This window comes from Sceloporus occidentalis, unplaced genomic scaffold (assembly GCF_023333645.1).
Source record: "Sceloporus occidentalis isolate IW3139 unplaced genomic scaffold, rSceOcc1.0.p SCAF_173, whole genome shotgun sequence".
Lineage (NCBI taxonomy): Eukaryota > Metazoa > Chordata > Lepidosauria > Squamata > Phrynosomatidae > Sceloporus > Sceloporus occidentalis.
Genome location: NW_028317153.1, coordinates 1,372,648 through 1,444,736, shown reverse-complemented (window position 1 = coordinate 1,444,736; position 72,089 = coordinate 1,372,648). Strand labels below are relative to the sequence as shown.

The 72,089-nt window shown below is 42.6% G+C and overlaps 2 protein-coding genes across 4 annotated transcripts; one reads left to right on the top strand and one right to left on the bottom strand.

Moving 5' to 3' along the window:
- The first annotated feature begins 25,243 nt into the window (after positions 1-25,243).
- On the top strand, positions 25,244-49,098 carry LOC149279293 (extracellular sulfatase Sulf-2-like). Of its 3 annotated transcripts, none has more exons than XM_089501347.1 (20): positions 25,244-25,421; positions 28,673-28,912; positions 33,037-33,188; positions 34,406-34,575; positions 35,871-36,021; positions 37,403-37,578; positions 37,861-37,989; positions 38,595-38,651; positions 39,608-39,737; positions 41,695-41,899; positions 43,013-43,241; positions 44,307-44,403; positions 45,075-45,169; positions 46,373-46,432; positions 46,570-46,739; positions 46,893-47,035; positions 47,414-47,537; positions 47,794-47,824; positions 48,441-48,494; positions 49,068-49,098. In XM_089501347.1, the coding sequence occupies exons 1-20, from the start codon at positions 25,244-25,246 to the stop codon at positions 49,096-49,098; spliced, it is 2,622 nt and encodes an 873-aa protein (XP_089357473.1). The 3 variants fall into 3 exon arrangements, with proteins under 3 accessions (XP_089357473.1, XP_089357474.1, XP_089357476.1); XM_089501348.1 differs by having other exon boundaries at positions 25,268-25,421; positions 47,806-47,824; XM_089501350.1 differs by lacking the exon at positions 48,441-48,494 and having other exon boundaries at positions 25,268-25,421.
- Positions 49,099-54,554: 5,456 nt separating this feature from the next.
- LOC149279292 (nuclear receptor coactivator 3-like) lies at positions 54,555-64,737 on the bottom strand. Its single transcript, XM_089501395.1, has 20 exons — positions 64,649-64,737; positions 63,942-64,114; positions 63,303-63,403; positions 62,989-63,163; positions 62,663-62,857; positions 61,978-62,079; positions 61,459-61,599; positions 61,196-61,343; positions 60,578-60,969; positions 59,350-60,230; positions 59,099-59,234; positions 58,452-58,646; positions 58,112-58,339; positions 57,849-57,969; positions 57,315-57,486; positions 56,829-57,131; positions 56,093-56,197; positions 55,370-55,586; positions 54,973-55,138; positions 54,555-54,717 (listed from the first exon to the last, which is right to left on the bottom strand). Exons 1-20 carry the CDS (start codon positions 64,735-64,737, stop codon positions 54,555-54,557), a joined length of 4,203 nt encoding a protein of 1,400 aa, XP_089357521.1.
- Between the last annotated feature and the right edge of the window lie 7,352 nt (positions 64,738-72,089).

Here is a 72,089-nt window from a genome sequence, read left to right as displayed (position 1 = left end):
GGGGGGGGTGTTGCTGGATGTCATGGACATCCAGTGAATAACACCCCTAGTGGTCAGATCACTCATAAGAGTGATCATGATCTGATAAATCAAAGGCAATGTTTTTGTATTGGATTGCCTCCCTCCTTCACTTGCTTCTAGTGAGGGAGAGAGACAGATCAGTGTGTTTTTAGGTATTCTCAATAATATATATTATTATTGATCCAAAGGCTCTTATAAGAGCCACCCATTTAATATTAACCCCTTCATTGCCATTGATCACTGCATAAACAGTGATCTTGCATAGTGGCAATTGTTTTTGGGGTTCTTTTTTTTTACATTTTTTTTTTACTTTTTATTTTTTTTTGTACTTTTTTTTAGGGTTTTTTTAATTCTTTTTATTAGAGCCATTAACCCTTTCCTTCCCTACTATTTTTGCTGCAATTGTTGCCATGCAGCGGTATACGGCTGAGGAGGCATGTTCCAAATTTGGCCCTTTTGCCCCCAAACAATCTGACAAACCCATGCATGTGGGGTATCAATGTACTCAGGAGATGTTGCTGAACACATATCGTGTTGTGTGACAGTGACATATACCAGGAGCTGTAATTTTACACCTGAAGTACAAAGTATGTTTAAAAAACAGCAAAAACAATTACTATCACAAACTTTGACAAGGGTTGGTGGTAGGATTAGTGCATGGAAAGGGTTAAACTATCAGCATCTAAAATACCCTGGGGTGTCTAGTTTTCAAAAATATATGGTTTGGTGGGGTAAATTTAATTTGCTGGCTTCAAAGATGCCCCAAATACCACATGGAGACAGAATTACCAGATTCAGAGAAAAATGGTTTTGAAATAGCAAAACGCTACTTGTACTTATTGCCCCATAACGTGTAGAAGAAAGCAAAAAAACATAAAAACATTGGGTATTTCTAAACTCGGGACAAATAGTAGAATCTATTTAGCAGGTTTTTTCAGTAGTTTTTTATGATGAATAAAAGATTTTTCAAATAAAAGTGAGAAATTTTTTTTTTTTTTCAATTTTTCGTCATATTTTATTATTTTTATTATAGAAAATTACATCATATATAAAAAATTATGGTGTCTGAAGAAAGCCCTTCTTGTCCTGAAAAAAACTATATATAACTTGTGTGGGTTTAGTAAATGGGTTAAGAGAAAATTACAGCTAAACACAAACACCGCAGAAACGATAAAACAGCCATTGTCACGAAGGGTACAAAAAATAGAATCAGCCTTTGTCACGAAGGGGTTAAAGATATGGTATTAGGATTCTCACTATGATAGTAAATCCTTGCTTTACGGCATGCTGTATTTTTTCTTCATTTCCTTTTTTTTTTTTTTTGTAGAAAAATGTAAATGAGGACAAATATTTAAGTGAGCTTCCAAATGCTGAGTCGATAACTTTAAATACAATCTTGGTATTCTTCTTTTTTTTTTTTTTTTGCCCCAGGTTAAAAAAAAAAATTTTCAGCTGACTGTTCATTCAGCATAAAAGATTTTGTCAGGACAGTATCTTCTTTCATTTAACGCCGCGGCCCCGGCACTTTTAATAGAAAACTGGGAGAAATGAGTTTTATTGGTAATTCGGGATTGCTCTGTCTGGTGCAAACCACTCTCTTCATCACGAGACATCTCAAGGACGGGATCGGAGACTGCTTTGTCTTGTAATAAAACCTTGTAATCAATTTTATGTTATGCATTTAATGTTCATAAGGATGGTGGGTCGGAAATAATATACTTGCCTAGAACCGCTGACAAGCTGAATTAAACAAGATGCACGTAGAGGAATCCATATGGACAACCCAAGACGGACACTGATTGACAGAAGAAAAAATGTTTAGGATGAATAGGCGAAGTGCTTTGTAAGTGTTATTAATGGTCCATAAAGAGCTGTGAAAGGATTTAGAAACATAAACAGAAACCTAGAATTTGCCGGCAGATCGGCCCCCTTCGGCTCATCTAGTCTGCCCCTATCTCCTTCTTCTCAAACCTTAATCAGTCGTTGGTCTTGCTATGCGCCAATCCCACTCATGATTAAGCTCCCTCAGCCACGTCTACTAGGAGCATGTTCCGCGTATTCCTAATTTGTGTTGGGAACGCTTAATTGTCATGTGACGTAAAAGCAGGCGTTGATTGGTTGTTGCCGCAGAAGTTGGAAAAGCTTCTTTAAAAATGTATGCTGATATGTGATTGATCCTACGAAGGAAAAAATAAGATAGATCTGTGTCCGTATTTTTCAAGTCCTAAGGACCCAGTCGCTGAACAGTTGCATAAAGTAAGCTACAAAAGGCGCAACAAGGCATACCTTTCCTGAATTATATGTCCAGAATGACCCAAATTTCCCATTACTGCGCAGATCCACATAATACCCCTTTCTAAATCAGTCTGTCCTTTTACCGTGTAATGATGAAACCAAAATGAATCCCTGCATGTGTTGCGTGTTTTGCAAGCTGTAAACATGATACATTTACGTTCGCGTTTCTCTGGTCAGTTGATTCTTAAGTACATGAAACCGTAACCGGAGATCGAGAGAGTGAGGCCACCGGAGGTTTCGTGATTACTGCCTGAAATCGCAGTTATTGTCATGAAAAACGATCTCCTGAATATCCTCCGTATCAATACAAACATATCGTTCAATGTGGAGCTACACGGGTAAAGATCAACGGCGGGTAACCCTTTAATCGCCAGAGGCAGGGTGAGGACCCCTCTGCTTTAACAGACTATACGAATAGACATTTTTTTTCCCTTTAAATTGTTCTTTTCACAAATGTAATAGTACAATCCCAAAGGGATGCCCCCAGACGTTTCAGAGATAGACGGGAATTCTAGGGATTTATAAACTCAGAATTTTGACACATGAATTGATGTCTCGGCCTCACATATTTGTTATAATAGCGTTACGGAGGGACCTGCACGGCTGGAAACAATCTCTTAGCGCCAGAGGCTCACGCGCGAACAGGAAGTGGCTTGCGACTTCCTGTTTGGGCTGATGGGAAAATTACGATGCTGCCTGCATGGACGTTTTTTGGGAAATAGGGGAAATTTTGCATGAATTTCACCTGCTGTGCCTTTGTTCAGATGTGATGTTATATCTGGAGACTTAAACTCTCTAACGTAATTCAGAATAACAAAAATACACAATGTTTTAGGTTTTTTTAGTATTGCATTTAGCTACGGTTTTATCCCAGATGTGACTCATGCGCTTTAAGCCCATGTCTGTTGATGTTTTGTACTTAAATGTTGAAGGACTGCAGAATGTATTAGCCGATGACGATTTTCGGTGTTTGATCCTCTCCCCGCCATCACAGCAGTATAAATTTCATGCATTATCTGTAAATGTTGCCCAGGGACGCAAATTAGTGCAATTAGGATAAGCCAAAGAAGGCACGGCTTTAAATTATTCATTTGAGAAGTCATTAAAAAGCAGCAGAAGACCAGAAAAGGAGCCGGTGCCTATGTGTAAGAATGAGAGGTGACAACAAAAATAAGAATAATGGGGTTTATTTGCCCCGTTTCATTTATAAAGCCGTTCCCTGCTGTTTCTATACACATTATCGGGGCTTTTAGGGCTGTAGAACCCTGCGATACCCTCATACCCAGCAAACATTCCGACCTCCTAGAAAAGAGGGGCATCAGGGGAGGATTTAATTTGTCTGAAAGCCAGGGTCTTCAAAATAGAGCATCAGCTCTTTGGGAAAGTAAATAATTCTGTTTGTGGCACCATAATGATCTTGACAGGTATTTCATGAAGAACCTTCAAGTGAGAGAGGTCACTTGGCATAAGGAGACATTAAGGCAGTGAAACCGTATATCGGTGAATAAATTATTAATCTCCTAAAGAATTCCATGCGATGCCCTTACGATGCCGTACGCTTAACGAACCCTCCTGATTTGTCTATTAGGCTGTAAAGCAGGATTTATCACGGGGCTTATACATCATCTTCATCCATAACTTCGATGTTTAAAAATGGACATTATTATCCTACTGAGCATTAGATACTAAGCTGTGCCTTTTCAGCTGTGATGATTGTTACTGTAACAGAAATAGTTTTTATCTACGTGTCCCAAAAAGGGCAACTGTCGCCTTCATTTGACGATACAAGTATCAGTGTGTGACCACCACTGCAGTTGTCTTGGAGATATTTAGGTTAAAAGTCCACATTCCGGAAGCTGAGGTCAGTGGCAGCCTGTGGCAGAACCAGCATTATCCAATCAATGTCCTGTCCTGAAATTCTCTATCTTTTGTTACCTTTCCCTTCAAAGGCTGCCTGAACCAATCAAGGATAATCAGCAACCTAACAACAGAGGAGAGGTAACATAATGGGAAGGAATACTATTTTGTGTACTGAACTGTAGCATGTAGGATTATTTAAATAGAAATTCTATGATCCCCTTTGGGTTCCAGCAGACGTATTGCTTCTGCTTTATCCTGATTTAACGTACCAAGAAAAAAAAAGTTAATTTCGGGCCAAATTACACCTTTTCTTTTAATTGAATTTTTTTTTTATCTTCAAGGCACAAAATATACAGCATAAATTTAACAAATGTTGCAATCACCTTTGTTCTTCTTTACTAAATTTTCTAGGCAGCCCAAATACCCCGAGGTCAGAGATGTTCCTTGACAAGCGAAAATCCATAAGCTTCTTGTACGCCGACATCCATTGCATAACCTTGGGCCTGCCGATATCTCATCCCGTTGGAATTTAGAGCAATCGATGAGTGCTTTCTGCTCATGCGTGCGGGGGGGGGGTCTCGTTAGACCCCTGGAACTCCAATGCGAGCTATATTCTGTGGACAAGTGATGTCAATCTAGCACGCATCTGGGAAAATGATGCAATGTCGCAACAAGGGGCGTAGACCGTTGGTTGATCCCGTGCGGATCAATCATGATGCATCAGGAACATACATATTGGCAATTACCCCTTTAGATGAAACCTTGAAGTGACTCTGTGACCCAAAACAAAATGTCCCAAAGCTTGGTTTGATATTTCTAATGAAAAATCAAGTAGAGACCTCAATCTACCTACTGTGAAGCATGACTTCTTTTGGCCACTGTGAACGGTCTTCTGAACTTCCTTTCCTCTTTTTTATATTGGCTACAAAATGTTATAAAGGTGAGTCCAGGAGTATAACGAGATCGTACCCCATCTGCAAAACAGAAGCAAAAAAGTTTAGATTTTTCGGTGTTTTATTTTAAACTTTTGTGTATCGTGTTTCTCAAAATCTGAGCTTGAAGACATTCTTCTTGCTCTAAACCACAGAGTTGGACGGCACCACTTGATTTAATAATGTAAAGAATCCGTACAGGTGAGGTCCGCTTTGCCACGATTCCCAAAGGTTCACAATATTTTATTGACACTGTGGTTTTCGCAACAAGTAATTTTAAACAAAATGGAACAAACAAAATGTCACCCCGTCCCACCTTCCCCTCGATTGAATTACTTGTTGACCTTTCTTTTTAATGTCTAGAATAGAATGTTGATCTAATCTGTTTTCAATAGAATATTTTTAAGATACTTTTTTATTGTTTCCTGAAATACAAAGGATAATCTGTGTAAAGCTTTTCATTCTTTACACTTGACCGGTTTTATTAGTGTAATTTGGCAGAGTTTATATGTCATTCCAATGCCTATAAATATCTGGATTTATTGCTTACGTAAAATGGATTTAATCTTTAGATTGCGTAATACGGCCTCGATAAACCTTGTTAGAGCAGCAGAATATTTTTTTTAGATTTTTTTTTTTTTAATTGCTATCTTTTGTCTGTAATATCAGAGACACATTCCAACTTTCTGTACCTGGCGCGCCTTCTGACTTGGCAAGGACCCTTCACTTGTGGGACGTGGCCCAAAATGTTTGTCACGCTCCCCAAGCTGATCCAGAACCCTGCCAACTCCCATTCTTTACTTACTTAATACCGCTGGCTATGTTTCCTCCTACTTTTGATATTACATTTTACCAGACTTTAACATAAAAAATGCAGAATGTTTAGTAGAAAAATATTTATTAATAAAATAGAAATCTTGAGTTTGAGAATGCGAAGTGTAGACATTTTTTTTTATTTTATTTTTTGTTTTTAAAATATTTGAAAAATTGCACTTTGTTATATTTTTTTTAATTATTATTATTAATTATGTTTGGTTAGCATAGTCATATATGAAGTCATCACAATTTCTAGCATAACAATAAGTAGTTTATTTTATGTGCGGAGGAAAGTTGGGATTTAACCGAGTTATTCACACAACCAAACGGGAGGTGTTGACTGTGTCCCGCGCTGCGGTGGGTCTGGGGCAGAGCCGCTGGGTCCAGTCACTTTAACTTATAATGGATACAGAACAATAGTTATTGTTTCATTTATCATGATTAATTAAACCTACATCATTGAATATAGAAGGTTTTAGAACATTCCTGACAAATTATTATATTTATGGAGATTTAAGTTAAACAGATCCAATTTGTAGACTATTTTCTAAGAATTTTATTTAAACAAAAAAAATAAAAAAAAATAAAAAGATCACATGCTACAAATATGTGGTTCATTATGTGTTGGTTTTTTTTTTTTTGTTTTGTTAATTTGAAGCCGACTGTAAATATGAGTCCCAAATAAGCAGATGATATGTTTAGAGTTAGCGTGTGAAAAGGTTGGATAATGGATTTCCCTTCATGTCGCCCATGACTAAAAATGCAGGAAACAGGATATAATATTTACAGTGGAAATTCCTGAGTATCATGCAAGGAAATTAGGACACAAATGATCAGCAGAACTATTTTTATAATTCTATTCATGTGCAGATCTTGGGAAAAATTAAAATTGGTCCCTTTGTATCCTTGAGTCAAAACACGTTGATGTTCGATGTAATGTATTTTATTTAAATAGGAGTCATGTTAATGTGCGTGGGATTTAAATAATGGGCTCGGTGGAATAGAAGTAGACATGATGATTCACGCTTGGTCTCAAACGAAGGCTCGTCTCTCTTTGGACCCTAAATCCCTGCACCCTTCTTTCCTCTTCTGGTGTCTTTTTTCCCCCCCAGAAGATCAGAATGTTTGCCGGGTGTGAAGGAATATTTATCCCTTGTCAAGAATTCTGACCCATAAATTTCCTCTTCTAACCAATTCTTATTTTTATTCTGATAATATGACAATTTCACATTTAGGAAAATACATGTGTGTGTTCGCCTTTCCTCATAACTCTTTAAATAAAAAAAATAAATAAAATGGTTCCTTGGTGTGTAATATAGAGATGGCTAGATTCCTGCATCAAGCCTTTTTTTTTCCTTTTTTTTCAGTATTTTTGGAGCTCATCATTTAATCTCAGAGGTCAGTCACATTAATCTGCATCCTTTAGTTTGAGTTTTTTGTTACCACTGGCTTTTATTTAATGCATTCATTTATTTGCGTTCCTCTGCCACCGCAGTTTGGAAACATCACTGCATTATTTTAATTTTCTTTTTGTTTTGCTTTTTCCCTTTAAAGACTGGACGAAGGTCTTGTTGAAGGTCTAATCCAGAGTGACTCAGGCAAGGTTGAAGGGATTAATCTTTTGTTTATACGTCAAGCTGGTATTACTGAATGGTAATATTATAAGCATGAGAACGGGCTGTGTCAAAGGTCCTTTACATTTTGCTTCTGGTATTACCAATGTCGAAGCTGAAAATTATGCCTTTTCACTTATTTTCCTATTTTATCTTAAAAAAATAAAAAAGCATTTTTGGTGTCTCTGCTAGCAACAGCGACAGTCCTCTCCGACCGTCTCCAGTCCTCATTTTACTGAGGTATCATCTTGACATGAGCTGCATGATTTCGTCTTCCCATTCATTTGTTGATGTCGGAAGGAGCTAATTGGTTATGGTCGTTGTAGAAGTAATACAGGCTTAGCGGAAAGTTTGGGATCTAATCTCATCTTCTATACTTTTTCTACGTATTCCACTGTTTGACATGATCATTGGCATTTTCTTAAAATAAAGCTAATTAGACAAATTAGACTTTTCTACTTTGATTTGGTCTATAAGCATTTTGTTCTCAGCATCCTACTTTTTCCCCCATCTTGGCTCAACCTCAACCAATGTTTTTTCGGACAGGTTTATTGCTGTGTACCAATACCACTCAGTCAGGGCGATGGTCTTAAACTTGTGTTATAATAACATGTTTGAGGTAGAATAATCTATTTCCGCTCTCGAGACCTTGGAAAGTCCTTTAATCCATTAGTTTTAACTTTGTGATGCTAGATGACTCCACAGGTTTTGTAGATCTCTGGTGAGGTTGATCAGGACGTGATCATGGAAACTATGCCTTATGCCTTATCTCGTCTGTCTACTGAGACCAATGGAGAATGGTAGATAAGTGGAACAGTCTCCAAGCAGACGTGGTGAGGGAATTTAAACACGCGTGGGATAGGCATATGGCTCCTGAATCTAAGACGAGACCAACGACTTATTAGGGTTTGAGTCTTTACAGCAGGAAAGACGGGCAGACTAGACAGGCCAAAGGTTTCTGATCTTCCAGCAGATTCTATGGAGAAGCAGATTTTTGCATAAGAGATACAGGTCTTGGAGATAAAAGGCTGTTCTATAAGTAATTATATCTAGATACATTATTGTCCATGTAAATGAAAAATATATTGAAAGAGAGGTGGAAGGGAGTCATAATTACTCATAAAATGTCATAAGTCCGTGCTGTAAGTTTCTTTGCCTTACGAATGTATTCATTTTAATAATAAACCTTCGAACTGTTAAACTACTGTGACACATACATTACGGAAAAAGATATTTTCTTCTTACCCAGTGGCACTTGAGAGCTTTTCAATAATTAAACAAACTAGTTTTAACGTGGTCTTATTGACAGCGCTGGTGCTACTAACTATCTGGGAATAAATAAATCATTAAAACATGATGATACCTCGGAGAGAAACTAACATATTGATGGAGAGTTAGTAGCTTAGGTTAAAGTAATAATGAGCTTGGTCGAACGATGCTGCATCCTTGCTTACTGTGAGGAATTTAAATGGTATGTATTTAAAGGGGAACTCTCAGATAATTCCAATTCTTACATCTATATTACAACACAATTATATATATATATTTTTTTTTTCTTCCAAATTCCTTAACTACAAATGATCTCTGATGCGGGGTACATGTGAGCCGCTATTTTGCTCCCACTTTCTTTGTTCCTTATGTTGCTTTCTTCATAAGAAACTTATATATGTCTAAGTGTATGGTGGTAGAGTTTGTGTGTGTTAGTGGATGGTGGTAGAGTTTGTGTGTGTGTGTTAGTGGATGGTGGTAGTGTATGTGTATGTATTCTGTGTGTACATGTTACTGTATGGTGTTAGAGCATATGTGTATGCTGTTAGCATGTGTATGTTAGTGTATGGTGTGTTGCATATTGATATTTGGTGTCAGCGTGTGTGTGTTAGTGTGAGCTTAGAGTTGTTGCAAGGCGATCGTATGTATATATGGGTACATTTACAGTGTTAGAGTGGGTTTTTGTGTTATGTGTGTGCTTATGGGGGGTGCCAAAGAAATACAGCACCCAGGGGTCACTAAACCTAGGCTCACCCCGAGCCATGTTCATTCTGCTTTCTCCATAAAAAAACATCCAGACCCTTTTCAAACGCATCAATCGATTCTGAAACCGCATTCTAATTGTTTGCAGATAAATTCATAACAAATTATCTTGATCTAAACAGTGGCGTACGACTGTGCTTGCGCAGTGTATGACCAGAATGGCTTTTTTGGGGGGTTTTCTTTATCCTCTGTAATCTTTTTTTAATTTAATTTTTTTGAACACTTGGTCGATTCCCCCCCTGAGAAACACTAAGCTAATAATATATGTTGTTTGAGAAATGCAAATAAAATCCCCATAATTTGCAATTACATGGTATCTTGAAGTCCATCGGTAACGCTCCCTCCTAGCTGAGAGGGGGTCAGCGCTCTTTGTGCGCGGCTAATGGACTCGGCGGGGAATCACGAGATGTTGAGGTGAATGCGATTTCACATCGCTCAGAATAGCGAACAATAGCACCTTCTGAGCCTGTAATTTGGTAAATGCTAAAAATGTTTGGCACGGGCTATGCCCCGGCACAGGTGCTTGTTAGAGCAATCTAAATGCATTTTATGTTTGCCCCAATGAACGCAACTTAAGTGTGAATAATAGGCCCTTTGGAAAGCAAGGTATTGGGCTCTTGGGAACTGTATTTCAGAAAACAATGGACGATACAAAGAACAGGGCTGATCTCAAGGAGTTCGATGTATTAAAGAGACAGTACCTAATTATCTTACATCACAGCCTAAGTAGCTGTAAGTGGATTTTTTTTCTTTTGATATAGTTAAATGTCAGATTATATAAAATCTTAATTTATTGGTGTCCATGGGAGGTAAGTGGTTAAAGAAACAGTCTAAATTATATTTAAATGTTTAATTTATTATTATTATTATTTTGACATCTCAATGACTTATTTCTTGCTGACTTTCAGAATTTGGGCACACAGCTTTAAATTTAGCGCCCACACACACTTTCACATAACGATGGAAATGTAGAGATTTATAGACTTACAGAGACATGCATGGCTAGTCTTTAAAGACCGTGTGTATCAGAATTCAGGTGGTCTTCGGCAGCTTACTGTAAAAAGTTGTGATGCCGTTAGAAATTTTACGGAGCGCTTTTCCCTTTAATGTTTTAACTCTCAGTGTCGGTGAATTCAGAGCAATGAGATTTCTGTGAATGGTGGATTTCAAAGGGGTAATATATAAGCGAAATGGCCTTGGTGTTATCAAAGAGCTCCGTTTCGTTAACAATACAGCCTTGTTGATGGCTTCTGCTGTAGCTTTTGTTGCTTTGTAAAGCTTTTGTGCCACCCACATACTACGTACCCATCTCTTCCATCACTAAGTGCAGTTGGTTGGCACCTGTTCATGTACTAAGCGTGGGACTAGCTCACTCAGGAGCGGATAGTGGTTAAATATTGTACCCTATGGTGGGCCGCCGCTCGAAAGAGTAATATGAACCCTGAAACTGTGCCTGGTTCCCAGTAGCAGCCCCAAATGATCCCCAGTACTAACTTACGCACCTTGGAACAGGTATTGAAATCCCCTGTTATTTCCCGTCATGCTGTATGCCGGAGCCGCCATCTTGCTGCCCCCTTACAGGGTTAAATCGCCCCCTCGCCCTAAGATACTAAGATAATAGCTTTATAGAGGACCTGGAAACAAACTTTAGCGATAGAGGCTCATGCGCCGCCCGGTAAAACAACGCAGGGAGAGAACAGGAAGTGGATTACAACTTCCTGCTTGGGCTGACAGGAATATTCAATGCAACTGCATCAAAGGATCATGAGAAATGGGACATTTGATGCATCGATGTTTAATAATGTAAAGACAAGAAACATTATAATTTCTGCATTAAAGTAAGTGAACTTTGTTTTTTTCCCCCTCAAACACAGGAGTGATCGCTGCCGGAATTGACAGTCGCGATTCTTTGGAAAGGTGTCCATGACAAGGTAACGCTTTTCCTTCAGAGTTAAATTAAGGTCGCTTTGTATCTGATTGGTTTGATGCAGAACATCGTAATGTGGTACAGATAACGCAGGAAGAATCGCATCGATTGCGTTAACACAGCAGAGATAACAGGGAAGATAACAGGTGCCACTTCTTTTAGCAAACAGCATTGATATATCGCGTGCTCGCAACAGTTATATAATGTTACTGTTTTACTCCTATCGCCTTATTGTCTAGTTTGACATTTGAGGATCTGGTATTGGTTTTAAAGAGGGCTAAAGAGGGCTAAATGACGTCTATGTATTGTGCGTGTAAATGTATAGATCAAATGTTCGTAATGTCCGACGCTAGAGGAGCAAGCTCGGTTGGGGAGATCAAGGATCTCCCTCTAACCGTCATAAAAAAAATCAAGGGAGCGGGAGGTCTGTTAATGCAGACCTCCGATCCTGCTCCCTTGCGATGCGCGCGGAAACTGAAGCTAAGCCCACCACCTCCACTGCACTGGAAGGAGAGGACACAGAAGAGGAAGAACGAAGAGGAGGAAAAGTGACAGAGACAGAGAAAAGGTAGGAAAACATTCTGTGAGAGTGAATTAGTAAGTGTGTGAGAGTGATGGGTGTTATGTTGTAGTTTAAACTGAATGTTTGTGAATGAGTGTGTGTGATAGCATGGATGTGTAAATGTTGGGGGGGATAGCATGGCATAGGGAGGCTGTAATCATATTCCTATCATGCTCAGGTTCCAGCATGTACTGGCTGCCTGAGCATGATAGGAGTGAGATTGCTGTTAGCAATTATATATTTTTTTGTTCAATTTTGGTGTGTTAACCACACCTTTATTAAAAGTAAGTAACACACCAAAATTGGACACAAAAATTCGATAACAATATTAATATATATATGATTGCTAACAGCAATCCCACTCCTATCATTCCCAATCAACCAGTACATGCTAGAACCTGGGCATGATAGTGTGATTGCTGTTAATCATATATATATATATATATATATATATATATATATATATATATATATATATATATATTGTTATTGATTTTGTTTTGTCTCATTTTGGTGTGTTACATTTACTAAAAGTGTTTTTTTTTTGTTTTGTTTTTTTTAAAGGTGTGGGGGGGGGTCATTTTCGGTTTCAGTCAAGTGAATGCTAAATTTTCAGGTCCAAATTTTCTATATATAGATGCACCGAAGAAAATTATATATATATATATATATATATATATATATATATATATATATATATATATATATATATATTAGGCCACACACTAAAGTGGTAGGCCTACACCACATCAATGTTTGGCTTAGTATATAGTGATTGGGGTTATGCTGCATTATTGTCAATGTCTGGCTCAATGTATAATGATAGGTGTTATGTTGTACCACGGTCACTGTGTGCCTCTGTATATAGTGATTGGGGTTATGCTGTACCACTGTTAATGTTTGCCTCACTATATAATGTTAGCAGTTATGCTGTACCACCGTCAATGTTTGCCTTAGTATGTAATGATAGCAGTTATGCTGTACCACCGTCAATGTTTGCCTCAGTATATAATGATAGGTGTTATTTTGTACCACCATCAATGTCTGCCTTAGTAAATAATGATAACAGTTATGCTGTACCCCTGTCAATGTTTGCCTAATGATAGAAGCTATGCAGTTTTAAAGTGTGTGTGTGGGGGTCCCACATACAGGATCTGCCCCAGGTGCCAAATACTCTAGGTACGCCCCTGCGGACAACAGTTTTTCCCAATTTTTTTTTATCCTTTATGCGGCCTGGAGCCTCCGCTCGTGATTCGCTCATAATTTACTTATGCAGTGAGAATTTCACCTTTAAAAAAACATTACAGTAAGTAATACTGTTGTGTAACTAATACTACATTATCACACTATAATGTAGTATTATTAACCATGAGTGAGCTGTACCAAAAATATAGAATAACAAATAACAAGAGAAATTTTCTGCGCACACCACGTAAGAAAAATTAGAGGCAACATTGATGGTGACCACAAAAAGCCAATTCTCGCTGTTCAATTTGTGTTGTCTTAAAGGTAAATGGCAGTGGTTCTTGTACCGGCTATGTGTGGGTTTGTTTTTTTTATGTCCACTGTGTTTGGTTTTTGTTTTGTTATTTTTAATGTGTTTTTTCTGGGTTTTTTTTTTTGGGGTATCTTGTTATCTTGATGTAAGAGAGAATTGTGACATTCTTCCCTTCATTGGAGCCCAGACATGAAAACCGCGCGCAGACCTTAAATTCCCCGTACCATACGTATCTGATTACATCCAAGGCGGTATCCGCGCCACAGCCGCTCGTATCGCTGGTATAATATGGTATTTTCCCCAAAGTGGAGGAAAGTATTAAATGCCAAAACATGTTTATTCTCCACTTGATTTAGACTTTGTGCCAAATGTAGAACCTCAAAACTATTTCTGCCGGAGACGTAAAACCTGCCTCATTGTGTGCTGAAGAGTTTGCCAACTAGTACCTGCCGGCAGATCGGCCCCATTCGGCCCCCGTCTAGTCTGCCCGTTTCTCCTGCTGTAAAGACTCAAACCTTAATCAGTCGTTGGTCTCGTCTTAGATTCAGGAGCCGTATGCCTCTCCCATGCATGTTTAATACCCTCACTGTATTACCCTCTCTATAGTAGGGCCATCTTAATATTTTTTTAATTAAGTTTATTTTCATGTCATCCCCCCTCCAACCTTCACATTTTAGAATTAACATTGATCGAGGATGAGATATAAATATATTGCAGGATAATTGCCAAAAACCCAGATTTCTGCTTGTCCAGTCCTGATGCTTCTGTCCTGAAATGATTCATAAAATTGACATATTTGAACAGGAACAGAGCCTGCTTAGCTCTTACACCATGTCCCTGACATCAAACCCCAGAGCTTTCTAAATTCTCTGACCCTGAGGCTTCACAAATAATAACCCTTTAATAACCATTCGCACAGGGCTATCGTCAGGGTCTGGAGTTAATATTGTTTATTGGGGAGAATAAACCTCTCAGTCATTTTGATTTTTCCCTAAAGGGAGAGATATCATTAGACTGACCCACTGGCACAAATGCAGACACTCTGACAACTCTCAGCCTAACTAACCATTCGCCAAACCCATTGCCGCAGACTTAAACACATTGACTACTTTCAACACCAATGGCACACCACGCTCTACCACGTATACCGCACTCAGCTACATACCCATGGAGGAGTCTGCTTCAGACTGCGTGTCCATGAGAATCCGAGACCCTGATATTGGGGTAAACACCCTGACAGATTTCAGCTATGCTTATTATACTTTAGAGTCAGGTGAGTGTGATATCAAATCTGTTCATGTTCATAATATTCTAACAAAATAGTTTCCGGACTGTAGCTCATGCCTACCACCCGTTGGCGAGTTACGGCTAATCCCCCCTTTACGACTCCACAAATAGTTAATGAATGAATAATATTCAAGGTCAGGGAGTCTGCACTAAAGCCGTTAAAAAGGTGGACCCAGCTAAACCGGGACGCTTGGGAGGTATCCCTTAATCCACGTTCCTATTATGTGTAAAATACAGTTCTTAGAGATTAAAAAATCTATAATGATCAATCATTAAAAAAAAGGAACCCGGCGCATGCAGGATTAAAGGCATAGGAGGGGCTGTCAGCAGCTCGATTGGCTTGGATGCAATTTACACTAAGTGGAGTAGACACGGAACAGTCCTCTTCAATCCATTAACCTGAGCGTTTGCATTACCCCTGAGAATCCTCCAAGCGGCGATTCCACGTCCCTCTCGCGTCTAACAGCCCGTAGATCATATTTATTCATCCACGGCATCAGATCTTTTAATTCACTCTGTTTCCCTCAGTGTGCCGTTCCTTTTCCTTGCATGTGTAATTATGTCTGAGGTCATTCCTTAATTACACGCGCAAGCCAACATGGAAACATCGGGTTAGGCTGGGAATGAAACGAGCTTGGAAAAAATGCTCTGATGGCTGCATGGGGTTGGTGGGAGGACATTGATTGAAGTTAATAAATTGCGTTTTGGGTTTATTTTGTTACGTTTTGTTACATTGTGTTTTTACTTTAATGCCGTTCCACCAACTCTGAACACAATCATCGCGTATCTTCAAACGTTTGGCCAGAGTAGGACACGTCTTGTTTTAGAAGGTGTTGAATAGGGCTTTACCGATGCTTCTCAGACCTCATAATATATAGAACTGTGTAGGAATTCTTTAGGTGGTCGGTGACGTCGGTCCCTCTTGGCATGGATGAAACAGACGTCTGATTGATGTCTTCCGGACCGCCGCCACCTCTGTGTTCCCTTCACCATTTCCACTCTATACCATCACATCAGCCCCCTTACTCTTCCTTCCAACTTAGCCCCCTGTCTCCCTTATTGCTCGAAGTACGCAGAGCTAGCTCTCCATAGCAGTCTCCGGGGATCTCGCATGTTCTCCTACAGTTGCTCGGATTCCAGTAGTTCATGCGCTGAGATTTGGTATGAAAGGGGTTAATAACTAATAGGAAAGATGCTGATTTGTTTGTTCTTTCCCAGCAGCGATCAAAAAGGTTATTAAAAAAATAAATGTTCATTTACGGTAAAGTGGTTGAAATTGAGGCATTCCCGATGATTTTAGGTTGATAAGATTGCTTTGCGTCTCCCAGAATTTACAGGGTTAATCCAGTGGACGGTTTCATGGCCAGAGGCTACGAGTGCTAACGGAATGGCTTCCAACTTTTCTGTCTGAACCCCCCCCCCCCTCGTAATGCCAGTGCCGAGCTGTTGTGTGAATCGTGCCCGCCGCCGGCGGTGGGATGGATTGGCGAGAGACCTGTAAACGGATCGTGCTGGAATCCCGGCTCGTGACATCAGTCCGGGAGGGCGAGTCCTACTGAACTAGATGGGGTTTTTTTTTCTTTTACAATACAGACGAGCCTTGTGCTGGGAAATAAGATCCAGGACTTCCCTGCAGGTTACATGTTCAGCCTCCTCCTTCTCCTCCTCGTTTATATATAAGAAGCCACCGGCTTCTAGCAGAGACGACCACTCATGTTTCTCCATAACCTGCAGCGGACCTTCCAGCAGCTGAAACTCATCCCATAGAAAGGTGAACGTCTGCATTGGAAGGGTCCTTAATGCCGACTGTTCGGACCCTGATGGCGGGGGCTTCACAGGCTGTTGGGAGTATAAAACAGTCATTTAAGGCAACGCAGCCCAGACCGGTATAATCTTTTTTTTTCTTCTTCCAAGAACCATCAAAAAAAAAAAAAAAAAAGGAAGTCAAATATTTAATCTGCCGGAGCTGCGGCTGTTTGCAGGGGGCAGAGTTCGCCGTAAAAGTAAGTCATTAAGGCCAATTCTCTTCTGCAGCTTTAACCCTTTGGAAGACCTTTCTTAACCCTGGCAGTGATAGAGGTTGTTTTAGGTTTTGGTTTTTTTTCCCCACCCTCGTGTAACCCATTGAGTTCCAGTGAATGGGGGAGTTAGTCATAGTTTAGAATACTCCCCCCTCTGATCATCTGGACACTTTATAATTTGAAATCAAAACCAGGGGCCTGAGGGAGTGGGGTTGTCAAGCTTCAGATGTTCTAATCAAGTTAGAAATGTTTTTGGGGTGAAATAACGTTAGGTTTATCTGTTTGCTGAGGCTTCTCGGATGTGGTTTGGGGCATTTATGTTGTTTCAAAATTCGCACAATAGATCTCTGCTCGTTTGGAGGAGTTTCTTCCTGTTGTCAGTAACTGTAACAAGTTCAGCGTGGAAGGATTTTCCAGTAAATGCAACAAAGTTACCATGTATGTGTTTTAATCTATCTATAGATATTTTTTTATTCTGTGATTTAAAGGGCAAGTAGCCATTTTTTATTATTATTGTGGAACCCAAGGACAGCAGTGTTGGTATAGTGGTCCCCGGAGTCATGTACCGGTCCAGGGGGTAGGGAGGCGAGATAGAGGCCACTTTGGGATTGCCAGATGTGACCCGTCATGACATGCGCCCCCCATCTTTAGCTGCCCTGAAACTGACATCATACCCTGTGACATCACTGAGAGAAGAAAATATGGGGTGAGGGTAGCATACTGTGCCATGGCTGCCCCATCCCCAAAATCTAAACACCAGGGACATGGGCAGCCAAACCATTTTGGAGACCCATAGCTACATCCGTGTTAATCCCAGACTTAATAACTACAGCACCCAATTTTTTTAGGGGGACGTTAAAAAGATCAGTCAGCCTGGTGTGGGTGGAGCTTATATTAAGCACCTCCCCCTTTATTTTCTGTGGTCCCCGTTTTTATGGAGAAATTGGCCCTTCAAAAGCTTTTATCGCGATTCTAAGAGCCAAGCAAAGTGTCCGATCTTTTGTAACCTTTGCTTTCCATGAAGCCCAAGGGTCTTCTTCTTCCTAGTCATGAAACTAAAAATTGTGGCATGTACCAGATCCTCCATGTTTGTCTTCTGAGGGGATATTCCTTCCTTCCCACACCAAAGCCTTAAACAGGGCTGGATTTTCCAGGGTCTCCTCAAAGACCCACTAAAGTCTTCATGAAGGACTGGTGGCCGCGGCTTCCACCAAAGCCGACTCTTCGAGGACCCGCTTCCACTTTGGCGTTTTCAGAGCGAAGCCATATTGCGTGAATTCAGTTATACCTGTAAATAGTGTCTGTGGACTGTGTGGTTTGTGCCGTTACCGGCCCCCGTCCGTGGCTTGTTTACAGACAGAGTTGGGTCAGGTGAGGTATTGGGAAAGCAGGTTTGCACCCCCCAAACGCAGCACGTAATCCGACCAGCGCGTAATCCGGTGTGTCCGGAGGACAGGAATCCACCGACCGGAGTAAATATATTTCAAAGGTCTATCGCTCTGTAGGCTGGAGGTAGTTATCAGCGCAGGTAGCAAAAGAATGCTCTGTGACCCACTCTTCAAGGGCAATCGGCAGCGCTGATAAGAAATCCCCCGGTCCTGAGTGGGTAGAACAGAGACTTCGGAGTCCTGACGCATTCAGCGTTAAGTAGATACGGCTTAACCCTTTAAGTGGCACACAAGCAAAAAGACAATATGAAATACACGGTGATACAGAGCCCACAGCGTGAAAGGGTTAATGTCACAGCTTTTACCACGTATCGCACTCTATTAAATTTGGAACTGTCTATAAAATGTAAGATATATAAGATACTTGTCTCTTGTGTTTGGTACCTAACATGTTGTGCCACACTCCTGACCTCACGATCATGAGTCATAATTCCCTAATGTCTCTATTTAGTAAGATCAGTCCCTCTCCCCTCCCCTGATGCCCCTCTTTTCTAGCAGCTCAGAATGTTTGCTGGGTATGAGGGGGTCACAGGGTTCCACAGCACTAAAAGCCCCGATAATGTGTATAGAAACAGCAGGGAATGGATATGATTGACACCACAGAAGGACGGTGGGGTCCAGGCCAGCTGTGTAGACGCGGCGCTATGTTACGGATAGTGCTGGTAGTAATCCCCTCCTCGAGGTGATAAACGCCGGGTATTAATTAAACCAGCGCTACAGCCCAGCGAGCCTCATCGATAAGAATCCCTTTAGAGCCAGAAGCCACTCAGTCAGATGTTCAACTGGAAGAAGAAGATTAATGGCCTTCATAACCCTGCGGCTACCATGAGTTACGGTAACGCTCGTTACTAGCCGTCAGCCGAAGCATTAACTCTGATTAATTAACATTAACCTGCGTCGCGCACGTCCCGCGAAGGATGACATATTTACTTTACCGTCATCCGTCAGGATAATGTATGGTGAAAGATGAAACATACGCGGCCGAAGCAGTTTGAAGCCGTGGCTTCACCAAATCTTTACCAAAATACACTTTTTTAAATGAAAAAAAAAAGTCAAGTAGCTGGGGAAATATATATATATAATATATATATTTATATATATATATATATAGCAAAACCCGCACCCTTCCTGCTATAAATCCGGACCGGTAATGCAGACATGTGGTTTCTATATGAGGAAGCGATGCCTTTCATCGTGTATTGACGCGCACGTTCAAGCTTATAGCTACAGCTAAAATATCACATATTATTCTGCCAGTTTATGGCATTTCTTCTTAATTTTTTTTTAATATATATATAAATCGTTGCTTCTGTAGGCGTCTCGGTAAAGAGCTTCTGATCTGGCTGCGATTGTTTACATCAAAGATGTAAAAGATATACATATTTATCACAAGCAGACACTTCACCGGCTCGTGGATTTCATCGCATCCGCGTTCAGCTTTTGTAAGTAATTTCCTGTCCGTTTCATCTGATTTTGTGTTTTTCCGACACTTGTCGTTCTCTTTTGTAAACAACATGTTGTGAAAATGAGTGAGCTCCCCCCCACCCGTTACACCCCATTACAAGAAAGACGTGAGCAATGTCACCGCCGTCTACGCGCCCCGGCGTCCGTGATCACCGGGAGCAGCTGGCTTCACAACATTAGTACATCTGTACATGTGGAGCCGTATCTTTAATACACGTCCCACAGACTATTAAAAGGACTTGTTAATTAAAGGGAAACTTTTCCCCCCCAATAACATGAGATACAAACACAGAACCTGCCGACAGATCGGTCCCATCCGGCCCATCAGTCGTTGGTCTCGACTTCTCGGTTCGGGAGCCATATGCCTATCCCATGCATTTTTTAATTCCCTCACTGTATTACCCTCTACCACTCCTGCTGGGAGGCTGTTCCACTTATCTACCACCCTCTCAGTAAAATAGAACTTCCTTACACTCCATCTAAGCCCCTGGCCTTTTAGTTTTAGATTATGGCCATACCTGGGAACTTCTGGGCTTGCCGGATGCGTCCAGGACAACCCACTCATGTCGGTGGGTGGTCCCGCTGATGTCGGTGGGTGGTCCCGCTGATGTCAGTGGGCGGTCCCCCTGAAATCGCAGGGAACAACCCCATTTAAAGAATGTTGACCCGGAGAACGCAGAGGATTGTCAAGGTACATGCGAGCGCCATTTTCCACCAATCAGCTTGTGATGTGGCTGCCCCTTTAACGTTTTGACATTCATTGATCAAATTGATCCACGGGAAGGTTAAGACGCGGATGCCTCAATGCAGTAAGATAAGGACGTGATACCGTGCAGCTTGAGAAGAGATGAGCGCTTATCAGGCCCTCAAAACAGTGGTCATTTTATGTATTTTTTTTTTTTTTTTTATATTACTGTTTTTTAACCTGAAAAATAAGTGAAGCCACAAGAAGTAATTATATATATATATATATATATATATATACATTTTTTTTAAAATATATATATATATATATTTAAAATGTTTATTTTTTGGCATCATTGGCTAACATTTCACTTTCTTTTCTTCCCTTTGTAAAAGAATCATGTAAACCGGTTAAGATATCTGTACTTTGGTACATAGAAAATAAAATACCACTCGTCTTGGCTGCGTTTTTGGCCGGCGAATACCGTCGCCTCCAGAACGCATTGCGCCCTTTTCATGTTTATTATTTTTCTGGGCTTTTGTCCAAACAGACAAAGGCGAGCCCGACACATTAAAAATGTAATTATTTCACTTTTGTGTCCAACTTGGATGTTGCCCAAACTCTCAGGGATGAAAATGCGAACGTCTTATACCCACTGTGACTGGAAGCTTTGCAGCTGGGTATGAGAGGGGCTGCTTCGATCCCACGAGGGGGCAGCTACCCCCGTAACCAGAGAGCACTTAAAGGGCCAGCACAAGCCAGCGTACTTTGGTTATGGTCAAAAAGGGTAATATTATCATGATCTTCCCTATGAGATAATTTTAAATTTTTGGGGGCATTTGGAGGAAAAACACTGCTTGGGTACTCATCTCCAGAAATAAAAAGGCTTTGTAGGTGGAACTTTGGCTAAACATGGTTGGACTTCCCATGAAGAGCCTCGTTTCTAGCAAATATGGAAGTAAAAAATAAATGCTTAAATAAACTCACCTTAGGGAGAAGCTGCAGCTTACCATGCCCACCCACGGTCCTAGGATTCTTGCCACCGATTGGCTGCGTTGAGCAGCCAGTCAGTGGCAGGAAAGCTTTCACACTTAAACCAAAGGGAGCCTCTTTTCTTTGCATTTGTACGGGGGTCTCGTTAGACCCCCGCCTGGAGTGTTCATGTAGGCGACCGCCGGGATGTATATCTCGCGTAAAGCGATGTGATTAGAGGACACACCTCGTACACGGAAAGCATTGGGGGCGGACAAAGACATAAATGCATAAGGGGGACACCATGAATTTAAAGGGACCCCTCAGCTATAATTTGCATTAAAGTGCCTACAATGGCTGGAGTGTCCCTTTTAAAAGAGTATTCAGCAGTTACAAAGTATTCAATTGTATTTCCGTCACTGTTTGTCTGTAATATGTGTGTATAGTTACATGATATCTCATAATGTATCACGATAGTTATCTTCTCTTATATCTCTTATAGAACTCTTATTCGAGGAATGGTGATCCCGGCCCTTTAAAACTGGTTGTAAGGGGTTATTACCTGCGCCCGTACAAGAGTAATAGAAATTATTCCGGTAAAGCGTTCTTTGAGACGCCGTGTCTTGTTTTCAATCTTGACGGCGAAGGTTGATTGAAAACTTTGTAGCAATATTGAAAAATCTGCCCGAAACAAACAGAAGAGATAACAATCTAAAGAAAAAGCTTTTATTTCCCAGACAATGGCCGAGTCTCGCATCAGCTCAGACTCCTCGCTTTCCAGCCGACTTTCGCTACTTCAGATGCCGGCTTATTGATTGAGTGATGGCTTCAACGTCATTTATCTTCCCAGAACCCAAAGTAAAATAAATAGAATTTTAATGTGGCTTAAAGGGAAAGTTTCTTACCCAACTTTTAACATTATTACATTAACTTATTTCATGATTTTTTTTTCTTCAAATTGGTATCTCTCTCTGTATGACATGACATTTAATATATGTATGTTCTATGTAATATATACTGTGAATATATATATATATATATATATATATATAGACATAGACACATACCAACACCAATCAGCCATAGGTTATCACCACCTGCCTAATACTTTAAGAATTTTGGTGTAAGATTAACATCAACGTTAGAGAAGGACCAAAAAAAAGGATCTGGGCCAGATGTGTCATGGCCGCCTTCAAGTTCTTTGCGATTCATACGACCTCTTTGGTTTTCAGGTACCAGCTGATTTACGGCCAGAATACCGCAGGGGTCATACGAGAGAAGGGATTAGCCGCTGTCTAATTGTAAAGCGTTTCTCACTACTTTAGAACGCACAAGGCCTACTGGGTTCCATTAATTCCCACCCCACTGTTCTTAATTCCAGAAACAAAAGTGGGAAAGGCCTTCGGACCGACTGCCAAATAGTCTAATTAAAATGTACTCTACTATCAGCTCCGTGCCCTGTCCCATTCATCGACCGCAAGCAGGTGGCCAGTGATTGTGAATAGGGCCCGGTAATTGTAATGTTCAGCTTTTACACGGCGAGACGCCGCCAACAGCTGCAAACATCTTGCCTGCTCTACTCCACTCGATACCAACTTCAACGACTATATAAAATATACTGGTTTCCCCCAAAAAATGACAAGGCAGAAGAAAAGAGAATGTAAAACAAGCTAAATTCTGACTTTTTGTGGAGTAAACAGCGCCATAAGGGGTAAACATGTCATATCGTTGGGTGTAGATTAGAAGAAGGAATGTTGAACCAAACATGGTTGAGTAGTTACCCGGTTTTATAATGACATCGGTTTTCGTGAGAAGTCCATCTCAGCCTGAACACCATGGACTTTACATTATGTCCGCCTGCTCCGGGGTGTAGGGGATGGGGATAGGAACAGAATATTAACCATGGGGGCCAAAATATTTAGAGTAACCTCAGTACCTAGTCCATGAGGCACAATTGGAAATTGTGGGGTTTTTGCCTTTTTCTGGATCGACAACCAGGATAAACTTAAGTAACTTGGGTCTTTTTTTCAATCTATGTTACTATGTAGGCAGGAAATTGTAACTTTGTTGCAGCGCTGTCTATGCAAGCATTCTATTATTTCATCAAATGTATTTTTTTGCTCAATTCTTCTGCCTTGCCGCCCGAAAACCAAACATCTGAGAGTCGTAGATATAATGTGTTGACCTGTGACGTTTTCTGGTTTCTAACGGGTTCCATCAACCTTTAGATATTTATGGGACCCATCTGCAGCGCTCCGTCTACCAACTGCTTAACCCAAGGCAATCATCGCTAATGGATTTCCACTGATTGAAATGTGTCTGGAACAGTACGAGCTGGCACATGACTGATCCAGGGGCCTGAATAATCCATATCTGCCTCTCTTCCTACGTCGTAAAAAAAGAAGAGGAAAGTGACTTTTCTCTACCCGGCAGGTGGTTTATAAATCACTTATGCCTCCGTCGCGAAGTTTATTGTGTTTCCTAAACTCCTTAATCACATTAGTTAACGGCGGGCAACCGATGAAATATAGATCAGCTTGTAGTATTTAAGAGTCGGGTAGAATCGTGACCCCGGATTGACAGCGTGTTGTAAAATGAAGGCTGTAAGATGCGCCTGTTAATATCTAGTGTTTTATAAAAAGCCCCTAAAGCGTAATCTGTACCCAAACCGAGGAGACATATCACTCGCAAGTAACATTATTCTTTGTAGAATTCCTTTGGAATTCTCTTATCCCCTAAAATAATCCATTTTACAGTTTTAAGGATCGTGTGACTTATTATTTCCTTAAACACAAAAGAGACAGTAAACCATATACTAAACCGTTAGCATGTAAAATATATGTTTTTATTTTTTATTTTTTTTGAAAGTTCCACAAGTATTTATAACATATATAATTATAAGCAGCATGGACACCGCCGGCAGGCGTCTTAGCCGGCGCCGGGAGGGCAACTTAGAAATGGCAACAGGTGTGATGGTTTTACAGGTGTGATGCTAACCTTGCATAGAACGTATGGAAATAAATCTTTATAAGTTTGGTCCTCTTATGCATCCTTAGTGTGTGCGTGAAGGATGTTTCAAGGTGGCATCAATCGCAGATAGTTTCTCTTATTTTGAGGCATAAACACATGTTTCCTAATGCACAGGTTTCCTGTTTTGCGTTGAAATAGGTATATTTTGGGGTGCACCCTTTGGTTCTAGATTTGAGGAATTGCGTAAACCTCATCCTTTTTTCTCTTTCTAATCACAAAATGCTTCATATTGATATATTTGTCTTTTCTGCATATAATTCTTTAGCATGCCTAGGGAGCTCTCCGGGTATTTGCCCCATGCTTGGGGTTTCAGGGTCTGAGGGGCAGATGCTCACACAGTCTTGAGCTGAATCCTTCCTATTCTACCCCGGCTGTGATAATATATAATACTTCCAATTGGTTTTTCTCCCAGTATGTTATGGTTGATATCCCTGCTTGAATGCAGGTGATTAATAAAGTGTATCTTTAAATAACGGCAAGTCAAGGTTTTCGTGAGGGCCGGTATTAGAGCCGTATGAGTAACACATTTGGTGAGTAGCTCCGTATAATCTTCATAATGGGCTATTAATTGGCTAATATTTCAAGGGTCAAAGGGGGTTTGTTGTTGTTTTTTAGACCATCACAGGAAGCCAGTAGGACCTCTTTTAATGCTTGGGTTAAAAATGACCAATAAATGACAATGTAATGGACATTTGGTCTCTTTCCTCTGTAGGGCTACTGAACGTCAAAGAAAGATCTTCCGGTAGAGACCGCTGGTGGTCCCAGCCGTCCGCATCTAAAGATGGCGCAGTGGCAAATCATCGTCCTTGCACTTTTGACAACAATTGTGATGGCGGCGGCGGAGGCTAATATTCCCTTCCTGTCCAAACAGCGCATGAAGGGAAGATTTCAGAGAGACCGTAGGAACATCCGGCCAAACATCATCCTTGTCCTTACCGACGATCAAGATGTAGAACTGGGTGAGTGGTCCGGGTTATTCTTAATATAAGGAATCCCTCATCAAACTAATAAACAGCTTATAATATGAACCTTACCAAACTCACCCGCAGCTGGGGGGGCGATGCATCGAAGCAGGAAAAGTTGGTCTTAAAGACGCCCAATTGGAATGGACACAAAGTGAAAAGTCTAAATTCCTAAAATTATCGAACAATTTATTAAGGGGTTACGTCTAAAATGTGATTGTAGTGTTTTAAAGTCAAATAATTAATAGCAACAAATGGAACGTTCTTAATAATTACATTATGGGCAGTTTTCAAAAATTTCCCCGAGAATCTCTTTTACAATTTTTTTTCTTCTATGATTCCAGAATTAAAGAAAAATAAAATTAGTCTGTTTTAACCCACTTGTGCTGAGGGGCAATCCTGAAATGATTAAAAATAGTGATTTAGATAGATTCTTTATAGGGGATGGATGGAGGGGTGACCCTCAATAATTTTAACAGTTCTTTTTATGATTGTTAAATCATTTCGTCGTTGTTCATACTCGGTAGGTAACGCGTCACGGGTCTTTTTTCAAATCCTTTCAAACTTTTAGTATACAGGGAAATTCCATTTGTATATCTCCCGCTGGTTGTACGCATTAACACGGACGTTAATGCTCGTTACCGGAGGGAGCTGGTCCAGAAAACACTTGTCAGATCCTATAACACTACTTACCGAAGCAAGGCTTTTATTATTTAGGCTCCTGTGAAACCGAGACAATGGCATTCTTCGTTTGGATAAAGATGTGCCGTTTCACCTAACTTTTATCTTATTTTTTTATGACTGTCTATTGAAACCTTGTTGAAGAAAGTTGATAGATCTGGTAGAGAATGTAGATGGTTAGAACGTTGAGAGATCTAACACCAAAACAGGAACTTTGGTGGATCTCAAACACTGATTAAACGTATCATGTTTCTGACACAACACTGGTGGTGACTGGACAGAATCGGACATACTCTGCTGGGAAGATACTTGTTAACCAGGTAAAAATGTTTTATAGCAAGTGTAAGTCCTCCCTTTAACTCTCCTTATATGTTGGGTTCCATGCAGCTCTTTGGTGTCTTGGCCGAGACACCATATGGACGCTGATGCGAACTGAGTAGGACCTCCGTTGAGTGGTGTGTCTATCATTCATGTTTTGTGATTGATTTTGTGAGGATGTTTAATCATGTTACTCCGTAAACGCTGGTTGCCAGGACGTAATTTGCCTTGATGGTTGGGGTGTCCTAAGCTTTTATGGCTTAGTTATGTGGCAATGGCCTTCCTATCAGCCGTTTCCTTTTTTGGCCATAAACCAAAAAGGATGGGAGTTGACTTTGAAGTTCCAAGGCATAATTTGTGTCCTGGCTGAATGCATTCTCTGCTTGTCCTATGAGTCTGTGATCTAATCCCTCTAGTTTCAGGTGTTTTGGGTTGGCCAATGTGCGCTGAACCATCTACGTTTCAGTTATTTTTTTTTTATATCACCCAATTTGTCCATTTTTAATTTCAGCTCTTGCCCTAAAAGTTCCATTCTCTCCAAACCAGTCTTCTACCTCAACCCCAGGAGTTCCCATTGGGTCGGGCTTTCTCTCCGGCTAGTGATGAGTTAACCCAAAGTTCCATCTCAACAGTAACAAATGTTTAGCTGTGTTCCATATCACGGAGCTTCGGCTTAAAAGGTTGTAGTGATTAAATATTAGTTTGTTTGGCTGGCAGTTTAAATATTTAAAGCTGGCCTACTTAAGACTGCCGGGAAGTATATTCTGGAGTTCGGCCTTGAACAGAACTGTCTGTCTGAATTAGCTCGTCGGCTGCGTAGGGAGATTAGATCATATGTTTTCATATCAATGATTGTTGAGCTACGAGGCACTTGTCACCAGAGTGATTTTATTAAGGACTGGTTAGTGTTCTCCGGGGGAGACGTTAGCTTGTACTGTTTTGTCTGCACAGATGCTTCTGTCATACCCAACCGATCATTTTTAATAACACGTCAAAAAAAAACAACATTCTCCCGCATCTTTCTCCCTGTTCAAAACTGGATTCTTTTTTTTCTGCCATTTCTATATAAACATGTAAACATTAAAACACAACAAAAACCCAAACTAGGAATATTATGACAAAAGTATCTTTCTTAAAAAATTATTTTTTTTTTTAAGGGTTAGATGCTATCCAATTGGCCTATCCAGTTTGGAGATCTACCTTTATCCCTTGCACCCTGTCCCTGTTTTTCAGGATTTCCCTACAATTTGGCGAAGTTGTTGCTTTTTTTCCTGAACCACCCTAGCTGAGAATCTTTTCCTGCTACTCTTTAGGTATCCAACCATATGTATTATTCTACCCCCAAAAAGGTGGTCCTGAACTGGATTGGCTGCCTTAATGCCCCCTCTCATGGAATTCGTATTAATATCTTAGTAATTTGGGTTAATTAGATAATTAAAAAGACCCTTTTGACGTCCCAGAACGTTATCTCGTGACCTTTGCTACATTATGGATTATCAATGGGGAAATGGACGCCCAATGCGCATGTATGTGGGGGATCACTGTAGATTTCCTTAGGCTCCTTAGATATCTCATGTAAGCCAGTGCTGTCTCTGGATAGAGGGGAGTATCCGACGCTTGCGCAGTCCTGAGAAGGCGATATGTTTTGTGGGACGCAAGGCGTTGGAGAGGAAGAGAAATCCCAAATGTACGGAGGGGTAACTCTCATGTTCTTTAAAGTGCGTTGAGAGCTATGAAGGTTAGTGTGAGTGTTATAAACTTTCAGAATATATATTCTCTGTCTCTTGACTCAAATGGACAAGTAACTGCTCTCCATGTCTCCCTCCTTTTTTTTTTTTATTTATAATGCCGAAGGCTTTCCCGAAGTTCTAAGCTTCCTACACGGCATGACACGCTTTAAAAAGTTGATAAACATTATTGGAAACAGCCAGAGATGGTGAAAATGTAAAGGTGCACCTTAACGATCCGCACGCCTTGAGAAGTGTTATTGATGTCCGATAATGTCAGCCGCTAGCCTTTCAAGTACACATTTTGTTCCGACACAAGAAACGTGTTACTGTTAAAGAGAAGCCGCTTGATCCGCCCGATTTCGGAGTTTAGTACTTTTAGCATTTTAACAAATGAAATTTTTCTTTGCGGAAATGGTCAGAAATGAACACAATCTGTACGTGAACGTCAATGTTCTGAATTAGAACCTTATCCGGCCAATGAGAAATGATAACAATGGCATTTTCCTTCTGTAATTGCAGGTTCGATGCAAGTGATGAATAAAACGAAACTGATTATGGGCCAAGGGGGTACCCATTTTATTAACGCCTTTGTGACAACGCCCATGTGCTGTCCTTCGCGCTCTTCCATCCTTACCGGGAAGTACGTCCACAACCACAACACCTACACCAACAACGAGAATTGCTCATCTCCGTCCTGGCAGGCCCAGCATGAGACGCGCACGTTCTCCGTATACCTAAACAACACTGGATACAGAACAGGTGGGAACGTCGATCCATTGAGGAGGACCTATGGGTTTTCCCAAGTAGGCTTGGGGTAGAGTTGACATGTTTCCAACTTAATAATGAACTCTTAACGTTCTATATGTGATGTCGCTCTGGTCATTATCCAGACTCAACATCTGAATGAAGGCCAATGTTGAATTATTTTATTTGTTTAGATTTCATTTTACCGCCTTTGTTCTGTTTCCTCCCCTGTTCTTCTTCTTTTCATTTCTCCCCACATTCCATACTCCTTTCATTTTAATAATTCCAGGACTTGGCCAAATTTGTTTCACCAATGGACACAGATTTTTTGAGACCCACAAATGCTCTAATTGGATGCTCCTGTTTTTTGGCCTTCAGTTGAAGCAAGTTTGGATCTTAATAGTCTTATTTTTTTATGGTAATTTTTTCTTGCAATTCCATTTTCCTTCCTATTATATTAAAATATATCTTTCTCCTTTGACATCATCACCTTGTTGCTCCCTGTGCACATCAGGGTAGGACGCACAAACAATAGGTTGCAAGAAAAAACCTCTGCGAGGCGTAAAACATTTTATAGATGTATTTCTAAGCCCCAGTCTATTAGCTGACAAATTGCTAACAGTTGTGCTCTTTAACAAAAGTAAATGCCAACAAATTTGCATCGCTAATTGCATTTGTGTTCTTTTTCGGATGGAAAGTGTGTTTGGGGGGAATTATGTTAATAAGCTTGAAACAATTCACGCTTTTTATTTATTTATTGTTAGCCGTTCACAGGAAACAGTTTGTTTCTCATTTCTGTTAATTTAGGGCACGCTAAAAGGCTATCAACACGTCTTTTCGCTTCCCCTGACCAAACCTTAAAGAGAATGCACTTCCTAGCCTTTCCGTAGACACCAGATATCCAAGTGATCTGGTTATTCCAACGAAATTCATGGAAAAAAAACAGAAGACTTAGGCCCCTGATTGGTCGAAATGTCTATTGGCCCCACCCACTCGACGGTCAAGCTCTCCACACCTTTCCTAGGTGGTCATTGGTTCGCATCCCCTTGGTCCAGATGGATGTTCCTTGGTATGCCCCAACATATTGAGAAGTCTAAATCATTTTAATCATAGAAACAACATATTAGATCGAAAGAATTAACCCTCAATACGATAATTTTATGGGGGTTTTTTGCTTCTTTTTTTGTTAACTGCTGTTAAGTCAAGGAGTTAATGCGATATCGCAACAGGGTTTACTTAAGACGTCCTCGAATTTGTACACAAGTCAGATGACACCCACATGCATTTTTTTGGAGGCTCCTGCCGAGATCTGTTTTGCAAAGACTCTTTCATTCTGGACGTCTCCATCTGATTTTTTGGCAAGGCGAGCGCAGGAATGATTGTAATTAATTCCTGTATAAACGCAATACACCATCTAAAAGATACACAGGATACTGAAAGGGGGCCAAGACTGAAATGTCACAATTTAAGCAAATACAGTTTGAATTGTTTTATAAGGAAAAAACACATCAATCCCCCGGCTGTTTCACGCTGATCGTTGAAATGATAAGAGGCTTTCAAAAGCAGCCTTTAAGGTTAACAATTAAGACACTATGGATCTCATTGAGGTGACGGAGAGTTCAGCGTCAGACCCTCCGTGGTCTCCAAGCCTAGGAGACCGTCTTCTACCTGTCCTTAGCAGTCTCTGACCCTGTCCTCAAGGGCACTGGAACACTTTTAAAGAAGTCCAAGATTGTTGGCAAATATGTAGTTGTAGAAAACCCAAAAATTTATTCTTGTTGTCCGTTTAATGCCACCGTCCATGAGTTAGAACCTCCAACTTAGATTGGGAATTCAGGTGAGCAATGACCAAATATTATAAGAAGGTCACATTCCAGAACTTTCTAGCTTCCTCTAGACAAGGTCTACCAAGGCCCTCATACTAGTCTGGCTTTCAAGTGTATTACAGAGTATTGTCCAAGCTGTAGCTATAAAGGATAGTAGCGGGTCATCCTTAAAGATATCCAATGACAATGTCGGGCTCTTTCGTCGTGGTGAATAAGGATGTCGGGGGTTTAGAAACAAAGAAATATTGCATTGCCTCCGGAATCTCCCCTGCATGAAAGAGAGGTGGTTAACGCGCTGTATGTCGAGTCTCTTTAGGCAGTTACAATGTATCTTCTCTTACTTATGTGACCTTTTAGTGAAAGGAAGTACGTTGGCTTGGAGTTTTGAGATTTAATTGGATGCAATGCTTAAGAAAACTTTTTTTTGGGTGGCTTTCATTTCTCGCAGATGTTTATATTCAGAGATATGTTTATTTTTCTTTCCATGCTGACTCCAGAGTCTTGATATTTAAATGGCAAAAGTTGTTTTTTTTTCTTCTCGTAAAAAAGTGAAATATTTTCTACGGTATATTTTCCATAACTAAACGGGAAGATGCACTTAGCTTCTTTTTTCTCTTTTTGAAGTGGGGGGAAAAATATTCACCCGTATCCTAAAAACTGTGGAAAATGCCACGGTTTTCGGAATCCATCAACAAAAGGATAATTTCCCCACAACTTTCTAGCGTTGGCGTTATCCTTGAGTACTATGACAGGAACAAAATCTGACTGTTTTGGGGGCCAAATCTCTTTTGTACTCTTCAGTTTCACAACCCACCACTTCCCGATAGGGTTTGTCCCTTGAGATCTTGAGGACCTCTACCTTCACCTTCAGTTTCTGAGATTGCCGTTAAGTTTTGACATTCTAAACATCTCTCTCTCTTGCTGTATTTAAGATGTCTTAAATAAATAAATAAATAAAACACTTAGAGAAACTTTTTGATGTAGCAACAAACCTATAATTTAACATTTTCCTTATCTAGGTTGTTCTGCAGAAACCATTCTAAAAAATATATATTTTCCAGATTATTTCTCCATCTTTTCTTTCATCCATTTTTCTTCTTTCAGTTTTGTTCACCCATAAAATTCACCTTTATACCAAATAACATTAATGTTATTATATGCATTGTATTTTATTATTATATTATATATATTATTATATTATAAGGTGTGGCCCATATCGTCTACCTCCATCATGCAAAAAAAAACAAAACTGGAATTTTCCACCTTAATTATACGAAACTTCTTGGGTCTCTTTCTCGCAACGTTCGAGTGAGGTCATTGCTGGAACGGAAGGTGTCCAAACCAGTTCTTTTCCAAAAAACAATCCTGACGCTCACAGCACACTTGTTTTTTGCAAATATTGTGTGACTCGGCTTGGCAGAAAAGCATCCAAAAAATGTTTCACCTAAAATTCCCTGTAGGTCTCAGAAGAGTAAAGCTGTCTTGTTAGTGTGTTACCTTATAGAAGGCCTTGTGAAGAACCATTGTGTGAGCTGGCCAAAGAACTTGAATTTTAGCTTTCTACAAAATTTTAAATTGTCATGTTAGAAACAGGAATTTTGTTCGACCAAAGCAGGTTGGTTTGGGAAAATGACCCAGCTGGACACAAAAAACCCCACTAGATGTTTCTTCACTTGAACAGTCAGTAGAGGACTTCTTTGGTCAAGTATTAAGGACCTTGGAGTTCTTCTATAGGGTATTGGGAGTATTTAAAGCAAAGGACAGGACCTGATGGAGATGTATGGACCCATTTAATGGGCTGTTCCACCACTCCTAGGTTTATTTGGTCAACATAGTAGAGCATCCAATTATATCTAGCAGGATGAGCACCTTTGGGAGATACCTCTTTACAATAACAGTTGAGCACCTTGTTTTACCCTTCCAGCACAAGTTTTGAGGTTCATTATCACATTAAAGTTAGCATTGGACAGACATATTATCCTCGATAAGGAATAAACCAAGAGTCAAAGTTTTTTTTTTTATATTCTATGATATCTCTAGGTCTTTGAAATCTGTTTTCAAAGTTTTAATAAGTCTTATATGACATCATGTATTCTTCTGGGCTCTATCTCTCCTGCATGTGACTCTTGACGTTCTCCATTCCCTTGACCCATTTGGCCAGGTCAACCTCAGAACATATGACAATTCATAAAATAAGCTTGCTGTAATTAGGACTGATGTGGCCACACACAAACCTTACGACATCAGAACACAAACGGTGCTTGTTCATTGTCCTGTGACACAACATTTTCCTCTCTCCTTGTATTCCTCTAGCTTTCTTTGGCAAATACCTTAATGAATATAACGGCTCCTACGTTCCCCCTGGCTGGAAAGAGTGGGTCGGACTCGTTAAAAATTCTCGGTTTTACAATTATACTCTCTGCCGTAACGGAATTAAGGAAAAACACGGTTTCAACTATTACAAGGTGGGTAGAACTTTTTGGCGTGTATGGAGAACTGTGGCATGTCCTCACTTTTGGCAGCGTATAGTGTGTTGACAGATTAAAAAAAACATTTAACCTGCGAACCGGACCGCATTATCCGATGGATGATGGTATTATTCGCCCCGACCCCTCGGGACAGTGTTTAGGAAAAGAATGATCCCTGGATTGTCCGAACCAGAGTCTGTGATTTTAGGAGGCTCGGACATTCTAATTGTTGCGGTGTATCAGGAGTCCATCGGTCATTTCCTGAGCCGTAGGAGTGTTTTAATGTTTTAGCTCCCTGACTCCTCTATGCATTACAAAGGGACAACCGTGGGGAGCTTCTGCCGCATGAAGGGCTGAGCCAGTCCTGTATAATTAACGTTAAAGACTCTCTTCCTCCAGGAAGGGTCGGCCCTTCGTAATGCATAGAGAAGCGGGTGAGTTCATGTCTCCTAAAAATTAAACACGCCTGTTTTTTAATGGTTAACGGATCAGCAGGCTGATCTTAAGAAGCGTGATAGCGTGTTGTACAGCATTACTCTTCCAGGCCTTACATGAGACCTGCCTGGTACCGATCGATCGCAGGGATTGTGTGACTCGTCGTCAGATACCCTGATTGATTCACGCAGGGCGCGAGCCGAGATTAAGGCGCTTTCTCTTGCGTCTCTTCTGACAGTAATGGCAATTGACGATCTAATGATTAGGCTGTATTGATCAGCCTGCAGTGCCCTACACCGTAAGGTCCTTTGTGCGCGTAATATATCTTTATATCTATATACTGTGCTTGTAAAAGATTGATCATCTAGATAATAAGGTTTCCACGGTAACCTTTGCAAGCGCTAATCGTTTGTATTGATATTTGAGGGCCGAGTAAAGAAGCTATAACGGCAGAAATAAGGTGAAGGGCAATGGCTAGAAGGCAGTCATGGAAGTTGGGAATGATGAATCCACGTCTTGGAGTTCTGATGATGTCCCCAAATTCTGAACCAATCTTTTCTAGTATTTTGGGTCTAAATCCTAAAGAATTGGGTTTTTAGTTGAGACTTGGTTTTAGCTTTTTTTACATATACATATATATATTGTAGCTGAATGATTTCCAACATGAAATTCCAGAACAAACTCTAGAACCTTACATTTGGCTATCGTTATTTTTTGGGGGTTTCTTGGCTCGGTGAAGGAAAAACCTAGAACCCAGAATCTTTCTTTCCTCCTTTCAGGACTATCTCACTGATCTCATCACAAATGACAGCATCAGCTTCTTCCGTACATCCAAGAAAATGTATCCTCACCGGCCAGTATTGATGGTACTGAGCCATGCGGCCCCACACGGCCCCGAAGACTCTGCCCCCCAGTATTCTCAACTGTTCCCCAACGCTTCACAGCACATGTAAGTCATAGAGCTTCTGAAGTATTTATTGTGTTGGGTTTTTCACTAGGTCTCTCTTAATCCAGTCTATGCGGTGAATTGGAATAAACATAGCTGCCAACTGTCCTGGTGAATGGCTTTCAAAGCCACTGTAAGGCTGGGATCCCGAACATGGGTAATGCCCAGTGCCTGTACTTCTCCAAAGAATGGTTCCTTCAGATAGGGTGACTTGCCATGTGACATTATGATACCGCTGTGTAATATGGGCGGGAGGGGCATCATGATGTCATCTACCCCTGGTCTGATGTAATTACCTCAACATCAAACAACAGAAGAGAATTGATAAATGCTCTTCAGGGATTCCAGACAAAATCCAAGCTGTGTGGACCATGGCTGGTGTAACAAAAGGTGGAAACCGTCACCTTGTTTTTGTCGCCGACAACAAAGCAAACAAAGACATAAAAAAAATGTAATGTCGGGTTTTACGGCATCCTTAAACGGAATGTTTAGTTAAAGTAGAAGGGCCCGACGCGTTCATCGTGAAGCAACGGTGTTTGGAAGCCGTAACCAAAATCAATAATGCTGCGGGAATCATAAAACACTAATTGGTATTCACAGCGGGGAGGGGGGGTAGACGGAAACATTAGCGTTACTGTCATAGGTGCCATTTAAATAAAGTCGTTTCGTACGCCGGATAAACGCGTCGGGTGATTGCCGGTCTGGTTATCACGAATATCAACTATGTTTTATCGGCAAGTTTATGAATGCAGGTTTCAAAAGCGATTTTTATTTCATTTGGAAGATGGAAATTAAGTTTTATAACGACGATGATTTCAGCTTTTTACTTGCTAAAATATAGTTAAGATTCTACGGCAGAATCCATTATTCTGTAGAATAATCACATATTGTAGTATTAAAGGAAAATGAAACACCCTTCCAAGAGAAATAAATTCAACATCACACCTCGCAGCATTCCCGAACAGTCGGAGGGGGCACTTATGTTTTGGGGGTGTGGTTAGAGGCGGAGCTGAAGGTGTGGCTTTATAGACATTTTATTTGACTTTATTCCCTACCGCTGGGTACTTGTGTAGAAGAATAGTGGGGTTTTATTTACCATTTAATGGATAAAGCCATTTCCTGCTGTTTCTATACACATTATCGGGGCTTTTAAGGCTGTAGAACCCTGCGATCCCCTCATACCTAGCAAACATTCTGACCTCCTCTTTCCTCTCCTCTACTTTTTGACTTCACTTTCAGAATTAAATTTTCATTAATTGTAGAAGTTAGACCTAATTGTAGACTTTCTTGTATTTTAGCACCCCTAGTTATAACTATGCCCCCAACCCGGACAAACATTGGATAATGAGATACACGGGTCCCATGAAACCAATCCACATGGAATTCACCAACATGCTGCAGCGGAGGCGTCTCCAGACGTTGATGTCCGTGGACAACTCCATGGAAATGGTAAGTAACGAGGACATAACTCTAAATTCTAAAACGAAGGCCAAGTTTGGGGGATATCGATGCTGAACTTCTGTGCTTCCTTAAATAATCACATTCTCTATCCGTTATCTGGATGACCAAGAACACTCCACCTTATTAGATCTCTTCGCCTTCTTGTATCTAAAGAAACTATGGAATAAAAGGTATCACCTTTGACTAAAGACTCCATCTTCTCTCGGACAGGGATGACTATGCCCATTTTTGTTATCTAAAGTAAAGGACGCTTTACTTCATTTACAAGTAAAAGCAGATTTTACGGTCTACCTCAAGCTTGCGTGACCACTCCATTGGAGCCAACCTTCTAATAGAACCTTGGATTTAGAGCCAACCATCGTAAGTCCCTGATGTGTGGTTGGAGATGTCCCCTAGCGCCAGTCCTCCTTCGTACCAGGGTCCCATCGGAAGCTAACTTTCACAGGACTTGAAAATGTCATCTGAGCCAAGACCACACCTTAGCTAGCGTAATGTTACCCATATTTCAGTCAACAGAGCTGAAAAGGTTCAAGGGCACCATAACAACCAGAATAATGCTGAAGTAGGTGGTCTGCAAGGGTTAAACGCAATCAATGGGGTGGCCTTTAGGCATAAAGTCGCACGTATCTGAGTTAATTAATAAAAAAAAACAAACAAACACAATTTTAAAATATATCTCCACCAGCTGAAGTTCACATACTCTGAATTAATAATATATTCATATTCTGATATATTTCTTTTTTTTATTTCCGTGAGGGAGACTCGCTCTATTTTTATTCTCCTAAATTATTAGCACCCGGCTTCAGAGGCAATTTAATAATGTTCTTTCTGTGCTAATGTTTTATTAATCTACAAAATAGACAATTTACTGTTTTTATTTACTTAATAAAAAGCATGCAAATCTTTGCTCCTCGAAGCACTCTCGTGGCATATTAATCTACCTGGCCGCCTTGCAGCGGCAAACCCTCCGCCTTGGGTTTTTAATATAAAGATATCCTCTTAAAAGCCGATATTTCGACGTAAATGAATTAAAAAAAAAACCATGACCGCTGTTCCAATTACAGTTCACGCCACAAGATATACGCAAGCTGTAAATAGGTTTTGAAGTTTAATTTCCTTTTACAAGTAGCACACTTGCCGTATAGGAGGCGTATGATGATGTAATCGCTGTGATGTCATAGGTTATGTTAGATGTCCAATAACTGCTTCAAGGATATTCCATAATATATGTTTTCAATACAACTTCTGTCTTTGTTCTTACTTAGATCTTTAGGGAGGCTTCTCATGTAATATCAGACATGGATCCGGTAAACACGTCTCTTATGCTTTTTTGTTTCCTTTGTTCTTTTTCTTTTTTTCTTTTTTTTAGGTTTACAACATGTTGGTGGAAACCGGCGAACTTCAGAACACTTACATCATTTACACGGCCGATCACGGCTACCACATCGGGCAGTTTGGGCTGGTGAAAGGGAAATCCATGCCTTACGAGTTTGACATACGTGTTCCGTTCTACATCCGTGGACCGAACATGGATGCAGGCTCGCTGTACGTCTTTTGGGTTTGTAGTTCATTGAAGATTTCTAGGTGATGTTTGGTTTTAGGGCTGTTTGAAACTGCTGTCTCCGGACCCCGAGTGGTCTTCAGAATGAGTTTGACTATGGAGTAATATGAGGGGTAAGGGGGTCAATAAGGAGAGAAGGGGTCAGAGGGAATGTGTTCCTTAACTGGTTCCGTTTGACGATGATGACTAACGAGTTAGATTGTGTTTCATGGAATCCAACACCGTTCTAAAGTACTAAACCAGAAGTTATTATGTTCACGTTCTAGGAATCCTCACATTGTCCTTAACATCGATCTCGCACCTACAATCCTGGACATTGCCGGCTTGGACATCCCACCAGAAATGGACGGAAAGTCCATCCTGAAGCTTCTGGACACCGAAAAACCGGTCAATAGGTGAGAGTGGAGGCCGGGCTGCCCCCTTTAACAAAAGCACAATAAAGTCATGATGATGTGTATATAATGCTCCTTCCTAATGGGGGGGGTCCCCAGCTAGACCTTCAGGAGACCTAGAGTAGCCAACACCGTCCACCTGTGGGAACTATTTTTCCATAACCCTTCTAGTTACATGAAAGATAGATGATCTTCTAAGCCTGGTTGCAGTAATTGGTATTAGTTTGTTATTTCTTTTTTATTTAATGAACTTAAAATAAATTATAGCTTCAGACTTTTGCGGCCTTCAAATGTATTTCTAAAGGGTTTTTTCTTTTAATTTCACATTCTGCAAAATGGTTTTGTTTCCGTGGAAGAACATTTTTAAGCGGCTTGTCCTTTCCAAAACTATTTCCAAGTCACAAAATGCCATTTATCCACAATTACTGTAATAAACAGAAACGTCCAGTTAGTCTTTTTTATTATTATTATTTATTTGTCTTTGAGAGGGTCGTACAAAACAAGCTGCTTTTCTAATAAATACCAAAGCGTTTAGGAACGGGAAGAAAAACATGTTATGTCGGAAAATAGTTTTTCACTAAATACATCTTTCTTTCTTTTTATAAAAGGTTTCACGTCCACAAAAAAAGCAAAGTTTGGAGGGATTCGTTTCTGGTGGAACGAGGGTGAGAATACCTTTTTTTTTTGTCTTTTTCATTTCTTTAGCGCATTTTGGTAGGTTAAAGACAATACAGAGTCACTTTTTATGACTTTTCAAATGTTACTTTTTATTATTTTTTTAAATATCAGATTTTAATAAAAAGAGTTTTCCATTAAAATTGAATTCTATTAATTGTGCTAATTTAACATTTAACAAACAGGTAGACATTAGCGGAGGTTTGTCGGGTTGAAAACAATTGTGGAAAATGTCATGAGCTATTCTAGGAATAAGTTCACAAGGGGGTTAGTGGCTGCGCTCTCACGGATGTGAATATGTGAAAGAAAGAGAAACACAACAGTGCAATATGTCTCAAAGCTTATTTTTTTGTAAAATGAAGGCCGCAAGGGGCTACTCGCATTTGGTGGGGGCTTCTTCAGTTAGCCCCAAAGTATGCGCCTGGGCGATATAATCCTCGCCTTAAAGATTTCTTTGGCAGCACTATGTAATATGGGTTTCTTCAGTTAGCCCCAAGATGTGCATTTAGGCGGTATAATCCTTGCCTCAGAATTTCTTTAGCCTCAGCCTTTGGAGCAGTCTGGAGTGTCCGCAGTTCCTTTTTGGTGAGCAGTGATAGAATTGCTCACTCCTCAGCGCATAGGTGGTAAAATCCCCACCAAGGATATAGTGGTGGCCGACAAGGTATTCTGTCTTATAAATTAAAAAAAGGTCCAGGAGCAAGATAAAATAGTTTTTAAAAAAACTTATTTATTTTAAACTTTTGGTAATAAAAACCAATAAAAAACCAACAAAGGGTTAATATAAAATAATACACAAACGCGTTTCGCCTAGCACAGGCTTCCTCAGAGTGTATTCTAGGAATAAAACAGCACGTTTTGGGTCTGTAATCTTCCGAGAACACAGAATCGTATTGTCGTGTCTTGTGTCGCTCTGTTAATGTACGGAACGCTTACAATTTTGTAGAAAATTGTTGCACAAAAGGGAAAGCGAGAAAGTGGACGCGCAGGAGGAGAATTTTCTGCCCAAGTACCAGCGTGTGAACGACTTGTGCCAGCGAGCGGAGTACCAGACCGCGTGCGAACAGCTGGGGCAGGTAAGAACGCGCACCGCTTTATACCAACTTTAAGGAAATCGGCATATTTTAAAGGTTCAATCAGTGGAAGGGTTTTGTTTGTTTTTGTTGTTTTTTTAACCCCCTCTGGGCCAGTTACACAGCGGCAGAAGTTCGTCCGCGGTGAACGGACCGGTAAACGTGCTAAGAATTGAGAAGCCGTCTTTTTTTACGGGTCCTCAGTTTTTACCCCCCTATAGACACGCGACACTCAGGCAGCCGGTCCGAGGAGAGGCTTTAAAGGTCTGTTACAAATCCAATCTTCCTAAATCTTCCACACACACACATCAAACACCTATGCATTGTTTACAGATTAGACGTAGACATTTCTATATATTAAACTTACATTTATGGTCTGGAGTGGCTGGTGGGGCAGGAATAACTTCACTTTAAGTTATGAATAGGAGTGGAGAGAGGAGAGGGACCGGGAGACTCCAGGTTAAACCCAGAGAGTATGCCACAGAAGCGGCCGGCGTTCTCCCCCATTAAGTTATCGCTCCCCTATTCAGCCGCTGATTGGTTCAGACAGCCTTTATAAGGAGTCAGGAAAGAAAGGGCAAGAAACTGATTGGATAATGCTGGCTGTGCCACAGTCTGCCACCGATCTCTGCCACCGAGGGGACCCTTTGAACAAATGATCTCAAAAACTATTAGTGATTCATAAGAAAAGCTATAGCCAGATTTAATTAATTTTATAAATGATTAAGTATTCACCATAAACGGTCTTATTTGTGTAGAAACTACAAAATTAACATGAATTAAAAATATTCATTTCGTTATACTAAAAGCCATGTTCCTCGACCGTTGATGCTCTGACGTGGGGTCGGGCATATACATGTTTCACCCAACTCTAAACACTCCGAAGCCGTGTTCCCTTTTAGGAATTAGATTTTCACGGCGTCTCCGCGCCTTTAGGGGGTAAATAGGAATCGGCAAAAAAAAAAAAAGCCACCTCCGTTCCATGGAGTCTCTGCGCTCCGGACGCGGCTCTGGGATCCGTGCCGCGGTTCATGAACCCAATAAAATGTGACACAGAAGTTAAGCTCTCAGTAAATGTTTTCCCTTCTAAATTCTGCTGAAAACGCTGACTCGTCAAAGTAAGTTTACTTAATAACGCCGACCGTTTCCTGCCCTCCTCCCAAATCGCTCAAAAGCCAGATAAACAGATTTCCCCGACGTGCCGTCAGACCCCGGGGAAGTAAATGATTTCACTGGATTACTGGGCTAGAAGCAGAATCTTCATCATAAATTCAGGGTTACATTTTTTTTTGTGTGTGTGTTTTATGCGGCAAATATTTTTGTAGGTTTAAAAAAAAAAAAAAAAATACATTGCTGAAATTTTTTTTTTTTAAATTCCAAATGACCAGCAAGAAACTTTAAATTTTAAAAGCACTCAAATATTTTGTATCTGAATATTCCTTGAATGATCAATTGTCATTTTTTTGTTATTATGGCCGTGTTTATGGTTTCGATAAAGGTTGGCGATGATAAATTCCTGCATTTCTAAAGCCCCCTCTTTTCACTGATACCCCCTCATTAACTTTACAGAAACTTTAATATTTTTATCTCTTAAAAACTCTTCTCAGTCTGTATCGACGGCTGTTTGAAGCAGAGATTTTGTTTAAGGGTCAGAGGGTTTTTCGGGTGTTAGTACCACCTGGGGTCTCCGAGTAAATCGCACGTCCCCTCCGAACGCTGAGGCAGTTTCTTGAGTCTCCAGGCAGGGGGACTGTTTGGCCACACCTACTCCACACCCAGTAAAAGCTTGCCCAACCCCTGCATGCTGCAGGTCCCAACCTCTCAACAAAGCCACTCCCCCATGCTCCCCCATGAAGCAGAGGAGCTCCCCAGGTATCTTTGTTGTTATCTTGGCTTTTGCTTCGCCGTTTCGTGTTATTTCTGATTTTATGTGTTGTTTTTTTTGTTTGTTTGTTTTTAGAAATGGCAGTGCGTGGAAGACACAAACGGCAAACTCCGACTTCACAAGTGCAAAGGGATAGCGAGTCTTACGGCCGCACCGGCGCCCAGCGGCAAGACAGCCTCGAATCTAATGACCAATTACTACAGCGACGAATGCAACTGTGACAGCATCAACTACAAAATCGCTGCTCTGGGGCGGAAAAAGAAACTGCTCACCAAAAAAAGTAAGTCTTCAAACTCGGCGCTCGCGGACAGAATTTGGAATCTGAGTAGTTGCAGTTAGCCCGGACGTTCCTTTGGTGAGGCATTTACGGCCTCAACGAGGGGCTTCAGCTGTACCTGGCAGAGATCTAGCAACCAACGCCATGGCAGAAAATGTTTACAGAATAGGTGCTTTTAACTAAAATCCGAGACAGCCGCGGCTGGAAATCCTTCGACTCTTCTCGCCGCCTTTAATGTCTCGTGTGGTTTGCATTCACGAAGTGAAGAGTACGCTTTGTGACACGCCGAAAATCTAACGTTACCCGTCTCCGCGAGAGAAATAAGAGCCAGATGTTGGAATGTCAAGGTCTCCAGCGGAGAACAAGATGAATCTGTTACTCCGCAGCAGCCTTCGGGGTGTAGGGAAAAAAACCCAGAAACCTTAACATGTATTGTGTATACGCTCTGGGTGGTTTTAATGAGGGAGAATTATGTGATATTTTACACGCACCCTCCGCCAGTCGTCCCTTTCCTTTGCCCACTACTACGGCTGTGAGGGCTCATTGAAAGGGGCCCCGGTGAGACGTTGCATTCCCGCACCGGTAGTCACTGTCCCTATACAGGGTACAGGGTATAGTGATGAGAAAACCAGCTGCGGGATGTCCATCCAGAAGGTCCTACGGAAATGCGTTCCACTCATGGTTTTAATCATAACGCCATGAATTTTGTGTCGCGCACCTCTTCTGATGGCCTTAATGGACCCCGATTCCTCGTTGTTCCTGTCTTTTTTTTTATCCTGCGGCTCCGTCTAGTGGCAAAAATGGAAACCAGTTCCAGTCCTGTTAACCCATTGCACAGCGCTCGGGAATACGGTGCCGCTATTTAAAACAATAAATAACAGGTCAGGCATCTGTCTCAGAGGCAATTTATTTGGCCAAGTTCCAAATCTTACCGAGCAAAAAAGATCCAGTTGATGTCTTACGAGGCAAATGATTTATGAAAGATTGGATGAAACTCAAGCCTCAGGTGCCCAAAACCTCAGAAGTTTAGGTCCTTAACTTTGATCCCCAGCGAGCGGCTTGTTTTCTGGACCAGTTGCAGCCGGTTGAGCGTATTTTTTTTTCTTTGTCTCTTAGAGTACAAAGCAAAGTACATGAGGAACCGCTCCGTCCGCTCCGTGTCCATCGAGGTCGATGGGGAGATCTTCAATGTGGGTCTAGAGGAGGAGTACCAGCCAGTCGTGCAAAGGAACATCTCCAAGAGGCACCTGGAGGACAATGAGGACAAAGACGGAGAAGACTTCAGTGGGACGGGAGGGCTCACCAACGAGCTTGTAGTACCGACTTCCGTTAAAGTAACCCATCGGTAAGAGTTTGCGGTTCTGTAAACATGCGCACAGTCTTCAGTAGGGTTCCGTTGGCACGGCGAGAGGGCTACACCTTCTGCAAGTGAAACAATCTAACACGTAAGGTGTTGCCGCCGCAGGATGCTCTTCGGGTCAATAGTCTGAGATGTTCCGCACTGTATCAGTGCAATAAATTATCTCCAGCAGGGTCAACCCCGGGCTGACAATCCAATTCCTGAAAAGGGTTGCATTTGGAGGACATCGGTGTCGTTCCTCGTAACCCAGCTACGGATCGCTGTGTGCTCCTCAGCTTACATCAGAGCTTCCCGCGCACGCGACGTCACACAGCAAGCAGGGAAGCCAAGCCCACGTAATACAGAGGAACACCCGATATCCGGGGTCCCGGGGCCTTTTGATTTGGAAAAACAATAGTTATTTCTTGACCCAGACAGTCGTGCGGAAACTTGCTGACTGTTCGAATCATGAGGTTAAGTCTCATAAACCAAATACATTAATCGTTAAAAAAATTAAAGAGATGCTCCAGCGTCTGAGGCAGCCTCCTTAAAAAAAATGCATATTACAGTATATATTCATTAAGGCTGTTCATTAACTTAGCAGAAGCTGCAGATCCAGGAACGCCTACTCCGTCGGCCAACGTTTTGTGCCAATGATTGGCTGCTTAATGGGAGGAAAATGGTCCTGGCGATCATTAGCAGCGCTTTCTGCATCTCGAAATATAGAACGTGTCAGCAGATAAGAACCATTCGGCCCATAAAGTCTGCAGGCGCACGGGGGTCTCGTTAGACCCCCCACAGAATGCTCAACAAGCCATCGTTGGAGCCGGCTGGGCAGATGGGGGGGGGGCAAAATGCACATGGGGTGATTCTGCAGAATCCCCCTATATATTTGCAAGGGGTACACTACTTACATTTAAAGGGACCACACAGCGGGCGACGGTCCACCACCCGGTCCGGATACGATTGCGTAACATCTCGCTCGCGGAGGACAGTCCGCTCCGCAGAGGAGTGGAAAGCGAGTCCCGGCGCTCTGCGCGCAGTTTTAACACGGCAATATCTTCTGCACAGCTGCTTCATCCTGGCAAACGGCACAGTGCAGTGCGACCTGGATCTGTACAAATCCCTGCAGGCATGGAAGGATCACAAACTACACATTGACCACGAGGTTAGTGGGGGAGGAGGATTCAAAGAGATCCCCTCCAAGGGAAAGGACCCAGTCTTAACCCTATCAGCACCAGAAGCAAACAATCAAACGCTCTACAGGGGCAATGGCAACAATTCATCCGAGAGGTCGGGGAGGGGAGGCATGAAAAACTAACTTATCGGTATTATAGTAGAGAAAAGTTTTCACTTGCAGGATTTGCCCTTAGTGCTAGGAAGATAAGGGCAGAATATTATGATGTCATTCTGAACCGCTTGACCTCAAAAGCAGGGAGTGCCTAAATATCAGCCGACCCAAAGCCCATCACAAGGGTGTTAGCAGCGATTCACTAAAGGTGGTAACCAAGTGGTTCCTAGAAACGGTCCTTATGAAAACCATGATTTGTCAGGAGGTAAAGATATTCTCATTCCAGTCACCTGTATTCAAGCAGTGATTCCAGCTGTGATAAAGCAGGGAGAAAAGCACCCATTGGGAAGCTCAGATATCATTAAATGAGTTATGAGAGGACCATACGAAGACTCTGAGATGGGCCGAGACGTGAGATTTGGGTTAAAACCCAAACCGCGTCCGCGCCGTTAGCGTTGAATGCGTGCCGCGTGTCCGGACGCGGCCTGTTGTAGCCCCCCTGGCCAGTAATGGATGATTCTCACAAACGTTTGGTGCTTCTTCCGCAGATCGAAACTTTGCAGAATAAAATCAAAAACCTCAGGGAGGTCCGAGGCCACCTGAAGAAGAAGCGGCCGGAGGAGTGCGACTGCAGCGAAGTCAGGTAATACACGGCCTCCGTAACTCATACGATCCAACCCCGTCCTCAGCCGCCGCGAAGCGATCCAACCCCGTCCTCAGCCGCCGCGAAGCCATCCAACCCCGTCCTCAGCCGCCGCGAAGCCATCCAACCCCGTCCTCAGCCGCCGCGAAGCCATCCAACCCCGTCCTCAGCCGCCGCGAAGCCATCCAACCCCGTCCTCAGCCGCCGCGAAGCCATCCAACCCCGTCCTCAGCCGCCGCGAAGCCATCCAACCCCGTCCTCAGCCGCCGCGAAGCGAAGCCATCCAACCCCGTCCTCAGCCGCCGCGAAGCCATCCAACCCCGTCCTCAGCCGCCGCGAAGCGAAGCCATCCAACCCCGTCCTCAGCCGCCGCGAAGCCATCCAACCCCGTCCTCAGCCGCCGCGAAGCGAAGCCATCCAACCCCGTCCTCAGCCGCCGCAAAGCCATCCAACCCCGTCCTCAGCCGCCGCAAAGCCATCCAACCCCGTCCTCAGCCGCCGCAAAGCCATCCAACCCCGTCCTCAGCCGCCGCAAAGCCATCCAACCCCGTCCTCAGCCGCCGTGAACCGAGCCAAACTTAATCCGCATGTCCTTATTTCACCGTTTTTACAGAATTATATGGGAGCCCCCCCCTTTATTTCATACTTTGCTGCTCTGAAAGTGAAAACGAGGGGTTTCTCCCCAAATCAGAGCGGCATTTAAAATACTTTAACGGGACGATCCCAAGTGAGGGTATGAGGGGAATGTATACATCGATTCAGTTAATAGTAAAAGGGCCTAAGTTTTGGGGGCTTCACTCTGCGTGTGATATCACCTCACGGCACCGCATGCAAATGAGCAAAAACCGCCGCTACAAGAGGAGTCTATGAATATCAAATGAAATAACTATTAAATAATGTGTATTTATATTTTATATAATAAGTATATATTAGAGATATTAAATATATAATACATTTAATATAATACATACATTAAAGGATAACAACTATTAAATAATGTGTGTATATAATATATATGTATACAAGTATATGCTATAGCTATAAAATATTTAATGTGTATATATAAATAAAAAGTATATTAGATAATAAATATATAATACATTTAATACAATACATACATTAAAGGATAACTATTAAGTGTATATATTAAGTTATAACAATGTTATTAAATAATAAATATATAAATCTGCTTTTTTCCCCCAGTTATATAAAACATAAAAAAGGCAAACTGAAGCAGAAGAATACAGCCGTGCATCCGTTTAAGTGAGTACGAGTCACAGCCGGGGCATTCTTTATACACCTAATTATGATATCCAAGCGGCCACTAAAACACTTGCCTTGGCTCGGAATCTTTTGCTTTTAAACAAGTTACAACGTTTGCTGTTATTTCTGTAAAAAAGGAAAGCCGTCAAGGAGAAGGACATGGTTTGGCTGCTCCGCGAACAGAGACGCAAAAAGAAACTGCGTAAACTGCTGAAAAGAATGAAGAATAACGACACGTGTAGCATGCCCGGGCTGACGTGCTTCACGCATGACAACCAGCACTGGCAGACCGCCCCCTTCTGGACACGTAAGGAATTACGCTCCATCCTATAACACTTAAATGATAGTCTTTGTAACAGTTACTGGTTGTAACTGGTGTCTGACTCGAGAACGGAGGCAGGTAATGTTCCCTAAATGCCTCAGCGGATATCGTAAGAATCCTAAACCCTTATTTCCCCAGAGGGCCCGTTCTGCGCATGCACGAGCGCCAACAACAATACCTACTGGTGCTTAAGAACAATCAACGAGACGCACAACTTCTTGTTCTGTGAATTCGCCACCGGCTTCCTGGAGTACTTCGACCTGAACACGGATCCGTACCAGGTAAGCGGAATAAGATAATAAAGATTTCAAAAACAGCAGAAAAAAAAATAAATCCATGACTCGGTGCCATAAGCCAGCAAACAAAAACAAAAAAAAATTAAATTAGTTAAATTTGATTTGAAATCGGTAAATTTGAGTTTAGACTTTGGGTCATGAATAGCAAATCATTTCTTTGTTTCGCTAATAAATACCCCAATGTGTCCCTTTCTTTGTAAATTTAACATGGTGCCCACCGCTATCGGCAGGATATTCCAAACCCGTCCCGCTTCTAAGAGATAACTTACCGCTCCTCACCAACGACGAGGTCCTTTAAATTCGGATTTCTTTTTCCCGCGGTTTGGCTCGGATTAATCCATATGGTGTCTTGTGTCCCCTCAGCTCATTAACGCCGTTAACACCCTGGACCGGGAGATCCTCAATCAGCTGCACGTCCAGCTCATGGACCTGAGGAGCTGTAAGGGCCACAAGCAGTGCAATCCCAGGACGCGCACCCTGGATCTCGGTAAGCAATTCGCCTGCAAACACTCGGGGGGGGGGGACACGCACCCATCGGAAGAAAAAGATTCAAACATTGGCCGAGCCCAGATGGTTGCCGGTCGATCTCTGCTTCAAACGTCAGCTTCTTTTACGACTGTCAGGGGTCGACGTTCCAAAACAGACACTGTAGCAGCAATGCGGATGAAATGCAGGCAATTGCTTGCCTTAATCGACTCCATACTGGTTGATCTTGTTGACAAGTTTCTTTTTTTTTTTTTTAGGGCTGAAAGAAGATAGTTTTGAGCAGTACAGGTAACTTCGTGCATTTATTTAAAAACATTTCTTTGAGAATATTTATTCTCCCTGTTTTGTTTTTTTTTGTTTGTTTTTTAAAAGTCTCCCTCTGGGATACATTTTCTTGTTGCTGGGCACCATTGCTGCCAAAAGAATACTCATTGGACCTCAGGCTGCTCCGGGCGGCCCCCGTGTCTCCTGAACCAGTTACAAAGCTGGATAGATTTTAAAATGTGATGTCGGGGGAGAACTAAGCAGAGCCGGGCTTAAATTATTTGAGTAAAATGTACGAGCGTCACACACAAGGTATCGGTAACACAACTCGAATCTCACACTCCTTAATCACCGATTTCTATACATTTTTGGAACATACCATCAGTACAATGGAGGGGGGGAATAAATGTAGCACAAAACATAAAAATTTGTACCAGCAGAAAAGTGACCAATCACGCTGCGCAGCCGCAGTCCCCGAAAAAGGATGGCAGAAATGAAATAATAAAGATATTCAGCGCGTGGGTGAAACTACTTCTGGGTCATGTCTAGCGCCGGACGTTACCGTTACACATTTTGGGGCTGCGTGCCTTGGGGTTTTGTCTCGCTTTCCCTGTTGGTTATCGTCTGCTTCTTTCATTAGGCAGCTGCAGCGTCGAAAGTGGCCAAAAGTGAAGAAACCTTCGTCTAAATCCTTGTGAGTTTTGGTTAATATTGTTAATATGATTCGTTCAGAATTTGTCACCTTTTGTGTTTCTTTGGCCCGAAAATTTCCAGGAAACCGTTACAAGAAATTAGATATTTTTGTTGGTGAACCCGGACTTCCTGTAAGTAACTAGCAAAGAATTCCACATATCCTAAAAATAAGAAGCCCGCTAGTTGTGGGACATTTAAAAAAAAAAAAAAAGTTACTTTTGGACAGATTTTACCCCAAAATAAATAAATAAACTTTATGCACAGTTGGACAATCATAAAAGATACATTTAGTGAAAATAACACAATATATTTACCAAAAAATTACCTATTTGCCAACAAAAAAATCACGTCAAAATGCATCTTTTACCTGAATCCGAGCAAATATTGTCGACAGATTGTCAGCGTCGGGACAAAGGAATAGTCTTCTAACAGGTTGGTTGCCCACATCTGCCCCAAAGAATGGGGTAACGGGGCAGTTATAGCGTAACTTTAAATAATGTTTAACTTCCCTTTAGCGAAGGGAAGTCCTCCTGCCCAGAAACCCCAGCCTTACTTGCTTTGTGTCGTCCCGCAGGGGCCAGCTGTGGGAAGGCTGGGAAGGATAATTCGACGAGCAAGAAACCGTCTCCCAAAACTAATCAAAAACTTGAAACATTGTAAACCCCGGAAGACGACCAACGGAATTCTGTTAAAAGACTTTACAGCGCGGAAAGCAGACGAGCCATGGATAGAGAGCGACCAGAAAGACGATTCTTTGTAACGAATGACGTGGCCAGAGGGGCCGGGACCTTTGGATTCCGCTGTTGCACTCGCTTTTTATTTTATTTTTATTTTTTTTGTCTGTAAACGTTCCTCGCTGCCGAAGACTGTTTTTAAAAGCACCACTAGCTTCCTCCGATGACGACAAGCAGACAAATATATACATTCACACATCGTCTTTCTACACTCGCAACTTCATTCGTCGGGAACGAGGGGGGAGGGGGGAATCTACACAAATAACGGATACAACAATTACCGGAACATCCACGATCTGGAAACCTGATGGACAATCTACCCATGAGCTGAAATACCACTAAACAAACCCAAAGCGCTGTCGGAAACACTAACAGGAATGCTACACACCCCGTATTCATCGGCGTCCAGCACGGAACTCGTGTAGACCCTCGGGGGGAGTAAATTCCACATCTCTTCGATTATAAATTGTTACTATTTGTTGCTTAATAAAAAGTTCATAACCGATCGACTTTTGATACACAAAATGCAACCGTTTTCTATGTCTGTTTCGTCTTAACCTAGGGCCGGCGCGTAACGTTCGCAGCGCATGCGGTCGGAGAAAGGATACGGAGTTTGGGGGCTGGCGGGTTTTATTTGTACAAAAGTGAAACGGCTCGGGATGTTGTGTCAATGTGAAGAGCGCACAATTATTAAATGACCTCGTTATAAGACCATTATATGCAGGTTAATGAAAATATTATTGTTACATCGCTAGACACCTCGTTTATTGGCACGCTGGCTGCAATATTATTAAAGCGGCGCACGCTCTGTGGAGACTTTCTATGTTAATTTGTAGAATAAAAATTGCTACCGGGCAGAAAAAAACACCAGATAATAGGCATTAAACTCAAATCATGCCGGCGCTGAGACACCAAGAAATAAAGGTGCTGTTTGGTATAGAAATTACATTAAATCGTTTTTACGCTACCATTCAAAAGTTTGGGGTCACATTTCTGGCTGTAACGTAATTACAAAAAGGGTTTTCTAACCATCAATTATCCTACTAAACTTAAACTTGGATCAACGAACACAACATTGTCATTGCAACACAGGAGTGATGGGAATGATAAAGGGTCTCTGTAAGAAATTAAATAAAAAAATCAGCCGTTTCCAGCTACAATAGTCATTTACGACAATGTTATTTTAATGGGGAAAATTAGCTTTTTCTTTTTTTAGGAAAAAAAGATAATGTCTAAGTGACCCCAGACTTTTGACCGGTAGTGTATATGTCGGGCAAAGAAATATCTGTAATTTTATTCTTATGTCTGAACGTGTAATAAAAATTGTAAAAAGGCGTAGAGTTTTTATAATATGGGGATGACCTATTGGTACTTATTTGTCATGTGATGAAAAAAAGCAAGAGTTCTAAGCAAAATGACGAATGAAGCAACGTTCTATGCGAATGAATTATTTCTGCACATTCGATGCATTATTACAGTTGTATTTTGTTCTAAAACTGTTACATTTACCCAAGCAGGAAGAATAGAGGCTAAACAAGAAAAATTTATTTTAGTAACAGAATTTAGTATTTCGACAAAACTCAGAAGAATACCAAATAACAGACAGGTCGCGCTGTTTAAATAGAAACCTTTATTTACATTAATATTAACATCAAGGGACAAATCAGAGGCGTCAGAATAGCTCACAACCAGCACGTCCTCGTATCTCCTGTACACTCAACACCGAATGCATCTCCTGAGAATTTTTTTTATTTTATTTTTTAAATATTGCTACCTCGGAATTCTGATTTCACAAACTGTTGCAATCTGTAAAACTCTGCGCTCTAATCTAAAATAAAATCTGTACATTTCGCCACGTAGATTTTAATTAAAATATTTTCTACGCCCCAATGGCAAATTGGGGGGGGGGATTTAACAACTGAACAGGAAGAAGAAAGTTTGAATAAGGTATTTCCTGGTCAATGGAATAGCTTATTTACTAAAAAGACTCAATAAGCACCTAGATTCCTGTATGAAGTAAAATTGAAATTATATATTTTTAGCCATGGAATTTATTTATTTTTTTTATTTTTTATTTCCCCTTAATAGGTGGGCTGCACATTTAGGATTTTTTTTATTTTTTTTTATTTGCTATGCTGAAAATATTCAATTAAAATAATTTCATATTATATAGAATATATAACATGAAATTATTTTTTTAATAAAATACTTTAATTCCATATTATTAAATCCATAATGATGTTGCCAGGAATGCCATTAAAAGCTCGGTTAAAAAATAAAATGTACATTTAAAGTGGGCAGCAGAAGTCAACTGTTTCTATTAATGCTCATAAAATAATCTTCAAATTATTACGCAAGAAAGATGGTACGAGGAGAAGCGCGATATTATCTATAGCATGAATTAATATGGCTAAATTTGCACACAATACAATCTGTACAATTCTTAACAGCGTTTTAAAACTATACACATCTAGATAATCCCAAAAATAAAAAATATGAAAACATTTTTTAGACAAAACAAGAGAAAGAAATTTTTTTTTTTTTTTTAAATACACTTTTTTTTTTTTTTTTTAGAACCTCCCCAAGCCTTTTTTCTGGAAATGGAAGGGTTTAAAAAAAAAATAAATAAAAAAATTGATACTATGCATTTTATTATTACACATTATTGTAAATATACAGTTTTACAGGTTCTAATAAAGACATTATTTTTGTTACACAAAAGCTTCTGCAGACCACATCATCTGGCACAGAATGAGCTCAACACGTAGCAATTATGTAAAAAAGAAAAAAAACCCTTTTTTTTTTTACTACCAGAGGCAATACTTTCATGCCTTTTCGGCAGAAAAAAATAAAATAAGAAAATCTATGTATGTATTGAGCTGCGTCAATCATTAGCAAAAAGGGGGAAGGCACAGAAAAATAGATTATTGCTTTATCTACAGACGCTCTTCTAGCACTAAGTTGGAGGGAACTGTGTGGTGTCGTTAAGATATTCTAAAATTTGTCCTGGAGAACGATGATATTAACCATAATTAGCTTCTTTGTAAAAACTGAAAAACACAATCTCATTATTTATTTTTGGAGGGGAAAAGGGGTCGTCGCTTCCCGAGAAGGATTTGAAATGTTATCAAAATGTAAGATGTGAATTATATATATATTATTACATGGGGTATCCCCTGGTTATTCTATATTAAGAATATAATTCTAGTTCTGACTGCCATAGAATTTCTGCAAGAAAAAAACCCAAAAAACTAAATTTTGGGGGTAAACGGAAAGATTATTTGAAATGGGAAAAAAACCCCAAAAACTTTGAGGTACTGTAGTTTCTGGAAAAAAAGGTAATGAGGATCAGGGTATTTTTTTTTTTTTTTTAGGGTAAATAGATTTTTTTTCTTCTAAGTGAAGTCACAATAAATTGGCAGAATTCCGGTTTATGAACCAATCACGAGTTGGTTTCTAGGAACGGTTCTGTTCTCGGGACGCGGCTGCTTCGTACTTAAACCAGGAACGACCCGCTCAGAGGCTGAGAACAAGCCACGGACTGAGCATTAGAGAGTCGCAGTCTACTGTGTGTGGTCCCCAAAAGAGATGGAAGTGTTCAGAACAGGAGAAGTTCTGAAGTTCTAAATAATCAGTAATTAGAGACAAGCCTTGGGGGTCGGCATCACCTGCTTACGAATGTTGGGAACTCTCAACAGATAATATATTTCTATATCACACCTCAAATCATAAAACAGAAAAGGAAAAAACATAACCCTGGACTTATTTACAGGAAGGAACCATTAGCCAAACTGCGACCGCTGACGTACTAGGAATCTGACAAAAAAACGGTATTGCAGGACCAGTGACGTACCCCACTGGGTTTGGGACTGAAGTCAGGAGAATCTTCCTTATTCCTCCTGATATTATAATCTATGAAAAGTTTTGGGGGGAATACGGTTTAAAAAAACAACAAATTTTCCTTCTAATTAAGTTGCCGAGACCGGGAACCTTGTTACTTAACGAACTAACAGCTCCCATGACCCCCTAAGTATACGGTGGCTCCTCGCATGAACCGAAGTCTAGTTGCTAGAATCACCCAGGTTGAATATTCTAGCAAGATCAAAACAAATAGGGATTAAAATAATTTAATAAATTCCAAGCAGCCGCCTCCATTTCTTTAAAAAACATTTAAAAATAAAATAAATTTCCGTGTTTCTAAGCAGCATTTCCTCGTTAATCCTGTTCTTATGAAACATAAACTAACACTCTCCACCAGTAAATGGGTTAAATAAGTGTCTTAAAAGCTCTGGAAAAAACAAAACATAATAAAATAAAAATCCTTATATTGAAAAAGTGACCTAAAAAATGTAATTATACAATACCCTCAAAGATCATATATATATATATATAAAAATGTGTACACCGACAGAGGGGAGGGAAAAGGCAAGGGGGGGGGGGGTCAGTACAGTAAAGAATTGTTTTCTGGGGCATATTGTGAATCTCACATATATACGTTAGCCGGCAAAGAAAAAAAACGGGCGAATGGGGATAATGAAAAGTTCTAAAGTGCAAATTTTCTGCACAAATTTAAAACCATTTGAAAATGTTATGCTCTGATGGGGTCTTATTTCACTTTTCCTTTCAATGCAATTAAATAAAAATTAAATGCTTTCAAAGTCCCCTAAAAAAAAAGAAAGCTATATTATCAATAATCGGAAAGTGAATTAACACACAAAAATTCCACATAAGATCCCCCCCCAGGTGCTTTGAGGCCAAACAGGTAAAAGAGACAGATTTTGGTAAATAAATTGCAAAAACGAGACACTGTCAGACAGTCTTACATATTAAAATCTTGCTGCCGGAATTCACGTCCTAATCTGCTGAGCACCAAGTGAAGTCCTTTCGCACGGCGGGATTCGGATACAGACCGCGGGTCTCCATGAAGTCCTGGTACCGGATTCACAGAGGCTTGGAGTAAAACGTCTCTTCTCCACCGTAAGGCCAACGCAAGAAGAATCTTGCCGGTAAATATATATTTATATATCTGTATTTTTTTTTTTTACCCTCTATAGTGCATCTTTAGCTCAACGGCAGAATATTCTTTGCGCCAACGCGGTGACGTCAGCAATATTTCTGCTAAAAAAATAAATTAAAAAAAATATATAAATATTCTGCTCAATGGTTAGAGATGTTAAAGCTTCCACATAAATTCAATATATGGGTTAAAATGTCTTCGGATAAGCGTCTTCCTGTAGAATGCTCCATTGGTTGCTATGGAGACTGCACGGTGGTGAATGTATCGTGAACTCTAGCATTTGTTAAAGTGAAAACAATACGGAGCGAGCTTACGCTTCGCCGAGCCGTACCTGGTCAGCGCCCATGGCCATCCCAGACATGGATATGGAGTTCATGTTCATTTGCCCCATGTGGTTTCCGCCCCCGTTCATGTGCATCATGTTGTACGTCGCAGGGTTGGCCTGGTGGCTGTACTGCTGCTGGGGGAAGGAACTGCGGGGGGAAGAAATGGACACCATGGCATGGACGCCATTAAAAATGTAAAATCACAATACAGCCTTCCATGAAAACATCCCTCTGAGATTTTACTCCCAACATTTTATGGTCAACTCTGGGAAGCAAATGATGGACTGTATTAGAATCTGAACTTCTTGTTTTTAGGCTCTACAGGATTACCCCCCCCCCATTATTTATCTTTGTTATTGTTGCTGATGCTGGTTCTGCCACGGACAAAACACATCTTCTTACTTGGGTCTCGCCATGTTCCCCGACGGCCATCCTTTCATATCGGGCGACTGGTACATTTGTGTGGTCTGAGGGTGAGGATTCTGGGAGGGTGCCATTCGAGACGCCATCATGGCATTGGGAGGGCTGGATACCCTTCCAAACGTGGGATCGGCCTGCTGGCTCATTCCTTGGAAAGAGAAATTAAAAGTTGGTTTGGCGACGTTTGCCAGAACATCAAACACCACAATATCGGTCTTTCTGGGGGCATAATCATGGCTGAAACGCGGCAGCTTCAGTCTTTACGGCCATCAGACACGTGGACTCCAAACGAGGATGAAATCCGCACCCGACGGACGATGATCACCAACAAAGTTGGAGCGAAGCCCTTACAACGACACAGAAATACTGGTCTACTTACCATAATTGGGTGGGTAGGAGAACTGCTGGGGAGGGGTTTGAGGCATCGGAGGACCTGCCAACGGGTTGTCCATGTTGGCAGACGGGGTAACATTCGGAGGTGGACTGAAGGTTTGGGGCTGCTGCTGCTGCATCATCATGGCGATTCTCTGCTGTCGGATGTGATGGCTGAGCAACTCCCGGTTCCTCTGGGCGACCATCTGAGCATTAAGGAATCCCTAGCGTAAAAAGACATCCGGTCACCACAACGCACAGAGCAACCGATAACCACGGCAGAACCACAGCAATCCTGGAAGCCGCCCCCCCCCCCCCCGCGATACTTCTCAACCAGCTTAAAGCTCATGTAATGATCCTCGGAGACAAAACGTAGAAAAGGGTGTCGCTGGTGCGAGGGAAACACGTCTTCAAAAAAATAAACATCCCAAAATGGGTTTTGTTATCTATATTTATTAATTACTTTGAGTATCAAACTTGCTTTTTACTGCCAACAATAACGAGAAGTCTTGAAGGAAGTTTGATGAAATGTCGAGAAATGTCACAGACCGGGCCTGCAGGAGATTGAGACCAATCAGAGGGATACATTCGGGCCGGCCTTTCCACGTCGGTCGCTCGGCGTTCTAACTTAGAACACCTTTTTTTGCGTGTACCTTCTCAGATAAAAGAACCTCGCTCTAGGCCGCGTTCAACGAGGAAGAACGTCAACGGTGAAACGAGGAGAACTTACCTGCGACCCAACCGGCGTCTGCATGACGGGCCTCATCACTCCGGCACCACCTGCGTTTAAGGAGTCCACCTTCATCTCAAGTGCTTGCCTGTTTTGGTTCAAAAACTATGGGGAAAAAAAATCCCAATTACTTTCTGTGCGCTTTCAAAGGCCAGAACCCACTGCATCCCACATCTCGGCCAACGTTCTACTACCAAAGGATGGACCTGGTGTCTCCAAACAAGACGCCGTGTCTTAAATATCCTGCCTTCATACTTAGTTTATGGAAATCTTTATTCAAGGTCTCTCTCTGGTTATCAGCGTTGTCTTGCCAACAGGATAACTGTGCAAAGGATTGATCCTATACGTGAAACCGAATAGACGTACTCTATAGAACCATAAACACTGCGATTGTAAGAAAGGTTATAATACAATACTGAATGTTCTTCCCGTAACAAATAGGTAGAACCTTGAACAGCTTAAAGTGCAGGAAAACCAGTGGAGAAACCTACAGGTAACCAAGATAAAAAATGTTCAGAGTAATACTTTGTATCAGGATGAAGATGGAGGAAGTAATATTTATGAGTTGGTCTGAGAACAGAAATATGGAATTCCCTGAAACCGTCAATTAAATGATTCAGAAAAGTTTTCTCTCTCTACGTACAACCATTCTTCCCGGCTAAATAAATTGGTGTATAAGGCGGGAGCATCTAGTTGAGAGATGAGACAGAAGAGGGAAGGCTACGGCCGCGCTCACCTGCTGCCCCTGAAGTCTCTGCTGGAGCTGCATCCTCAGCTGTTTGGGTATGTTGGTCCGGGGTCTCATGATACTCGCTCTCTGATGCATACCTTGCAGCGGGAAATTGCCCTGGGGTTGGTTCATCTGGTTCATCATAGAATTGAAAGGTGGGTGCTGCCCCTGCATGTTATTAAAGCCCCCCGCCTGCATGGCCGAGCCCTGGCCTGGGTACGGCTGCCCGTACATCGGAGGCTTTTGATCGAGCATGACCGGGGAATCCTGAGGTTGGAACGAATCCGGCTGCTCTGGCATCGCTTGGCCCTTGTTAAAGAAAAAATATTAAATTTAAGACGAGCTTTTTATGGGAAAACGTTAATAATCCAGTTATGTGTTTGCAGTCTAACTTCAAAAGATCAGCAGCGAGCTAAAGTCACCGCTGACTGCGCAAAACCATGGCGGTTGGAGTATAAATGGAGAGGCCCGCGAAGTTGCAGACAGACGTACTTGATTGACAAGCTCAGGGATTCCCAACGCCCTGTCGATTTCTTCCAATCCCGTGGCATCCGTATTACTCAGAAGGGTGTGAAGCTGGTCCAGGAGAGCGATCTCGTCCGTCTGTCCCTCCACCGTAGACGGAGGACACAGCAGGTCGTCTAACGCACTACGACCCATTTGCCTGGAAACAACAAATCATTTTGTTGGCATTTTCTCCGATACTTCAACGCCAACCGGCTTAAAGCTCATGTGATGGTTCTCGGGACCAAATAATATGATGCATTTTCTGAATTGGTTGGTCCCATCACGTGATTCCCGGTGAAAAGTTCTAACAACCAACAGCATAACGACATCGTAACCGCTTGCCACCGCTACCTGGTGAACCCAAGATATGGGGCCGATCTGCAGGTGGGTTCTATGTTTCTAGAAAAGATTTTGCCTGGACTTTGCTGCCTCCTAGTGACAACGTTCTGGCACAGCCAAGTTATTCTTTCTGCATCATCACAAAACGGTAACAAGTCTACTATCCTCACCCAACATTACCTGTTTTGAGATCCACCTTGATCCATTGACATCATACTGTCTGGCCATGACCCAGGGGGGTTCAACGGGCCTTGCTGCCCATAGGGATTTGACCCCATGCCCATCGCCATTTCATTGGGTCCTAGTAAACAATAAAACAAGCAGATATTAGGACCATAGAACAATAGCATGCAACTAAAAAAAAAAAAAAAACACATGGAAAATTCAGCTGGTCTAGATGGATAGAGAACCTAGAATGCACTAAACTGGACTCGAAATCTTACTCATCGGAAGCATCTGTTGCTGAAGCCCCGGCCGGCTCCCGGGAATGCCGCTCGATCTGGCTGGAAGCCCTGGCATACTGCTGTTCATAGAGGGTCTTGGCATCGACGTGTTGTAATCGGGCCCCGGTCTCCCCACCGGTCCGCCGTTTGAAGGCTCCATCCTATTGACCGCCGGGTTCTGCATTCCCCACTCCGCCGGCGGATTCATACTTCTGTTAGGACCACCTCCTGCAAAAAGAGCAAGCGGCTGCTTAGGGACACGCCATTCAGAGAATCGCTCCCTTGGCCGCCAAATCTTTTTTTATCGTGGGAGATATTTTATGGGTATCCAGAAACGTACCCATCATGACACCGAAATTGTCCTGCCCGTCCATCATCCGTGGACTCCCTACGTTCATGTTCTGCTTCTGTAACATTGGGAAGTTGTTGACGTTCCTCGTAGGAGGAGTGGCGTTCCCTGGCATCGTGCTGTCCAATGACATCGCCCGATTAAAGGGAGGCCGGTTCATCTGTAGAGGTTGTGGACTCCTCATGCCTGAAGAACAAGGACATATTTCTTATTAATTCACTTGCCAATAAAGGACATTTATTCATGATGGAATGGAGCCCGATATGTCAGTGGGGAGAGGGCTAGGGGCCAAGCACAATAAAAAGCTCTTGAGTCTCTGCTTTGAGCAGCACATGCAGACAGACCCGGAGATAAAGAGCATAACTCAGAATTTGCAAAGAAAACAGCATTTAATGCAAGTCTGATTACATTTATTTATATTTTTAATTTAACAAAATTAAGCGTATCAGGTGATTTTTTTTTTTTAATTTTTATTACTAATAAAGGTGATTTAGATTAACAATTGCAACAAGCAAAAAATATAGATATATATTGATGAGGTTTATGACCCTGATATCAGTCGCGTGTCTACTGATCTACGCCAGAGATCTCACAGTATGGAAACGTATGTTTCTATGTATAAAAGAGACCGCTCTTACCCATTGGCGGAGTGTCCTGGAAGACTGGCTGCTTGTTCCCCATTGCCCCGGTATTTGAACTCATTTGACTGGAATAAAACTCTGGACCGGCAAGGTCTCCAAGGATGGCATCTAAGTGATCCAAATCTCCAGAGACCTAGTGCAGTCAAAACAAAAGATGCGCTTAGATGGAAATTGGAGGAATTTTCAATAGTTTTGGGGTTGTTTTTTGCTTTGAAACATGGTATCTATGAGATGTGAAAATGTCGTACCTCTTCAGTTGGCTCCGTCTTTATTTTGAGCTCTTTGTCTTGGCTGGAAGTCGGGAGGCTGGAACTGCTGCATTGTCCCATCTTATTGTCCATGGGTTCTGCTTTGGGCTTGACGTCCTTGGTAATCTGGTCCTTCACGTCGTCTTTGTCCAGCAAGTATCGAAGCAGTGCGTTATTCTCTTTCTTCTTGGGACTCATCTGTTCTTGCTTCACCGTCGCTTCTCCACAAGGCGCAGGGTTGGCGGACTCCTGAAAGGTGTCCTTGCCGGTGGCTTCCGCTGTGATTTTGGCAACTTCGGCTGGCGAGTTGCCATTTTGTAACAGTTTGTGAAGAATCCGGTGCTTCTCTTGAAGCATGGACCCGTGAAGGTTTGACGTCGAGCTAACGCCAGCAGATGTTGAGGATGAGACTCCCGAAGGACTGGTAACGTTTGTGGAAGAGTCCTTGCACCCGGAGTCCATACTGGAGTTGGTCATCGCGTTGTGGCCCCTGTCCTCCGAAGAGCAAGTCAGTAACTGGAGGAGTTTTTTGTGTCCTTTACTTTCCGCTTGTGCTCTTTGACTGTCCGACCCTTCGAGGATGTTCTCCTTAACGTCCTTCTCCCCGAGATGCTCCCGACCACTGGACTGACACACGGAACTTTCAACCTGACCTTGCTCGCAGTACATGCCGGAAGGACTCTTGCACTCTTGGTTTCCCATTTTAGCGGGTTGGGACATGTTTATGTTGGAAGGGTTCTCCGCTTTCTGACCGGGTGATGACAAAGATGACAGAAGAGAACTTCCAACTCCTTCGCTTATGGCATGAAGAGCGCTCAGCGAGCTGCTGGAGAAACTTCCTCCACCGCCGTTTCCGGAGCCCCCCATCGGAGAATTCATTCCTGTATTATAATACAATCACCAGAGTCAGTATCGCCCAATAATTAGTTAGAAGATCGCAGACTATACAGCAAATACATTATCTGATCGCTGCGAAGATGTTTAGATTCAACGCAAAGTAACCCCCCCCCCGCCCTATTTGGTTCCAAAATCTTTAATTCAACAAATATAACGTTAAAAAAATTAAACGTCCAGATAGATCACAGACAAAATGTGTCTCGGTAATTGTATACAAATATATTACCAAGGCTGCCCATACTGACCCCACCAAGCACCTAGCTGCCATGGAACACACTCATTCGATGCCTGGTGGGGTAAATGCAAGGAACTAACAAATCATTAGAAATACCTGGAACTGGTGAAAACTGGTTGGACCCCATCTTGGGACTTCCACGGTTCCTGGGAGAGACCATGAGGTTGGGCTGGTTGGCGCCCATGCCAGGGCTGCCGTGCGGAGGGCTGCTTATGTTCATTCCATAGTTGTTGTTGTTGTTCTGGTACTGGGGCTGCTGCATGCCGGGGGCTTGATTAACTGGTCCCATGTTGCCCGCTGCTCCGTATCTCATGCCAGGCATCTGCGCCATGCCGTTGGGATCTCCCATGCCGTAGCTTCTGTTCTGGGGGGGCATTGGCTGGGCCTGAGATGCGTTCATGGCGTTTGAGGGGTTGGGGTTCGCAGGTACCGGCGGCCGTACGCCTTGCGCCATCGCGTTGGGATTGTGCCTGTATCCATTCTGCTCCCTGAAACACAGAAGGCAGTTTTACAAGACAAGATGAACACAAAACCACACACCAAAGCACAATAATCTTCCTTCTGCAAAACAACAGCTGATTAACACAAACACACGCGTAGCTATGTGCACCTGACAGCTATACTGGGGCGCAGCTGCCCTGCGCCAACTACCCAGGGTCCTGGTGCAAGACATGGACCCCGCACGGCAGGGAAATTGGTAACGATGCAACGTACCTTTGTAAGAAGTGCGTGGAAACGAAGCCATGGGGGTCGTTCGTGACGGGGTTCCGGAAGAGTTTGCTCTTGGTCTGCGCAGTCACCATGGTCCCATCCGCCAGCGAGAACCTGTACAACGGCGTCTCTGATTGTCCGTGCATGTACGCTGGAACCGAGAGCGCGCCACGTTAGAGAGCAGATGACCTCTTAAAAAGTAACTCACATGTAAGGGGGGGGGGGGGGGATAACGAACACCCTAAACTTGCTTGAGCTGAACTCACCCTCCTGGTAGTGGCGTTTATACGTCCAGGGCTGGCCATCGCTGTGACACAGAAACCTCTGAATACACCTCCTGATCGTGTCCTCGAAGCCCGGCCTCATGGAAGACCTCAGGGAGTTGGCGTCTATATTCACCACCTTTCCTGTTAGGAGATGGAAGGAGATAATCTTATCTTTCAGCTACGGATGGCTGCTCCAAAGCCAACACGACCCGATACCCACTGCGAAACGCGTCTCCTAATCAGAAAGGTATCGCCGAGATACGAGTAACCGTTTCACCGAGCGAGAGCGTTCAAGAGTTCTGCCCAAGCCAGAAAGGGCAAAAAAAAAATAAAAATCAAGAAGGGCCTCAAACCCACGGAATCCTCCGGCACACGCGTGGGCTGTCGGAATACGTGGTTTTTAACAACCGACAGACTATTTATCATATGTTTGTCACAAAAAGAGCTCCCGTTGGTAAAGCTCAGTTTGGATTTTTACGCTGAATTCGCATAACGGATCGCTGCGTATCCTCGTCTCACCTGAGAGGTCATGCCGTGTAATAAAGCTTTCGGGGTTGCTTGTAAAGGCTCTCTCCACGTTCGTCATGCGCCTGGCCACACAGATCATGCAGGACTGAAGATCTGATAAGAGAATGGGGGGGGGGGGGTAAGTGGTAAACGAGACCAGAATCGGAGGAGAGTGGGGGGGGGGGAAGTCACGAGAACGCGAACAAGCAGAATTTAACGGGGAATAACTGTATTCACGGACCGAACGCGAGCATTCTTTGATTCTCGCATCAGCGGGACCTCCGTCTGGTTTCATAGACACGCCTCGGGTTAAAACGCAGCTAAATTCCCATCCTCCACCACCCTTCTGACAGCCGGGAGGCCGGTAAAAGCAGAGCGCGTCCGGAATTTTCTTGCTAAGATGTGAAAGTTGCCTGAACCTCCTGATATAAGGTTTGCAGAGACATCTGGGTAAGACGCCCATCAATCAAGCCAACAAAATTCCGTGACAACATTATAGTGTTTGACCTAAAAGTTAACCGTATAGCTTTTCCCTTTTTTCCCCCTTTTCGTTAATTATGAATAAAATGAACAGATAACATCTTATTTTCTAGATTTAGGACCCCAAGGAGGAACGTGTGCTTATATTACAGTCCATTTAACCCCGACATGTTTCAGACTGTGCACATAACTACATATCCATTGTATTGACACCGACCTTCTCCTTCCTCGATCATGGCCCGTGGCTGAGATAAGGCGAAGCACTGCATGGTTTCATATCGCTGCCGGTTGTCCATGTTGCCGCCGCCGCCGCCATCTTCCAGGTGATCGTGTGACGTCTTGACCAGCATGCGGCAGTTAAAGGTGTGGCTCTTCTGTCTCGGAGCTTCATTAGACCAAGGGACCCCGTTCACTGCGGAAGACGGGATAATCTACGGTGAGACCGCGCCGGTCCAAAATACGTCGGGGGGGGTTTATAGAACGTATTAAACCGAGACGAGGGACAGGAATGGTTGGAACGTTGATGGTGGCGCATTAACTCACCGGCAGACTTGGGCAGGTTCTTTAAGAAGTCTTTGCGGTCGTCCTCGTGGAGGATGCTGTAGACGCTGGTGTTCACCAAATCTTCCTGCTTGTATTGTAAATACTGGGTGACGTTTTCTGAAACAAAGACGATGCTGCCCTCGCGGTTCACCACAAACAGAAAACCGTCCAATGCCTGAGCACGAAAACAAAAAAATGTGAAATAAAAAAAAAAACACAAAAAACTATCACTTTATAATAAAAATAGATAGTCAAGGAATAAATGGGTTCTGCGGTCTAAGCAGCGCTTATTACCCGTGCTTGAATTTACGCACCTGTAGCAAGAGAGGTCCTAGCGAGTCCTTGTCAATCACGCCTGGCCCCGTAGAGGACACATCGGCCTTCTGCACGTCGTCATCGGCGGAGGAAGATTTTCCTGAAAACCAACATTCAGTATTCAGTAACGCTTCTCCTCGAGCTCCGAAGCAAAGCCTATCATCCTTCCCCAATAGAGAACGTCTAAGGCCAGTTCGGGACTCCTACTCCCAGGGCGTTACGCTAGGAAGCGGCCAGGAGCCCAAGACGTGCGGAAGTTATTCGGAAATGATCTAGAATTACGTGACCCTGACAGAGGTGAAATACATATTCGGCACATCCCTTTTTAATTTTACTATACATTACTATTAATCGATGTATATATCACCAACATATTCTGCAGCGCTGTATAATAGGTATTCTTATAATATAGAAAAGAAAAAATAATATATCTAACATATTATATTTATAATATATATTTTAGACAATTTATATATATATATAAATAATATAACGCATATAACGCAGTTTTTAAACGCATTTCAGGGCTGTTTTTTTATTCTTGTGATTTATTAACATGTATTTGTTAACGTCGGTGTCCTTCGTCGGCCGGCACAGACAACCCAGAGACAAAAACGAAGAGCGCGTCGTGCCGGTACCTTGTTCTTTAATCTGCCGGATCTGCCTGACGGTTTCTTTTAAGATCGCGCATTTATCAGGTTTGACATTGAAGTTGTCAATGTCGCTGAGATTTGCTGAAATCAGCTCAGCCAGCTCCTCGATGTACTTGCTTTCCTGCTCACGTCTTCTCTTTTCACCGCTGCAGGTCAGGCTGGGAGAGAGACAGAGACGGCGTTTAGCATATGTGATATATCACGGGGAGGAAAAAAAGAAGAGAAAAAAAAAATGACGCATCTCAGTCCCGACTGCTTTATGCAAAGTGGCCGGCGTGATAATAGATGAGGATGACAGAACCGCAATGAAAAATGGACATAAGAAAACCTTATAAGCTGTTGTACAAAAGCAGAATGAATGAACCTAAAACTCCTTTTTGTGTATATACGCCATCTACTCACTGCATGTGGATTGTAAGCTCTTTGATCCAAGTACAAAACACTTTTTAATCTTTAAGTCAAGTACGTTATTTCGGGGGCGGGAATCGAAAAATACATTTATAGTTAATTTTAAATCTAAGAACCTAACAAGTTTTTTTTGTGTTTTTTTTTAAACTTAATATGCAGTTTATTTCTGCAGTTTGATTCACAAAGGCAGAGGAGAAAGCATAGGACCACCACTCCCAGCACTCTTTGCATGGAAGTTCAGCGGCTCGTTATTACATATGTTCCTTTTAAAGCCCCCCTTTTACCTGGGCCCGGGGGTGTCGCATGAAGACGGCTTGCGTTTTCTTGATTCGGTAGCCAAAGGATCCAAAGAATTTTCCCCTAGACCGCTCATTGTCGATAAGCATCAGCAGCTGAAATAAAAACATCATAAACACCGGTAGGCAAGCGGGTCTCGGGACTGCATTCACGCAAATCTCTAAAATAATAATTTCAAAGCTGGATCATCGCGCATGCTGTGACCCAAATACCTCCTGGGAAGCTGGGGGGGGGCTTTAGGTGTCAGGAGGCTAGATGGGTTTAATTAGCGCCCTGATCGTTATAAAAAGGCACTTGTAGAATAGGCAGCCCCCTGTCTGTAAACCCCCCTCGTGCAGGTGTGTAACCTTAACCTCCAGCCGGGGGGGGGGGGGGGGGGGCTTCCAAATACCTGTGACGTGTAGTGTCCTCGTCCCGCCACTAGGTGGCACCCGTTTACTAACCGGTCACCCAGACGGAGACGCTCTGAAGAATACCAGACTCCTCGGTGCCATCCAATCAGCACGGCCCATACGCGTCATTCACACTCTACTCATTAACCCTTTATTCTACGATAATTCTGCACATCATTACATGATATTTTATGTGGAGAGTGACAGCAGATACTGTAGCGATGTCACAATAGGGGGGGGGCCATACCCCCAAAAAGAAAAAACACAAACTGGCAATACACGAAAGTGATGTTAAGATATACGGATACACAGGGAGAAGGCCCTGGAGCTTACAATCTATCAGATCCAGAGTGGGCCAGTCCACGTTCGGGACCTAAACCCCTCTGTTGAGACAGAGGAGTCTCGGCCTGCCACGGAGATAAAGGGAGGCGGCCGCGAGCCCCTGAGTCCAACTCAAATACAATTAGATAAACACTGGGTAGGATGTGAGAGAAAAGCACACATTCGCTGGGAAGCGGATCCAGGATGTGCACAGCTGAGCCAACTTATCATATCTTCCCTCCGAGACATCAGAGAGACGTAATATGGGTAGCGGTCGCCAGGTTAGATGTAATATAAGGAAGGGTTACTTTACTGCGAGGGGGTGGTAGATAAGTGGAACAGCCTCCCAGCAGAGCTGGTAGAGGGTAATACAGTGAGGGTATTAAACATGCATGGGATAGGGATACGGCTCCTGAATCTAAGACGAGACCAACGACTGATTAAGGTTTGAGTCTTTACAGTCGGAAAAAGGGGCGACTAGCCAGGGGGGGGGCGATGGGGGCCGCTGGATGGTCATTCTCTGCGTCAGGAAGCGGCCGTTCCAGCCAGTTACTGGATGGGGATCTAATCCTGGGAGAGAAATGGGTTTCAAACAAGTCCTCGGGCACAAATCTCATCACTCTGAGATAGTTGAGGGATCTCTATGAGGGGGAGTACACGCCGATCGCGGGGACGGCACTCTGTGCATTCGCATGACCTCTCTATCATTACACTTAACCAGAGAAATGCTACAAGTTTTAAACTATCAGTCAATCAGGAGACGAGATGCGAGCCGGTAATCTGTTCTAAGCACCAGAGACGGGTTAAATTAAGCAGAAAAAAAAGAATTTTGCTCCTGCCGAACGTACCGAGCGCTCGTCTTCTACGCGTCGGCAAAGAGGTTTTTGGCAGCTTGGACAGCAGCAGCAATAAATATTTGACTTCGCCGCAGCTCTGTAAATACAAACTCGCGATTGTCTCGTGGGGGGGGGAACCTGCGCGGATCTCGCCTTCTGGAACTTCTGCCTTTTCAAAAAGTTCTCGTCAACTCAGTAAAATAAACAAAAAACGAGGCACCGATTAGAAAGCCCCCCAAAGCCAGCGTCCACGAGATCGCGCAGAGATCTAAATAACTGGGTTACCATAAATAAAATATATTATAATAAAAAGATGAGCAACGGGGAAAAAGGCAGAGATCACTAAACGGAACGCTAGGTTTTTTTTTTTGTTTTTTTTTTTTAAATTAGGGTTGAAAAGCTGCCAAAGGGAATTTCGGAGCCTGAGACATCTCCTAAAAATGGTATTTCGGTCTAAAGCAAGTCATCGCAGGCTGTCGTTCGTATAATCCTTTTCACCATCATCAGAGCCGGGGAGAAAAAAAACAAAACCAAAAAACTATGAGATGAGAGAAGAGGCTCCTTCCGGAGGTTTGGAAGCTTCCTGGACAGCAAGCCCCTTCTTGTCTGATTTTTTTTTTTTTTCATGATAACAGAGAGTGGGGGTCCTTTCTTAAGGGGGGGGGTGATAGCCCCCCACGGAAAACCTGTTAGCTCGTTGCTGGCTTGGTGTGATGGGAAAACCTCCAGCGTGACGATAAGACAAGAAATGTTTAAAGGGACACTTCAGCCGCCATATCCACATCTCGCCATTGGATATCTGCGTGGTCCCTTTAAATTTCAGACACCCCCCCCCCCGCTTTAAGTGCTGCCATTGGGTTCTATAGGATCACTTTCCTGCCACAGCCAAGGAGCGGCCATGACAGTCGGATGATGGGGGAAGAAGGGCTGCCTCTATCTATCTATCTATCTATCTGAATTTTCATGTTTCTTACCTGAACCCAACGTTACTGAAAACTAAACGACTGATAAGCGACGGGACTTCTCATTGGTCATCTTAAACGCCTGCAAAACACGCACACAAAAATAAATAAAAAACAAGCAGTTATTACCCGGGGCAATACATTTCCTAAAAGATAAGAGAATGAGCCCAAATACTGTGTGTCACGGACAAGGGTAGTAGATGAGCGGGACAGCCTCCCAGCAGTGATCAGCTGTTGCAAACTTCCTATTTTGGTCTAAAATACATTTCAAGTTAATAAAATGAACTATATGGGTGGGCTTCTTAGAATAGAGCAGAAATGCCGCAGAACCCGGGCCGAGGACACGAGGATGAAAACAAACGTAGCGTGGGCTACAGGGGCTGGAAAGTTGGCAAACGAATCTGAGCGGCATGGCCCTCCAAATTATAGCCCCATAATAGACGGACCGAGTCACTGCCCTCCTTTGGTCAACGGCTTCAGCCGGCAGAAGGGCCGCGCTTCACTCCGGACGCGGTATAAAAGGATGATTAGCCATGTTAATGATCGGGGGCCCGAAAGGGAATCGGGGAAGTGGTGGAGAGGAGAGAGGGGGGTCCGCAGAGAGTAGGCAAGAGGGGGATCCCCCCCCCCCAAAGAGCAGATGTGCATTTGAATTGCTTTACAGAGAGAGGCTTGAAGCTGTATGCAAAGCAGCGGCTCTCCAAGCTAATTAGAAAAAGAAATTACTCTTGGAAGATATTTATGAAGCATTCACATGTAAAACGCACACTCCGGCCCGGCACGCCAATCACTCACACCGCGCCGCAGAGACGCCGCTTCAAGAGCAGATTTACCCCGGCAATCACGCGGCTTAGGTAATAGAGCTGTGGGTTTCAATGTGGACAGCGGAGATGATAATGTGCCGGGGGGGGCTTAAATTGGAGTGAAATAGCGCTTTATTACAACCAGCGCAAAGAAAAAAATAAAATATAAAATAAAGATTGTAAGCTCCAACGACCAGGATCCTCTGCGCATACTGCCTCAGTTTGTATAGAATTGCCATTTTCTGTACAGCACTGTGGAATTTGTTGTTGCTACATAAATAAGGCATAATAAAAATAAAAAATAATAATAAATAATATTTCACTAAGGACACACAGCAGAGACCCTAAATAATACACCGACCCATAGCTCAATGAAATGTACACGTTAACAAGGTCTTGGACCCCCCAAAAATTTTAAATGATTCACTTAAAATATGGAGGAACGACCGTGACAGCGCGACAATTAGAAAGAAAAAGGTGACGTATTAGACGCCGCATCATTCGACAACCAATCCAACGACAGATAAATAAACATCCGTGTAAGATAATTAGGGGGTGATTAACGTGCGTGGCCTCGGGACCCGGACACAATCAATAAATATATTTACAAAAGACCGGATTAAGAGGGTTTGGTGTAAAGTTGAGCCTCAGTTTAAATAACTTCCTCCGGTGCAGGGATCAGACCGGGGGGCATCTTCCATCTCGTTGCCCCCCCGAGCTCTTGCGATGAGTTAACCGACGTTATGGTGAACGAGGGCCGCTTGGAGGCAGAATCTGATGCAATGCAGCGCGGCCTCGTTCCAGGAAGCGCCTGATATTTGCCCCGCGGGAATTAAGTTCCCTGCAGGAATAAGAGGGGGCAAGATTGCGGAGCGCGCCGACGGACGGGACCTGCAGGAGGGGGCTTGTTCCGCAATGCTAAAGGGACGTTCTAGCCCTTTAAAGTGCTTGCATTTCATAGCCGAGAGGTCCCTTTAAATTAACGCATGTCCCCGTTGCCAATGTGGATCTGCAGAAGCCCCCCCCATTTGCACTTGCGCAGGAGGTACCGGGCATTAAACCGAGAGGGTGGTAGATAAGTGGAAGAGCCTCCCAGCAGAAGTGGTAGAGGGTAATACAGTGAGGGTATTAAACATGCATGGGATAGGCATACGGCTCCTGAATCTAAGACGAGACCAACGACTGATTAAGGTTTGAGTCTTTACAGCAGGAGAAACGGGTGACTAGACGGGGGCCGCCGGGGGCCGATGTGCAGGCAGGTTCCGGTGCTGCTTGTTAAATTTTCTGATAAAGCCAGTTATGGAAGGTGAAAAGGGTTAAAAGACGTTCTCTCCAGAAGGCATTTGTCGGTCGCTGCACAGCCCAGCGAGTTCTTAAGAGGGGACCTCGTCTACAACGTAACCACCGCGTCTACAACGCACAACTACCTCAACGTGCTAGCAGATGGGTCCAGCCAGAGACACGAGTACATTTGGCACGAGGGGCAGAAAAAATGGGGACCCGTTGCGTTTCGTGTTATCGAGCGCCAAGAAAAGTAAAACCGTTCGATCAAGTAACGTCTTCGCAACGAGCGAGAGCCAAAGTGAGCTAATGGAAGGGGGCGACGCTTCCATCACCAAATAAAAAAAACGTACAGCACGGGAGCGTTAAGACTTTACACGAATAAGAGACCTCTGAGGTCCTGAAAAGCTTTATATATTAGGAATAAAAAGGTGTCAACTTCAACAAGACTCCAAGGAGAAGGAGGTGCGACGACGTGATGGCGGAGAGGGGGCCTTGTCTTGTAAACGGCCTGGGGGTTACTTTCACACGCTACTTTAACCCCTCACATGCCAGGAGACTAAATGAGGCTTACCGCCTTTGGACCCGCTACGCATCAAAGTCTACAGAAGCCCCCTAGACTCTGTGACGGCTCTGGTCCCCTTGACCCGGGTCCTGTCCCCTCGCCTCGACCCCTTGCAGATGACGAGGAGGCTAAAGTGCTGCAAGAATCCTTTACCCAATTCAGCCGTAACCAATACTCGGCAGTCATTTTCCACCAATCAGCAGGGGGAGACGTGAATAACCGGCGCAGGTTGGCATGGGGCAAGGGTCACCACGCGTCTCGTAAGAGCCCCACGGTACTGGGGCCTTAACATTGGGGCACACGGGTCCTGACACGAACAACGACTTCTAGCAAATAGTTTTATTCCGAAAATAATTCCCCTGGAAGAAAACGTTGAGATTCCTGGTTTGAAGCCACATCCCGAAGGGCATCTAAGGCTCCAACAACACGCGGAACGAGCCAACGTACCGACAGTTGTCGCGGTTCTTATCTGCACCTGTAGACCCTGAGATACCCTCATAACCAGCAAACATTCAGAGCCCCTAGAAAAGAGGGGCATCGGGATCTAAACAAGGCACTTGACAGGACCGGCAGCGAGCTTGCTTACAATGGCGCATCCAGGCGTTTGCAATATCCGCTGGCATTAGAATGCGCGTTCATCCGTCAGCTAAACGACCCACAGAGATTCCTCTTTGTAAACCAAGACGTCCGAGAACAGACGGAGAATCTGCCCCATCCGATCTTGGGGGTAATAACACGAGACGTATTTTCTCCAAGGGGCTGTATTCATCCCGCCGAAGAATTTATTAACGCCGCGTACTTTTTGTACGTAAATATCGTAATTAGTATCAGGGGCCGGTGGGAGTTCATGGTTCAAACCTCCGCATAACCAACAGGCCAGAAGGGGCATTGTGCGGGGGCGACGTATTCGTCAAGCTGCGAGTTTAAAATTATGAAACGCGAAGGCTTTCTGAGTTCTCAAGGCAGGTGTTAAGCGGATACGGGGGTCATCTCGGTATGTTTAACCCTGACGAACGAGGGGCGCTTCACGGGTCACGATCGACAACGTTTTGGGCAAACCTCCTGCTGCTCAAAGTTACCGCCTTACAGTAAACGTATCCGACTCTTTCATGGATTTATAGCAGCTCCGCCACTTAAACGAAAGGCTGGGATGACCTCGGAACACAACCTCTCAGCAATGAGCAACGTCCAGTGGTCTGGGAGGTCCGCTCACAGCGACTATACAGACTTAACGCTGCGCGCATGACATCGGAACTCTTATACACCCAACATTCTGAAGGTACTTGGCCCTACATGTCACCTAAAGATGTGGCCAGCGAAGCCTATAGATAAGATACCAGTATGAAAAGGACTGATTGTGAAACATTCTTCCATTTCTACCCATGGATGAGCTTCTCTGGAGCCTGATGATGTCACCAGCTGAAACGGGTTTAAATGCATGGGTTTCCGGACACTTGGTACACTTTTTTTTTTTTTTTTTTTCTTTCAGGAAATCTAGCTCGTCAGCGCTTCTTGCGCAATTTTCTGGGTAGTTTTCTTTGAAAATGATCTGGTAATCTCTTAATTGCTGTGGCCATTGACTGCACCTTTGTGATAACCGCCCTCCCGAAAACCAGTTTAAAATATAATCCCTGAACTCCTGTCACCCAAAAGCCACCCAAGCAACAAACACTCTAAAAACAAGGATTATTTTTTTGGTTTCCGTCATTGAAGTTGTTTTTGAAGCATGTAACTATTTGTGGGACTCCGATTAAAAAAAATAAAAATAAAAAAAAATAAAAATGATTTTGATACATGTTGCGGCTTTCCGTGATACATACGCCCTAACATTTAATGTTTAGTGAATAAAGCCCAATGCTCCTTTACTTTATGGTTTAAATAAAATACTTTAAAAAGAACGTGGGGTGAGCTAGTAATAAAATAAACAGAACCCATTATTTTTTTTGCATTCCCACCACGAGCAGTTTGAGCAGGAAGGCGAGAAGCGATATGTTTTCCACGGGGAGCCGGAGAGGGTTAAAGGGGGTTAAACTCTCGCTCTTTGGCTTTCTGACAATTAAAAGGAGCTGTTGATTTCCTGCGAGTTTCTGCTTAAATCTAATTTTTGGAGCAACACCCAGGGGTGTTGGCACGCTCCCGCATCGCAGCGAAACAGGCTGTTTGAGGCCGCGAGTAGCAGGAGGGAGGACGCCGAGGAGGTGACATTCTTGCCCGGGGTGTGCCTCGGTTCTCACTCTACAGAAGTAACTCAGGGGGCGAAAGGGCATT

What these genes read in the sequence shown, in the direction of transcription:
- LOC149279293 (XM_089501347.1), top strand. Translation starts at nt 25,244, where the DNA reads ATGGCGCAGTGGCAAATCATCGTCCTTGCACTTTTGACAACAATTGTG. An exon ending in CGATCAAGATGTAGAACTGG is followed by an intron (nt 25,422 to 28,672) that starts GTGAGTGGTCCG and finishes CTGTAATTGCAG; the next exon opens with GTTCGATGCAAGTGATGAAT. An exon ending in ACAGCCGTGCATCCGTTTAA is followed by an intron (nt 46,433 to 46,569) that starts GTGAGTACGAGT and finishes TCTGTAAAAAAG; the next exon opens with GAAAGCCGTCAAGGAGAAGG.
- LOC149279292 (XM_089501395.1), bottom strand. Translation starts at nt 64,737, where the DNA reads ATGAGCGGTCTAGGGGAAAATTCTTTGGATCCTTTGGCTACCGAATCA. An exon ending in CCAGTTTTCACCAGTTCCAG is followed by an intron (nt 60,231 to 60,577) that starts GTATTTCTAATG and finishes ATTATAATACAG; the next exon opens with GAATGAATTCTCCGATGGGG. An exon ending in CAATTTCGGTGTCATGATGG is followed by an intron (nt 58,340 to 58,451) that starts GTACGTTTCTGG and finishes CTCTTTTTGCAG; the next exon opens with GAGGTGGTCCTAACAGAAGT.